The 60,471-nt window shown below is 33.6% G+C and overlaps 5 protein-coding genes and 2 pseudogenes across 6 annotated transcripts; 4 read left to right on the top strand and 3 right to left on the bottom strand.

The window, feature by feature from the left end:
• Window positions 1-20,002: 20,002 nt before the first annotated feature.
• LOC120120593 (gamma-glutamyl peptidase 5-like) lies at window positions 20,003-22,514 on the top strand. Of its 2 annotated transcripts, XM_039140197.1 has the most exons (5): window positions 20,003-20,533; window positions 21,730-21,885; window positions 21,961-22,128; window positions 22,214-22,323; window positions 22,354-22,514. In XM_039140197.1, the coding sequence occupies exons 1-4, from the start codon at window positions 20,222-20,224 to the stop codon at window positions 22,313-22,315; spliced, it is 738 nt and encodes a 245-aa protein (XP_038996128.1). In that variant the 5' UTR covers window positions 20,003-20,221; the 3' UTR covers window positions 22,316-22,323; window positions 22,354-22,514. The 2 variants fall into 2 exon arrangements, with proteins under 2 accessions (XP_038996128.1, XP_038996127.1); XM_039140196.1 differs by having other exon boundaries at window positions 22,214-22,373.
• Window positions 22,515-26,728: 4,214 nt separating this feature from the next.
• On the bottom strand, window positions 26,729-28,539 carry LOC120120594 (uncharacterized protein C6C3.02c-like). Its single transcript, XM_039140198.1, has 5 exons — window positions 28,428-28,539; window positions 28,030-28,092; window positions 27,808-27,888; window positions 27,508-27,689; window positions 26,729-27,003 (listed from the first exon to the last, which is right to left on the bottom strand). The coding sequence occupies exons 1-5, from the start codon at window positions 28,444-28,446 to the stop codon at window positions 26,905-26,907; spliced, it is 444 nt and encodes a 147-aa protein (XP_038996129.1). The 5' UTR covers window positions 28,447-28,539; the 3' UTR covers window positions 26,729-26,904.
• Window positions 28,540-28,777: 238 nt separating this feature from the next.
• LOC120120590 (dynamin-related protein 3A-like) lies at window positions 28,778-35,762 on the top strand. The gene is made up of 20 exons (XM_039140194.1): window positions 28,778-29,218; window positions 29,725-30,007; window positions 30,094-30,122; window positions 30,234-30,335; window positions 30,896-30,964; window positions 31,047-31,106; window positions 31,526-31,639; window positions 31,730-31,778; window positions 31,891-32,000; window positions 32,572-32,664; window positions 32,797-32,889; window positions 32,977-33,114; window positions 33,248-33,361; window positions 33,464-33,559; window positions 33,703-33,745; window positions 33,977-34,122; window positions 34,213-34,359; window positions 34,947-34,999; window positions 35,107-35,206; window positions 35,414-35,762. Exons 1-20 carry the CDS (start codon window positions 28,859-28,861, stop codon window positions 35,690-35,692), a joined length of 2,478 nt encoding a protein of 825 aa, XP_038996125.1. The 5' UTR covers window positions 28,778-28,858; the 3' UTR covers window positions 35,693-35,762.
• A 6,613-nt stretch (window positions 35,763-42,375) lies between these two features.
• LOC120120595 (costars family protein-like) lies at window positions 42,376-43,745 on the top strand. Its single transcript, XM_039140199.1, has 2 exons — window positions 42,376-42,557; window positions 43,402-43,745. The coding sequence occupies exons 1-2, from the start codon at window positions 42,477-42,479 to the stop codon at window positions 43,570-43,572; spliced, it is 252 nt and encodes an 83-aa protein (XP_038996130.1). The 5' UTR covers window positions 42,376-42,476; the 3' UTR covers window positions 43,573-43,745.
• A 1,168-nt stretch (window positions 43,746-44,913) lies between these two features.
• Window positions 44,914-49,462, bottom strand: LOC120120591 (KH domain-containing protein HEN4-like). Its single transcript, XM_039140195.1, has 7 exons — window positions 48,675-49,462; window positions 47,524-48,180; window positions 47,150-47,425; window positions 46,323-46,619; window positions 46,105-46,187; window positions 45,883-45,994; window positions 44,914-45,282 (listed from the first exon to the last, which is right to left on the bottom strand). The coding sequence occupies exons 1-7, from the start codon at window positions 49,278-49,280 to the stop codon at window positions 45,148-45,150; spliced, it is 2,166 nt and encodes a 721-aa protein (XP_038996126.1). The 5' UTR covers window positions 49,281-49,462; the 3' UTR covers window positions 44,914-45,147.
• A 2,569-nt stretch (window positions 49,463-52,031) lies between these two features.
• On the bottom strand, window positions 52,032-56,530 carry LOC120120589 (annotated as a pseudogene).
• Window positions 56,531-58,548: 2,018 nt separating this feature from the next.
• Window positions 58,549-60,471, top strand: part of LOC120120578 — a 2,404-nt pseudogene continuing 481 nt past the window's right edge.

Genomic DNA, 60,471 nt, shown 5'->3' with positions numbered 1-60,471 from the left:
AGTTCCAAAACCTTGAAAAGTAATAAAGTTACAAAGTTTAAGGGGAAGTATAATTCCATTTGACTCGAAAAAATAAATAAAAAATTATAAATTTTGAGTTTATCAAAAAGAATTATTATTTTTTATAATAATTTAAATTTTTTAATATTTTTAATTTAATTAAAATTAGATTATAATACAAATGCTTAGAAAATATAATTGGAAAACATGTTTAGTTGGTGGAATTAGGCATATATTAACCAAACCCTTTGTATGGTCTGGTTGTGCAAGGTCAGGATATTCTTGTATTAGGTGTTTTTACCTGATTCTGGTTTTATGGCTTATTGCCTTGTTAGATTCAATAATATTGCTTATCCTAAAAATTTAAATATTTAAAACCCCAGTTAATAAATAGGTTTTATGAATACATATTCCCACTAAAGCTACAATACAATACTTTGGAAGAGATGTTGGAAGTCTTACAGTGATATTGCTCCTCGAACAGCTCAAGCTAATAACTTGCAAACGGAAACATCCGAACGTTGAGCTTACAAAACCCAATAGTATAATCACTAATCTATAGCAACATTAAGAGTCTCATAAACACAAGTATGCTAAATACATGGTACTTTGCTATAGGTAGATGCATGATCATAATAAAGAGCTATCTACTTAAGATTCAACTGTTCTATCATTAAAGTAGGAGTCTCATGCTTCCCTTAATCCTTTGCTAAGAGCTTTTCCATGAGTACACCTCCATTGGGTCTCTAATCACAATGACTGTAACTGTTGTGCATTCTTTGAATATGATACAAGACAAACTTCTTGTATCTAGTTTTGCATAGCATCATATACTGGAAAACTGAGGGAATCTTGATATCAAATAGCATCAGCAAAATTCTCACTAAGCTGCTAAATGATCTCCTGGTCTTACACAGTATCAGGTAGATCGTGGAGGGGAAACCCGATATCACACAGCATCGGTACAATTCTCACTCAACTAAAGTATTAGATCGATCTCACATAGCATCGATCCAAGCTTTAAGGATAACTGATGTATTGTATTGATGCAACCATACAAGCATGAATGAGGGCCCAAATGTCACACCACTAACAATGCCCCACTAGGGCAACTAAGGTAGCCTAGCTACACACTAGCATAGCTCAACACACTAAAGTAAGATCATCCTCTTACTAGCTGTTATCTCACTCGATCTTTCATCTAGAATGTTAAGCAAGAGTTTATTAGTCTATTATATTTGTTAGTCTATTAAGTTGCTTTATTCTAGTTATTTAACATTGAAGGGCATTTTAGACATTTTTGTCTTTAAGGAAGTCTCTATGCATTTCATGATTTTACGATAATTATTGTTTCTACTGTTCACTTATTGTATTATTTGCTAGCCTGATACCTGACTTGGGTTCGCTACTTGGTAAAGACACGCAGGTTGTTCTTAGTATACTTCCCTTCGATTCACCCTTAAACTAGAGTAACGACTTATACGTCATCGACTCACTAACATTCTCCTAGTACACAATTCATCTATTACAAAATCTAATTAGTTTATCATATTGATTTTCAGTATATCTTCTGCAATGATCTTTCGTTCTTAAATACTCGATTTATGCTCGACTGAAGATGCATGGATGTATTACACCTAATATAGTTACTTTGGTCGTAACCCCATTCTAAGAGTGTTTCTAGGCACCTTTTTATTATTTATGTCCTTCACGAACTAAGTCTCACCATTGTGGGTTATTATTAACTCTTACGGGTCTTAACAAATTTGACCTTAACCATCTAAAATGGGTAGTACCGATACCCTTCTTATGGTATAATTACCCTTAGACAAGTATCAATACCCCTATAAGTATCGGTACCAAAAACTACTTATGTTTTGCAAAACAAAATGGCCCAATATTGGCACCAAACTTCATTAGTATCGATACCAAATGAGCAGTATCGATACAAACTACTAAAACTACCCAGAAATCATCCCAATTCATTTAGTATCAATACTCGAACCCATAATAGTCTTTTTTTAAGCTTAGGAAACACTTAAGAATTGTCTTAAAGGTCTTAGTATGATCCCCAAATCACGTGTTAAAACTTAAAAAAGTTAACTAGGGTCATAAAGTATCATAAAAACACATATTTTACTCCAAAAATATCATTTAATTATGAAATCAAGCAAAACACCAAAATATTCTCACCATTAAAATCCCCAACAAAACATCATGATTATCAAAGCCTTAAAACAACAAAGTATTAAAAGTCTTTTGTGCTTAATTTTCAAAATTTTCATTGTAACACACTTGTGAGCTTTATTTTTAATTTGCTTAAGTGTGATTTGAGTGAGAGCTTATTGATTGCAATCACATTGGTCTTTGTGAGGTTTTATTTGGTTTGCTAAATTTGTAATTCCTCTTGTAGAGAGAATGTAAGTAAAGTTTTGGCGTATAAACCTTTGTGTTGTTTTAAGGTTACACCTTGTCCCCAAAGGTTAGCAAATCTAATGGATTTGAGAAATCCTTAGTGTGGATGCTAATGTAGTGGTTGAAGACTTGGTTTAGAACTCGAACTACTTTAAATTCATTGTACAAAGTTTTTATTTTTCGATTGCTTTCACTATAATTTTTTAAAGTCCAATTCATCATCTCTTCGCGTATTTCAATTATTCGTAAGAATTAACATGAGAAATAAAAGTTCTCCAGCTTTTACCCCTAAAACCCACACCCAAGCATGTGATAAAATCACAAAGAATCAACCTCATTTTCATAATTGAGATAATTATATTTTTGGTTCCTTAAATTTTACCTTGTATGTAAAAATCCCATTTTTTATGGCCAATCATGCCCAATTTACATCCAATTAAGCTCTCACTCAGCCTGTCGACTCTCTCTTCCTTGAAAGAAATTTTGTCCTCAAAATTTACTTGGATTGAATAATGACCTATCCTTAGGTCAAACAATTAGAAGCCTCAAGGCACCTAAATTTATATCAAGTCTTATCTTCAGAAAAGAAGTCTCGTCAACATAACATACAACTTGGAAACTCACAAAATCGATCTATGATTTTCCAAAGGGCACTACAAGCGTCAAACTTTAAGCAACAACCTTAGAAGGGTACAGAGCTAAAGAATCACATTCTTACTGTCTAACACTAAATGGTCAAAATATTTCATAAGGATAAACAATTTTCCACTATTCATCTACAACAACTAAACCCTTCACTAGCTAACTCTACTCAATTAAGTTAACATACTGTACCACTCTATAGTCTCTTTTCCTTATTGAACACATGTAACTCGTCATACTACGCCTTGAGATCCTATGGACACTTGCCATACACGGTACTGATGTCATCTACTAAAGATATGATGACGATTCCCAACTTTCTACATATCAGTCCCAAAACATTCACTTTGCAACTTTGATTCAATACTCATATATGATACTCGATAGTTTCTCATTTTTCTTACAGTTTATAAACACATTACTCACCGAATTATTTAATGACGATTAATATTAGTCAATCTACGCTTAAAGTACTTTGTCTACTATGGCCTCAAACTAAAATTCACGATATTACACAGCGTTTGTAATGCCCCAAATAATGTATAAGGGACTTTATTGAAAATATTTCAATTTTGGGGATTTAATTGAATAAATGCTAAAAGATGAGAAAATGATTGAGAATAGTATTTTGAACTAAATTGTATATAAAAATGAATAAAGAGGGCACTTTGGTCTTTTAGGAGGGAAATTAAAATATATCACTATTAGGAATTTAAAAAGGGGAAAAAGATGAGGACAAGCTCTTCTCATGGCAAAGGTGAGATTTCAATTTGATGGTTTATCCTTTTATTTTTGATTAGTTATTGAAGCCTTGAACATGATAGAAGCTTAAGGAATGATTAGATAGGGTTAAAACTATGAGATAAGGGAAATATTAGAGATTTAAGAAAATGAGTTTTTAAATAATATGTTAATATATGAGTGTTTATTGAGGTTTATTGGTAGAATTAACTTGTCATAGAGGTAGATGAAAGATTAAAAGCATTGGATGAGTGTAAAAACAATTTAAGAAATTTTGGTGTGATTCTTAGAATCAAATGCTCTTAAAGGATACTAGATGTTTTAAGTAACTAAATGAAGGAAAGTTTGTATGGATAAGTAAAGAATAGTTAACTAGCATTGTTAGGGGTAAATATAAAGAAATTTGGCTCTATTTGGCTAATAATCGGGTTAAAAACTGGAAAATCTAGGCAAGGGTATCGGTACTGATACTATAGGCTAAAATGGGATGAATTAGCTGATAAGTATCGATACTGATTTAATCAGTATTGATACCAACGAGGTAGTATCAATACCATAATAAGGGTATCGATACCAAGCAACATCGAATCTAAATTTGGTATCGATACCGTAAGGGGGTATCGGTACCAGGGTAGTAGTATAGATACTATGGAGCCAGAAATGTTAAAAATAGGATGATATTGGTATAGAAAGTTAATGATATGTTCTTTTGAATATGGTTTAAGTATAATGGTTAGGAAATATACTAACATTGGGTATTGTACATGTTTTAATGGATGCTTGAGTATATGAGAACCAAGCTCCTGAGATAAGCAAAATTAAGGGTAAAGGCAAAGTGCCAGAGTAATCAACCTTACGTTTTGGATACTTAGCGAGGAAAGTCAGGTGAGTACATTTAATTATGTACGTACATACTACAATATTCATAGTTGTAGATATTATTAATGTATGTATGGTGATTATCAAATGACACTAAGTGTGCAAAATGTTAAAAAATTCATACTAAGTGTATGAATTTCCGTATTGGGCACTTCGTGTGCAAAATGTTGAGAAATTCATACTAAGTGTATAAATTTCCATATTGGGCACTGTGTGTGCAAATCGTTAAGAGATTCATAATAAATGTATGAATTTTCATTTGGGAAATGTTAGTATAAACATAAGAACTACATAATAAGGAAATTGATCTTTATATTGGTAATGGGTATGCAAACCATAGAGATTATAGAAATGGTTGAGAAATGACGGTATTAACACTACCGATGTAAACCATAGAGTGTTTATTGAATTGAAAGAATCTCTTGAAATGTGAATTGTAAATAAATAAATTGAATTTAGAATTTTACTTATGATTAAGCATGCCTCACTAAGCAATACTTAACATGTGTTTATTTTACACGTAGGTTGAATACCAGCTGAGTGCAACTTACAAAATTCATCATGAGTTGATGAACTACCGTATAGGCACTACGCGTGCATCTTAATAAATGAATAGGAATAAGAAGTAAATTACAATGTGAGCACTAAGGGTACAAATGTATAAGGATTATAATAAATTAAAAGAGAGTTAATTGATATTGAAAGTAATTATTAAAGTAGAAACTATTCTAAAATAAAATATTAAAGGCCTAACTGTGCATTTGACAGAAATGTGTCAATTATACCAGTTAGATGAAAGGCTAAGTGCCTTTGAGGCCTAATTGTGTATTTGACAGAAAGGTGTCAATTATGCCAATTAGATGAAAAGTTAAGTTCCTTTGAGGCCTAATTGTACATTTGACAGAAATGTGTCAATTATGCCAGTTAGATGAAATGCTAAGTGTCTTTGAGGCCTAACTGTGCATTTGACAGATAGGTGTAAATTATGCCAGTTAGATGAAAGGCTAAGTGCCTTTGAGGCCTAACTGTAGATTTGACAGATATGTGTCAATTATGCCAGTTAGATGAAAGACTAAGTGCCTTTGAGGCATAACTGTGCATTTGACATAAATATGTCAATTATGCCAGTTCGATGAAAGGCTAAGTACCTTTGAGGCCTAACTGTGCATTGAAAGAAATGTGTCAATTATGCCAGTTAAATGAAAGGCTAAATGTCTTTGAGACCTAACTCTGAATTTGACAGAAATGTGTCAATTATGCCAGTTAGATGAAAGACTAAGTGCCTTTGAGGCTTAGCTGTGCATTGGACAGAAAGGTGTCAATCATGTCAGTTAGATGAAAGGTTAAATACCTTTGAGTAAAAGACTAGATGTATAACAATGTATAATGGTGTATAAAAGGCATGAAAAAATGCCATAAATGAAATGTATAATGGTGTATAAAAGGCATGAAAGGATATCATAAATGAAATGTATAATGGTGTATAAAAGGCATGAAAGGATGTCATAAATGAAATGTATAATGGTGTAAAAAATGCATGAAAGGATGTCATAAATGAAATGTATAATAGTATATAAAAAGACATGAATGATTTCCATAAATGAAAATGCATAATGGTGCATTATAAGCATGAATGGATGCTTTCAATGAAAATAAAAAATAATGACTAAAGAGATAAATGGGAAAAAATATAAAGAAAGATATGTATGCTAGGTGTACTAAAAAAATCATTAAGACAATTGTGAATGGAATACGGTTTAACTGAGGAGGATTATAGGATCCTTAAAGAATATACGATTTAGTATGAACCAAATAAATATACTTATGTATACATAAATATTTCTTAAAATATTTGGCCTCACTAAGTAAATACTTAATGTGTTGTTTCCACGCTTAGGTAAAAGAAGAGACAAATCAAATAAGGAGTGCAACAGTAGCAGCGCATATCATCAATTAAGGTTGACTCATCAGTAACGGTAGGACAATAATGTTTATTTTGAAGAAAAAAAAAATACTGGCATGTAATCGAATTAAAAGGAAAATGCTCTGGAATATATCTAACTTGAAATTTTGATATTATAGTTTAACGACTGTTTTATAATTGTACCTAAATGTTTTAATTAAAAAAATTCGAAATAAATTTAAGGGTTATTAAAAGGGGAAAATATTTTAAAAGTGATGTGACATCTGTATTTCGTGTACGAAAAGGTATATGGGATATGGGTGTTACATTTATTGGTATCAGAGCTACAGGTTTAGTCGATTCTCGGTCGAAATCGAATATCTTTTAATGTAAAAAGATTACATGACATTAAGATTATCAAAGTTACTGATATGGTGTCAATTAAAGGCGATTGATATCACTCCTTATTAGCTTTATTGTTATTCTTATGTATATCCTAATTGATGTCGAAATCTAAGGACAAAAGCAAGAAAGTAAATGATATTGAAAAGACGGTCGAGATAAAAAAATCGACCCAATAAAATTCGACATGATTTTAGTATCATGCTGAAAAAGAGTAGAAGTTGCTAGGGGTTTTCCTTCATTCTATGGAAGAAATACCCCAGTGTTTAACGATGATCCTGTATTTGGGGAATCTATTAAAAAGTTTGAATGGTTTACAAGAGAAGTTGAATCAAATAAGGATCTAGAGGAGATTCTGAATATAGTGATGATTCCGAAATTTCTTCAGATAAGCTTAATTAATTGATAAATATTTAAGTGAAACATTAAATTGTTCAAAGTGTTATTAATTTGAGTAAGAGGAAATGAGTAATATGTAAATACATTGACTGCTAAAAGCCTATAGAAAGATGAATTATTAGTGGATCAAGTGATTATAAGTTTGTTTAAGAGTAAATTTGGTTACTAATGTAATTTTTGCATTAACTGTTATGAGGTTATTGTTACAAAGTTGTCAAGTCTTATTATTTAATAATGTAGATAGTTGGACTTTTATAGTCGAGAGATAAAATGCTTCAATTGCTTGAGATTATTTTAAATAGACCTGGAAAGTTACACGGATTTTCTCAAAAAGGAAATGAAAGATTTTAGAATAAAAGTATTCTATTTAAATTGATCTCCAGTGAGATGACAATAGTAAACCCTAGTGGGTAATGGTGCAAAGATGAGTTGAACATGTAGTAAATAATTGATATAGATTCCAGGGGCTATGTTCCCGGTGAACTTGATGAAATTATCATTTAATGAGTTAAAATCATATTGAATATAAGTTGTCTGTCTCTAAAGACGATTATTTCAGAAAGATGCAGAGGGTTTGAAAATTATAGTTTTCAGTGAGAAAGTAAAATCATCGCTCAAGGTTATATCGATAATGATTGTGAAGAAAATGATGTCAGAAAGATATATATATAACTTTTATGGTTAATGTGATAGATACTCAAATAATTAAAGTAGAAGTGTTTGATAATTTCACAAAAAATTGGGAATTTATAGATGTCTTTTCAGGTAAATTTATTGAGTTACCTTCATATCGAAAGGTAGAATTCAAGGGTAATAGTTATTAAGGTATTGAACATGTTTCTATGATTTAGTATTAAATGACTTAAGTGAGTCAAGAGAATTAGAGACTCAATTATAGGACTTGATTGATCAAAGTTTTATCAACTCGAGTATTTCATCTTGGGAAGTATGTGTGTTATTAGTGAAAATAAAGATAAATCTATGTGGTTATACATAGATTTTGACAGTTAAATAAGACTCTTCGAGAGAAGAACTTGTTTGCCAAACTATTCAAATATGAAACTTTGGTTAGCAGAGATGGTTTTCTTTAACCATGTTGTTTCGACATATGGTATAATAGTAGATCTTAAGAAAAACTCATGTTGTAGTAAATTGAAAAGTCCCAAAGAATGATCCTGAAGTTTGGATTTCTTTGGGGCTTGTTGTTTACTATCGAAGGTTAGTGAAAAACTTTTCAACGTTGGCTTTGCTGCTAACCAAGCTTTAAGGAAATATATGTCTTTTTGTAGAACGAAAAAGGGTTAGGAGAATTTTGAAATACTAAGGAGGATTGTAATAGAGATACCAGTGTTTATACAACTGGAGTTGGTAAATATTATGTAGTTTTTACTAATGTATCTATCAACGGGTTAGGAAGTGTGCTTATGCACAAAGGTAAGGTTGTGGCATATGCCTCGATAAAGTTAAAGACTCACAATAGGAATTATATACGCATGCATTAGAGTCGACTGTAGTCGAATGTCTTAAAAGATTTGATGTTATAGTTTGTATAGTGAGCGGTACTATAGTTGTGCTAATTACAAAAGTCTTATGTTGTTCTGAAGAGAAAAGTGATTGAGTAACAAGAAAGTGGTAAAATTTTCTGAAAGTATCACTTTGGAAGTAAGTATTGCGATTGGGAGTGGGTTTGAGAATTATTGAACTTTAATAAATTTTATCAGTTAACTGAAAAAGAACCAATATAGATCTGGATTAGAGAAATCCAGACATCGTGTAACTAAAACATATTGAATAGTACCAAAATATACATACATAATAGTTATAAAACACTTATATAAACTGAAACATCATGACACATAGTTTAAATAAAATAATACAACTCAAATTCGATAATCCAAAAACATAAGTAAGGTTATATGAATACACATGCCCACTAAAGCTACAATACAATACTCTGAAAGAGATGCTGGAAGTACTGTTGTGATAGTGCTCCTCAAATAGCTTAAGCTAATAACCTACAAATTGAAACATATGAGCGCTAAGCTTACAAATCTCAACAATATAATTGCTAATCTAGAGCAACATTATGAGTCTCATAAATCATGCATTCTAAATATATGGTACTAAACAATAGGTACATGCATGATCATAATTAAGTGTTGCCTACTTAGGATTCAATTGTTCTATCGTTAAAGTGCGAGTCTCAAGCTTCCCTTAATCATTTGTTAAGGGTCTCGCCATGAGTACACATCTATTGGGTCTCTCACAATGAGTGTAACTGTTGTACATTCTCTAAATGTGATAGATGACAAACTGTAAGTATATGTTTTCACATAGCATCAGATACTAGAAAACTGAGGGAATTATAATATCATATAACATCAGTAAAATTCTTACTAAGGTACTGAATGATCTTCTAGTCTCACACAATATCAGGTATATCATGGAGGGAGAATCTGGTATCACATAACATCGGTATAATTCCCGTTCAACTGAAGTATTGGCTCGATCTCACATAGCATCGGGCCAAGCTTTAAGGATAACTGATATATTGTACTGATGTAATTATACATGTATAACTGAGGGCCCAAAGGCCACACCACTAACAATACCATACTAGGGAACCTAAGGTAGCCTAGCTACACACTAGCATAACTTGTCACACTAAAGTGAGGTCATCCTTTCACTAGTTGCTATCTTACTCGATATCTCCTCTAGAATATTTTATAAGAGTTTATTAGTCTATTATATCTATTAGTATACTAAACTGCTTTAGTTTAGCCATTTAACGTTAAAGGGCATTTTAGACATTTTCATCTCTAAGGAGGTATGTATGTGTTTCATGATTTTATGACAATTACAGTTCTTGTTGTTCACTTGTTGTAATATTTTTTAGCTTGATACTTGACTTGGGTTCATTACTTGGTAACTTGGGTAAACTTAACAATCTAATAGAGATATTTACCTCCAAGACTGAACTTGGGCTTACTAAATCTTTGTGGGGTCAGTCACATGAACCTTCAATTGACGATGTGAAAATGCCTTTATAGTTTTATATCTAATTTTTGACAACTCATTGGGATGCTCCCTTAGGGAACATGCAAGGGTAAAGGATCTTGCGGCTAAACCTTTTCTTAGAGTGGACCTTTAACTCAACAAGGAACAATCACCTATTCTCTTATGGTTCTCATACACTTCTAGACTAGTACTCCAAGATCAAATTAACCCTTGTGATAAGAACTTCCCTTAGGTCAACCAATGAGCCTAACCGAAGACCTCAAAGAATATTTAAGGTAAACCATATCTATTTCACTAAGGCCCACCAATTAGGCACTTGGATCCTAACGTGAGGATCCTATATACGAATACTTTTCCTATGTAATTTGCTTAGCGCCACGAAGGAATAAGTAAACTTATGACTACTAGCATAACATGAATAACTGTAATTGTTAAAAATATACATAACATCTCATCTGTGTTGTCAACATCTTCTCTAGGCCTCACAGATATTTGACAAACCAGATCGTGCATGGTCGAACCAAAAATAGGTCTATCTGCTCTTCTACTCTCATGTTCGAGCATATCATTGACACATCTTTGTGCATACTCTCTGCCATACTATACTACTGGGATCAATCTCCTAGGTCAAACTGAGACATCACTATTCGAAGTAGGATAATCCCTTACTATATGTTCCAAAGATCCACATCTATAGTACTTTCTAGAGGGTCTAAAGAACCTTCATAGATGTTTCTTACCACAATACTCACATCTGAATATCCCAATACCTTATCAGAGCTTCCAAAGCTCGCCACAGATGGTGGAGCTGACAGTCTCCTACCAGACCTTATGTATGACCTCTAATTTGACCAGAGTGACTAAACTGACATCATTCTCTTCTACTCACTAGAATCCTTGGTCTTCTTGACCACTAGCTGAGATAATTCTAGTAGTACTGAGGTCCTTATGATCAAAATATTATTTTTACCTAACAAGCTCATCTCATGCTCTACATCATTTCTATAACCTTAGCCTAACGTGTCAACTCTGAAAACACTCTAGGTGGTTATTTTGCCAATTACGTATGAATATCAATATAAATCCCCTTGATGAGCCTCTTGCACCTCAAAGACTCGGTTGCAACTAGCGCTAGAGCATAATGACTCAATAGAAGAAAATCTCTCTCATACTTGTACATTAAGCAATCAACCATCCATATGTGCCTCACTAATAAACTTAACTCTAAACTCACTTAGAAACTGTTCCCCTGAAGGCATCTTTGATTGTAGAGTCATTTTTATAATCTCTCATCAGTCGATAGCATCACCCTTAAGTAAAACAGTGACACACTCTAGCTTACCCTTTAGGGTAAGGTGAAGCTGCCTCAAAGTCGTCATAGTCTCCCTCATCCATTGATCGACTGAAATTAGATCACCATCGCCTGAACCATAGAATTCTACTATTTTATACCTTTTCAGTCTCTCTACTAGAGACCCTATAGATACTAACGTACTCTGGATGGTCGACTGGATAGTCTGCGCTCTAGAAGTAACATTCATTATCTCCTTAAGAGTGGAAGTTAACCTCTAAAGAATATCGCCTATACGACTCTCGCACCTAATGGGATCCCATACTCCTCTACCCTTGGCAAGAACTAATCATTGGCATCATCGGGATGAGAGGCACGGTTCTTCATCTTATCATTGAGACTATGCTCAGAACTATCGTCCATTGAAATTTTCTAAAACATAGATAAAAAATGAAACAACATCAGGATTCTTGACTTATACGAGTACTTTTAGTACCTAGGGACATGTATTCACTAAAAAATAACTATAACCAACCACTAGGTCATATGATTGGTTCAAACTGACTCTCTGATACCAATAAAATGTAACACCCTAAACCCGATTAGGCCTAAAGTGCCACATTAGGTTGCTGGAGCAACCTCTGATTTTTAAAACTTGTTCATTTTCATTTAAAAACATATTGAACGATACCAAAATAGACATACACGATAGTTATAAAAACATTTATATAAATTGAGGCTCCGTGACACATGGTTTAAATCAAATAATACAACTCAAGTTTGATAATCCAAAAAAGTAAGTAAGGTTCTATTAATACACATGCCCACTAAAGCTACAATACAGTACTCTGGAAGAGATACTGAAAGTTATGCTGTAATAGTGCTCCTCGAACGACTCAAGCTAGTAACATGTGAATAGAAATATCCGAACGTTGAGCTAACAAAGCCTAATAGTATAATTGCTAATCTCAAGCAACATTATGAGTCTCATAAATACAAGCATGTTAAAGGCATGGTATTAAGCAGTAGGCACATGCATGATCAAAATCAAGTGATACCTACTTAAGATTCAATTGTTCTATCGCTAAAGTAGGAGTATCATGATTCCCTTAATCCTCTGCTAAGGGCTTCATCATGAGTACACCTTTATTGGGTCTCTAACCATAATGATTGTAACTATTGTGCATTTTCTAAATGTGACACATGACAAACTGCTAGTATCTGGTTTCACATAGCATCAAATACTAGAAAATTGAGGGAATCTCTATATCACATATCATTAGTAAAATTCCCACAAAGTTGTTGAATAATCTCTTAGTCCCACACAGATCAAGTATATCATGGAGGGGGAACCCAGTATCACATAGCATCGATAATTTTCCCGCTCAACTGAAGCATTGGCTTGGTCTCACGTAACTAATGTAACTCTATAAACTCGACTAGACCTAAAGTGCCACATTAGACTACCATGGTAACCCTGATTTTCAAAACCTATTCATTTTCATTTAAAAACATATTGTACCAAAGTAGAAATACATGACAGTTATAAAAACATTTATATAAATCAGAGCTCCGTAACACATAGTTTAAATCAAGTAATACAACACAAGTTTGATAATCTAAAAACATAAGTAAGGTCCTATGAATACATATACCCATTAAAGCTACAATACAATACTCTAGAAGAGATGTTGGAAGTCTTGTTGTGATATTACTCCTTGAATAGCTCAATAATAGAATTGCTAATCTGGAGCAACATTATGAGTCTATAAACACAAGCATGCTAAATACATGGTACTAAGCAATAGTTATATGCATGATCATAATCAAGTGCTACCTACTTAAGATTCAACTATTTTATCGCTAAAGTAGGAGTCTCATGCTTCCTTTAATCATCTGCTAAAGGCCTTGCCATAAGTAAACCTCTATTGGGTCTCTAATCATAATGATTGTAACTATTGTGCATTCTCTAAATGCTATACAATACAAACTTCTATTTTTTGGTTTTATATTGCATTAAATACTAGAAAAGTGAAATAACCTCGATATCACATAGTATTAGCGAAATTCCCTTCAAGCTGCTAAATAATCTCTTGGTCTCATACAATATCAAGTATATCATGGAGGGGGAACCCAATATCACATAACATCGGTATAATTCCTGTTCAACTGAAACATTGGCTCGATCTCACATATCATTGAGCCAAACTTTAAGGATAACTAATGTATTGTACTGATGTACCATACATAGTGGTGCTTAAACTAGTTGAGCAGCTCCTGAGAAGCTTGAACTCGACTCAATCAAAACTTGGTAAATACTTGATTCGAGTTGGCTCGACTCGAACTCGCCTCGAGACCTTAACGAGCTGAGTCGAGCAAAGTCTAACTCGACTCAATAAGTTCGCGAGTAGCTAGTTAATTTTTAAAATATATTTTTAGTAACTACTTCAAAATTATTTCATTCAAAAAATAAATCTAAAAAATAATTTTTAATTTATTAATAAATAATAAAAAATAATAAGTTAACTAATCTATTATTTTTTAATAAATAATAAAATATTATTAATTAATAATATTATTTTAATACAAAAAAAACAAACACAACCCTAATATCCTCATATAATTTTAGTAAATTTTATTTTTAGTTAAAAAAATAAAGTAATTTTTTAGTGAGTTTAACAAACAATGAGTCGAGTTGAGCAACAAAAGTTTTTTTTAACGAGCACGATTCGAGCACAATTTTAACGTGTTTAACGAGCAACGAATCGAGTCGAGTATTGCCCAACTCACTCGATAAGCACCCCTAACCATACATTAATGGTTGAGGGCCCAAAGGCCACATCACTAACAATGCCCCACTAAGACAACTAAGGTAGCCTAACTACACACTATCATAGCTCAATACACTAAAGTGATGTCATCCTCTCACTGGAGCTCAATCTTTCATCTAAACATTATGCAAGAGTTTATTAGTCTGTTATATTTGTTTGTCTATTAAGATGCTATATTCTGGACATTTAATATTGAAGGGCATTTTAGACATTTCTGTCTCTAAGGAGGTCTCATGTGTTTTATGATTTTATGATAAGTATTGTTTTTATTGTTCAGTTACTGTATTATTTGCTAGCCCGATATCTGACTTGGGTTCCCTATTTAGTAACGACACACTATTCGTTCTTACCACATGTCCCTTCTGTTCACCCTTAAACTAGAGGAATAACTTGTACGCCCTTGGCTCACTGACATTCTCGTAGTAAATGATTTCTCTATTACCAAATTTGATTAGTTTATCATACATCTTGTCAATACATCTTTTGTAATGATCCTTCGATCTTAATTACTCAATAAGTGTTTGACTGAATATTCTTTGACGTATTACGCCTAATATGGGTCGTAACCTCCTTCTAAGAGTGTTTCTAGGCACTTTTTACCATTTATGTCCTTAATATACTAAGTTATACCATTACGGGCCATTCTTAACTCTTACGTACCTTAACCATCTAAAATGGGTACTATCGATACCCTTATTGCGGTATCGATACCCCTAGTCAAGTATCGGTACCCCCATGAGTATCGATACTGAAAGTAACTTCAGCTTTGCTAAAATTGGTCTATTATCAATACCAGACACCCTTAGTATCGATACCAAAGGTGCAGTACCGATACTCCTCCCATCAGTATCGATATTTCCTACTAAAACTGCCAGAAATCGTCATAGTTCATCTAGTATAAAAGTATCAATACTCGAACTCATAACTGTATTATTTAAGCTTGGGAAACACTCAAGAATGGTTGTAAGGGTCTTAGTTTGATCTCAAATAATATGCTCAAGCTTAGGAAAGTTACTTAGGATCATAAATTACCATAAAAATACTTGTTTTACACAAAAAACTTCATCTAATCATGAAACCAAACAAAACCTCCAAATATGATCATCACCCAAATCTCCAACAAAACATCATGATTATGAAAGCCTTAATGCAACAAAGGATTAGTAATACATTACCTTGATGTTAGAAACCCGAAATATAACCCCTAAACCCGATTGGGTCTAAAGTATCATATTGGGCTAATGAGGCAACCCCTGATTTTCAAAACCTACTTGTTTTTTTTAAAATATACTCAATGGTATCATAAGTAAACATAAAAAACTGTTATAAAAACACTTTATAAAATCGGAGCTCCGCTATAGTTTGAAACAAAACAATACATCTTAAGGTTTACAACTCAAATACATAAGTAATGTCCTATGAATACACATACCCACTAAACCTACAATTTAATACTCTTAAGGACATTATCAAAGTCCTGCTGTAAAGGTGCTCCACAAACAGCCCAAGATAGAAACCTGTCAACTAAAAATATTTGAAGGTTGAGCGTATAAAGCCCAACAATATAATCGCTAATTTAGAGTAGCATTAAGAATATCATAAACATAAGCGTGCTAAAGATATGATACTAACCATTAGGCACGTACATGATCTTGATCAAGTGCTACATACTTAAAGCTTAACTGATTTGTCACTGAAATAGGGGTCTCACGTTTCCCTTAGTCCTCGGACAAGGGTCTTGCCATGAGTATGCCCTTTCAAGGTCTCTAACCTTAATGACTAATTGCGACTGCTTTGCATTATCTAAATGCAACTTTGACTCAACTCGATATTATCTAAATACGACTTTGACTGCTTTGAATTATCTATATACAATATTGACTAGTATCTAGTCTCACAAAGCCATTAGACACTAGCTAACTACAAATATCACGTCCGACTAACCCACCCCTCGAGAATGTTAGGCCTCGCACCCAAATTAGTCGTAGAAGTGCCTCGTAAACTTGTTGTGGTGTATCCGGGTATGAACATCACACTTGCCAACTCACCCCTCGTGAGTGTTAAGGTCTCGACCATAGTTAGCCGCATAAGTGCCTTGTACACGTGTTTCAGGAGTTCTCGGATATCTTATACCACTAGATGATCGTCACCACCTGAATTGGAATGATGCGACTATACATGCATACCTAAGGCTTAAAGGCCACACGACACTGACATCGTTAGCAGACTCCTTGTGAATGTTCGGGCCTCGCACCCTCACTAGCTCCTGAAGTGCCTCACTAAGGCAATTAAGGTAAGATAGGTATACCATAATATAACTTGACTCACTAGGGTAAAGCCATCATCTCATTAGATGCTCTCTCGATCGTTCTCTATATGGAACATTACGTAAAGGCTTTTGGTCTGTTACTGTTGTTATTTAATATGCTGCTCTATTATGGTCACTCGCTACTTAAGGGTATTTTAATCATTATCTACCTCTAGCGAAGTCTCTACGTATTCTCGGGGTTTTACGATGATTTTTGTGTTTGCTAATCACTAGTTGAACTATTCATTTGCCCAATACCTAACTCGGGTTTAACTCTAAGTAGCGAATCTCTAGTCACCCTTGATATGCTTCCCTTTAATTCACCCTTGAATTAGAGGGATGCATGTATATCCACTATTCGCTAACATTCCTATAGTTCACGACTATGCTGACTCGTAATTTGATGAAATCGTCATATTATTTGTCGGTATATCCTCAGAATGATCTATTATTCTTAGATACTCACTACGTGACCGACTAAAGTAACTTAAACATGTTATGCCTACTATGATTATTTCGGTTGTAACTCACTCCTATAGTGTATTTGGGCCATTTTAGCCATTTACACCCCTCACAGACTATGGTCTACCCTTACAGATCATCCTTTTCTCTTACACCCCTCACAGACTAAGGTCTACCCTTATGAGTATCGATATAAAATATATATTCTTATGTTGAAAGGGGGATCAATATCGATACTATCACCCCTGAGTCAATACTATAGGGGCAATATCGATACTCTCATGACAGTATCGCTACTCTATACCTGAAATCTCTAATTTTTACCCTAATTCATCCAGTATCGATACTCAAACCTTGAAATGGTTACTTAGGCTCGAAAAATCACCCAAAAATATCCTAAAGTTCATAGTTTGATTTTAATCATGTTTTAAAGCTTTACAGAGTTAATTAAGATCTTAAAGTGGCATCAAAACATCTTTATAACCTCTAAAATATCATTTAATCATAACATCAAATATAAACCCTAAAATACTTAAATACTAAAATCATATCAAATGTTCAAACTTATGAAAATCTTAACACTCAAGATTAGAAATATACTACCTTAGTGTTAGAAACCCAAAATGAAGCCCCTTGCTTAGTCAAACTCCTTTCCTTGGTGATTTTGATAAAAAAAACTCCCACTTTTCTCTTTAACTATAAAAACTCAAGGCTTGATTCATTAAAACGACATTGCTGGAAGAATTATGAACAAAAAAATGAAGCATGAAAAGAGCTCAAGACCTTACCTTTAGCTTGGCCTTTGAAGAAGAAGAGAAGAAGAAAATAGAAGAAACGAGGAAAAAGAAAGGAAATAATACATATAAAGGCTTTATCTTTAGAAAATGGTAAAATAACACTTTTGTCATTCCTCATTTTTCTACTAATTAAAATCTCTTTTTTAAGACTAATTGGGCCTGATCCTGACCCAATTAAACCCAACGACTTAAATTATAAAATTCACGGGGATCAATTTACCTCTCGGGTAAACCCGAAATTACTAGCTCAGAATTTGGGGTGTTACACTAAATAAAGCTCATTTCTCAATTGTACTTGATATCTCGTCCTCTTCTTGAACTATGATGCTCACTACCCACTTTCTTTTTGATCCAAGAAGCTTGAGAAATGAAGAAGGAAGAAGAAAAATGAGAAAGATGAAGAATGAATGAAGAATAAAATCTTTCCAACTTTTACACCCAAAACCCACGCCCAAGCATGTGATAAAATTCCAAAGAATCATCATTACTTTTATTAATGGGATAATTACTTGTTTGGTCCCTCAAATTTTACTTGTATGCAAAAATCATTTTTCTGTGATCAATCGGGCCCAATTTACATCCATTTAAGCTATCACTCGGTGCAACAACTCTAATTACGAACTCCACATGTCCCTATACCTCTCGGGGAAATCCAAAACTAATAGTCCATAATTTAGGGTGTAACAGTGAAGTGGTCATTTGAGTAGTTTACTCAATACATTTTTATCAACAACATCAGCACGAGTTTTTTAACCCAAATATCACCAAAACAAAAATTAATATAAAAATAACATCCATCACATATTTTTTCTTGGATTGACATGTTTTGCCACGTAGGACAAAAGTGTATTATATGGGAAGCACCTTTGAAAGTGCTCCTTGCAAGACACGTATTTTGCCTAATATAGTGGCAAATTAAGCAAATATTATGTTTAAATGAAAGAAGAGAAAAAAATGAAAAAATATATATAAAAATTTATATGAATTTTGGTTCAAAAAAGATAAATCTGCAAGATATGTCAAAGACACATAATTACAAAAGCATGAGTAGAACAACAATAACAACACACATATATTAGTGTTATCTTTAATCACTCATAAGTGAATGTTTAAAAGGTTATATATAAATACTTAAAAATTTACGTATTTAAACAATGTGAAATTTTATAAGTTCATGACCAAAGCTAATCCTATATTGTTATATAACTTTTTTTGAACCATTCCTACCTGGGGAAGGGAAATTTGCTCCTAATGAATATTTAACTAATAGTTGAGAGGGGATGTGTCACATGTCCACTTAGAGGTTTTAATTACTTGCTCTAAAAATTATTGACATTTTATATAACTTTTTAAATATATATTTATTAAGTGATTAAAAATAAGATTAATACACGTGTGCCGCTGTCGCCGTTGTCTGTCTTGTACTTGTGCAAATATATATTTTCTACATACATATTTATTTTTTTAATAAGGTTCATACAAATTTTTTATATTGTTGAACTTTTTTTTTTAATAAAATTTTTAAAATTTCGTTCGATTTATGTTGATGTGGTAAAAAGACTCTTTTTACAAAATATATTTTTGAAAAAAATACTTTTTACAAAATATATATTTATCCTAACGATAACAAGAGATATCAGTTTAGGAGAATATAAAATAGATAGTATTATTTTCATAATTGTTTTTCATATTTGTGATATTCAGGAAAAAAGAAGGCCCTCCATATGAAATTATCTCTTTATTAAAAAATTTAAAAAAAGTTAATCCCCATTGTGGGCGTAGAGACAGCTAAGATCCACCAAAATGCAAACCCAATGTGGAAAAAGAAGAAGGGCAAAGCCAAAGGCTGTTGTTGTCATTTCCATCTCTCCAAAACTTCCATGGTGCCATTCTATAAGAAACCCAGAAATCTTTGCGTTCCTTACCAAGTCTTTGCATCTCTCTCTCCCTCTCTCCACTCTGCATGTTATAGGGAGAGAAAGATTCGATACACCCCCCTCTCTCCCTCTAAAATCTAAAGGTTCAAGCTTTTTAGTCTTCTCTTTATATAAATAGAGACAGAGAGAGGGACCGAGACAGAGACGTGGCCATATATATATTATTTATATATATTTGAGAGTGAGATTCTGAATCATGGGTGTTGCTAAGAAATTTGGTGTTCTTTTATGCGCGGAGGATTCAGAGTATGTGAAGAAGAGGTACGGAGGGTATTACGGGTTGTTTGTTGAAATGCTGGCGGAGGAAGGTGAGAGGTGGGATGTTTTCAGGGTGGCGAACGGTGAGTTCCCTGACGATGATGAGATCCGCGATTTCGATGGCTTCGTTATAACCGGGAGTTGCAGTGATGCTCATGGGAATGACGTTTGGATCTGTAGGTTGGTTTCTCTTTTGAAGAAATTGGATTCATTGAGGAAGAAAGTCCTCGGGATTTGCTTCGGTCACCAGGTTAATTTATTTTTATTCCCCTTTGATACATTCATTTGAAGGCTGTATTCGGTTTGGTTTGATTTTTCATTAAAACGTGAAATTTTGCGGATTTTTAGTTTAAATTAATTGTAAATATATAAATTAAAATTTATAAAAAATATTATTAGTTTTAAGATTTTATTTATTTAAATTTATCTTATAATAAATTTAGAATGACTTTGATTTAGATAATTATTTTATTTTATTTATTATTCGTGTTAAACTGTTTCCATATAAAAATCTAAATCGTATTGAATTGTATATTTATTATTTAAACCGAACCAAAATCAAACCGCAAATTTAAAAATCTGAATTGAATCGCATAATTCGGTTCAAATCTTTTTTTTTCCTCTGTTTCTTACTTTGCCCTAATTATTTTTTACCACCGATGATGATTTTAAGTAGAAGCTTCAACCCTGGCATTTGGTTAGTGGTAAAATAAAAAATAAAAATGAGGGTATGAGACGGAAAAAATAACGCATTTATTGTATACCATGTGTTCGATAAAACGTGACTGGGAATCTCAGTTAATGGTTACCGTCCTTTGTTCTGGCGTGCTGGCTTGTTGTGCCTGGTCCAGAGTCACAATACCAGGTTCGACGTCTGGTGAGCGACAAGAAAATGCGGTCCCTCGCCCCTACATGGACTTAGAACCGAGTGGTCCATGGCCAACCGTTGCTCACCTGTCGGTTTTGGTGAAAACAATTTGCGACCAACGTTTCCTTTGGATTTAGAGCTAAGAGTGTTCGTTTATACCGCTGACAATTCACATGCTTGTTGGACATTCTCCACTCCTAGTTACTGTATTTTATATGTATTAAGGCTTTATGATAATATATATTAATAACTATTTTAATATTATTTAAAGTTGGTATTTTATTAACAATATCCATTTTTCGAGATGACTACTGTCGGCTAGACAACTTCATGCTTATCTTAAAAACACGTGGTTGCCAATTCAGGTTGTCTCTTTTCTTTTTCAATTGTCTTTTTGGGGACCCTTTTGTTCATTCATTGCCTTGTTTGCCCCATTTGCCATATTTTTAAATTGGTAAAGAATTGTTTACAAATACTGAGATTGGAATACTGTTGAATGCCATGTTAAGTTAATGTCACGTGATTGGAATCAATTGGCTATGCCTTGAAGAATTTTGGTGGTTGTGTATTTGGACCAGATTCTTAGCCGTGCACTTGGAGGGAAAACCGGGCGAGCCATCACAGATTGGGACATTGGTGTGAGAAGCATTCATTTATCATCCTCCTCATCGAAGCTTTTCTCGTCTCTGCAAATTCCGACCACACTTTCCATCATCGAGTGCCACCGCGACGAGGTTTGATCCCTTTTCCTTTAGTGAAGAACCGGCTAAGGTTTATGGTTTTTGTCTATAAACATGATTGTATGCTAGGTTCGAGAACTTCCACCCAAGGCAGAGATCATAGCATGGTCAGAGAAAACTGGGGTCGAGATGTTTAGGTATGGGGATCATATGATGGGCATCCAAGGCCACCCTGAGTACACCAAAGACATTTTGTTTCATCTAATCGATCGACTCACGCAACGCTGTTATATCGAGGTATGTTACATGGAGCATTGGATGGGAACCGAGCTAGCTTCCATGTATAGATGTTATTGATGATGGTTGACTGATCCGAATGCAGGACTCGTATGGTGATGAGTTGAGGGCGAAGTTGGAGATAGTGGAGCCCCACAAGGATGCTTGGAAGAAACTCTGCACCAGCTTCCTCAAGGGTAGACTATGATGGATGATGTTTTGGTTTGATCTCGTGTTGTTGAAGAAAGTGTTAAGAATAAAGAAAAGTAAATAGCAGGTAGAAGGAAAGCTTAGGTAGGTTTTGTGATGGAAATAGGCACAGATGCGTTGATCATTAAAAACATGGTGTAAAACCTGTGCATAGGTTGTCTTTCTCTTCTACGAGCTTAATAAAAAAATTTGCTGCTTTTTAACGTTTCCATTTTTCCTCCCTTTATAAATCCTTGCCTTTGTAATGAGCCTGATCTACCTGTCACTTGACCTAGTTTGGGTTGGCTCTATGAAATGTTCACTTCACTTGAATTCTCGACTCAATTTTGATATCAAAATTATTAAACCTGAACTGACATCAATATATATATAAATTTTATTTATATTCCATAAAATTAATTACCTAATTAAAAATATAAAATAATATTATTACAATTACTCTTAAATGTACAAGAAATAATTATATTATTTTTCTATGTCAAAGTAAAAAAAATTCATCATAAACTCAAATTCGACCTAACTTTATCTTTAAAAAAAAAATAACTCAACCAAAATTGTCAAACAAGAAATCCAATTTATAAAATCAAATCAAGACATGTAATTAAAAAGGCATAATATGTTATTTTCACGACGATTTTCCCAATAAATCACCCTTTCAAACTTTATTTTCCTATCACGCACCCTTCCATCTTTGTTTTTTGATCTAACACCCTTTGCAGAAAGGCGCGGCCCATACACCGCGCCTTATGCTGATATGGCGACACGTTGGGTAAGGCGCGGTGCATGGGTCGTGCCTTCTGCCACGTATGCACCACGGCTTATGCTACGTAGGGGTATGGCGCGGTGCATGAGTCGCGCCTTCATGCAATTATGACATAAGTCAGAATAGTGTGGTGCATGGGTCACGCCTTGTATAATTGTATCCGCACTTCTCGGCTTTGAAGCGTTTCCTCTCGGCTATAAATACCCCTCTCCCCCTTAAACTTTCACACAACAACCTCTCAACCGAATACATCAAACAATAATCCTCTCAACCGCTAAATATCACCCGACAATCCTCTTATCTTTGATACAGAAGTTCGTTCGATCTTTGATTCAGAAGTTCGTTCGATCTTTGATTCAGAAGTTCGTTCAATCTTTGATTCAGAAGTTTGTTCGATCTTTCGTTGTAAGGTAATTTTTTATAATACTTTTTATAATTATATATGATTATTTGAAAAAATGTTATACTAATTGCTTTCAATTAATTTTTGTGGTTGTAAAACTAGAAAGTGAGAGCATACGTCGAAATATTTTTGCCGATATGATAATAATATAAAATTATATTATTTAAATTATTTACGTTTATATGTAAAAATTTTGTTGCGTTATATTTAATTCATATATTATTTATTTAATTAGGCTTATTTCAGGTTTTTTTTTGCAGATATAAGATTGTCTCACTTTCAAACTCTAAGAATGACGCGAATTTCAGCTATTGTTTATTATGATGGAGAAATTTGGGAAGATGAAACTGGCGTTGTTTTCGTATCAAATCATTATGTTAAAATATCCTTCGAGAGAAACATAACTCTTGATGAGCTGATAATGAAGATTTCAAGGAAGGTTCATGTTGAAAGTACTAAAAAATGTCGTCGCTTCAGTACAGATTTTCAACATCATTGTTTCCGTTAACTTATACAACATTCGAACTATCGAACAATGATGATGTTAAAATGATGGTTGATTCTCAAAATCATTATTCAGACGCCGATAAGAAGATGTATGCAAAGTTTATTGAAGTGCGTGCTATTCGGGGTATGTCATTAAGCTCCCACTATAGGCTGATTAAACAAGCTGATGAAGTTGACAGCCGACTACAGTAATGTGTAATGATTTTAATGCAATAATGGGAAATCCACATCATGGTGCTGTCACATTAACTTCAATGGGGAGACATTCATCAGCAACTCCTTACGATCTGTACCAAGGTGAGTCCATGAACAATCCGTATGGCAACATCGCATCTAGTTCAAGGGGAAGACATTCATCTGCCAATTTCTTTGACCTTAATATGGAGATGCCCTTGACGCAACAATCTATGCAATTTCCATTTGACACGATTACTTCAAGCTCCAGGAGGAGGCATTCTACTGCGAGCTTTTTCGATCTCAATGTCGATATGTCTTCTAGTTCAAGGGAAATGCATGGAAGTAGTAGGTTCTTGGACCTAAATGTGGAGAGCATGGAGGAACCATCATCTCCACCAGAAGAACCGCTTCGTGAGCAAGGTGCGGATGGTGTTGAGACTGGACTATTCATTCACCCAGAATCACCACAATTTAACTCCGACGATGATGATGAAGTTCCCACAAATGTGGCACAAACTAAACCTCCAACACACATGTATGAAGCTGACTATGGTGTAATGTAAGGGGCAGAATTTACTGATATACCTAATCTCGGTAACTATGGATTTTACTCATTTGCAAATAACGGTGAGTTATCTTTAGGCATGGAGTTTTCAAGCAAAGAAGAAGCGATGATAGTTATAAAAAATTACAATATCCGTAATTCTGTTCTAGAATCGACCGCTCTACGACAGAAAAGTATGTATGCCACTGTGTCCGACGTGAAAATAGATGCAATTGGATGGTTAGTGTATCGAAGAGGAAGAGGAAAAACAATAAATGAGAATTAACGGTATACAACATTCCTCACACATGTTGTGCTGGAGGGATCAACCAATATCATCTCAACTTGGACTCTGAAGTGATCTGCCAAATCATCATGCCCATGGTAAAAGTAAGCTCTTATATAGCTATTGTTGTGTTGATTTCAGCTATATAATCGTAGTATGTGTATTCCGTTTCATACAAAAAAACTTGGAAGGCAAAGCAGAATGCTATTAAAATACTTCACGGCGAATGGGATGCATCTTACAACAAACTTCCAAGTTGGTTTAGGGTGGTGCGGATGTTGAATCTTCGGACAATTGTGGATTTCGAAACCTGCCATGCGTACCATGATGATCAAGTTTTTCGCGATCGATGTAAATTCTACTGGGTTTTTTAGACTTACCCACAGTGCATTAATGTTGTCAAATACTACAAGCATGTGGTCCAGATCGACGAGATTTTATTGTATGAAAAATAAAAACAAGTTTTACTATTGGCAGTTGTCATAGATGTCAAATCAGGTTTGGTTCTATCCTACAATGACATTTTATATCTAGTTATGTGACCGAATCTAGCCTCGACTAAATACGGCCAGACGCAGGTCGTATCGCTAACTTAAGGTTTCAGATAAAAGAATCTAATATACGATCGCTCTCCTAAAAATATTAATAATTACAAAATTTAATTTATAAACTAATAATCATGCATTAAATAAATAAATTATTACTAATAATTTAAATTAAATTAAAATGTAAAAATGTTATCATATCAGTAAAATGTCGAGATATATGATTTCCATCCAAACGAAGCAGACCACTTTCCATTTTATAACTGTAAAAAATTAATTAAAAAAATTATTAAAAAAATTAAATAATTAAATAAAATACTAACAAAATATTAAATATAATAAAATATACCTTAAAGAGCTATGAGAGAATTTAAGAATATTTGAGAGAAGTTGAGAGGATTTGGATTTGGTGTGATGTAAATGATTGAGAATAGAGGTATTTATAGGGATGGGGTGTGCATGGGGGAGGGGGCTGGATTTAAGACGAAGGCACGGCGGCCCATACATCGCGCCATTCTGTAGCGTGTCAGACTGTCAGGAAGGCGCGACTTATGCATCTCGTCATACCTTTACGTGACAGAAAGTGCGACCCATACATCGCACCTTACGCATGTCGTCATGTCAGCATCGCACCTTACGCATGTAAGGTACAGTGCATGAGTCACACCTTACCCCACGTGACGTCACATCAACGTAATACGCGATACATGAGCCACACCTTTTTATAAAATATGTTAGATCGAAAAAATAAAGATAAAAAAATATAAAATAAAAAGAGAACGTGTGATTTATTGGAAAAATCACCTATTTCCACTCCGCTGTTTTCAAAATTTATTTTCTTGAATCCTGTACTATTTTCCTTTTGTCATTTACTCCAATTTTGTTTTTCGTTAAAAAAAAAACTGCAGCTTAATCAGAAAATTTATTTTTTTCCAAAAAAATATAGAAAAAACATAAATAAGCAAAAACTAGGAAATATCAAAAAGTTCTTTTAAATGTCATGATAATTAAGATTTTATTTTTTTTCAAAAACATTTATTTTAAAATCTTACTTTCTTAAATAGTGAAATTAATCTGAGAAAAGATATGGGCTATAAACTGAATTACAACTAATAAGACAACGCCAATTTTCAATTTGCATTTGATTTGATCCACCCCACCATTTACCCGAAAGTAGAAATAGGAGGATGCAAGTCGCGTTTCAACATCATCAAGGTTCAACAATTGGTCTTATATAGTCTCACCAAGACGCTGATTATTCATCAGTGATAATAATGGAGTTCAGCTTCATTATCCATCTTCCAGGAAAAACATAAATAAATCCAAGTCCAATGGCAAGACAAGAAATGGTGAATAAGTTTTTTAGGCACCCAACACGGACCCTGAGTTCTTCCTGCACTCAGCCAACATGTCCATGTAGAACTGACACTTGCTGATTTCGTTTCCATAGCTGGTCAGGCACTACAAGTAACACAATAATACAAGAACATCAGTATATCATTATCGCTGGACTCTCGAATATAATTTTAAAACTTGGTGAATCAAGCACCCGTGGCATTAGTGTAAAACTCTAAAACCATGGCTTAACCACTTGATTTTAAAACTTGAACCATATGTGATTCATTCCAAATCAAGAAACGACACTAGGAAAACCGTCATTCCAGGAAACCCCATTAATCTACCAGAATATGGGAAGTATGCTTTTAAGTTTTTACTCAAGTTCCCTGTCCAACACAGAAAATGGGAATCTACCACTAGTTTAGAACTCAAAACCAAAACGATGATTTAACCTACTTCCTAAAAACCTGAGACAATAGTACCTTTCATTCGAACTCAAGTAAATGATATTAGGCCAGCCAACAAAACAAACCTGGAATGCCTTGGTGTGGATGCAAAACTTATAAACATTTTAGCAAACTACAAAACTATCAAGTAATCAGATATCAGAGAGTGACATTCACATACGTCTTGGAATGCCTTGGTGTGGATGCTGCATGCATCGGAGGCAGAAAAACTATTGGTGGCGGCTGCTGGTGCGGGGGCAGCTGCAGCCTCAGAAACAACAGTTTCATGTTGAATAGTACGAGGACCCATCACAGCATCCACAGCCCTGTGAGCCACAGCACTTCCAGTTCCAAAAGCCATACCTGTAACATGGAGATAAAGATGAAAAAAATTAAGGAATATCAGGCAAGGAATCATCACAAACCAACCAGAGACATAAATAATAAATAAACCATCTCAGAAGGATATCTATTCACATACCCTGAGCTATGGTTGAGCCTATTCCTCCGAGCATGGATCCACCTCCACTCTGAGCAGGAGCTGGGGGAGGAGCATGATGAGCTGCAACAATAAGAACTAAATGAAATTAAACATGGCAGCCAATTAAAGAGATAACTACTACCAACTGCTTATCTAAAGGGAGAAAAAAACAATGCTAATAAACCGATATAACCCTAATCAAAATATAAAAAACCAAATCACCTGGTTGAGGTGGTGGGCTGCGAGCAGGAGCTGGGCGAGGGGCAGGGCGAGAAGCAGACCTTCCTGTAAAACAATAAGAACAAATAAAACAACCCAGAAATTGAAATGACAAAGCTGCTCTAAATTTCAAACATCGAAATGTTTCAAGAACAAGTGAAAATATAACAACTAAAAGACAAGAACAAAGAAAGAAATTCTTCGAATAACCAAAATTAAAGCAAAACCTAGAATAAAACTAAGCACACAAAATAAATTTTAATCGAAGAACAATCAGATTAAATTAGATGTGGGTTATACATAACTAAACAAAAAGAAAACGAAGTACAGGACGCAATTAATAAATTTGGGAATTGATAGATCTGAAACGAAAGGAATGAGATTAGATGAGAAAAACTAACCAGAGCTACGGCGAGGCATGTTGGATATAGGCTAATCGATGAAGAGGCGACTAATCTCAAGGAAATTTCTGGAATTAGGGTTTTGAGGCTTAGAGTCCCAATAAAAATGAAACTCCACAATCATCGGAAATGCCTATTTATAAATCTGAGACATATCACATAAAGATTGTGAACGGTGGTGTTTGGTTTTTATCGAACACGTGGCAGACAATGATTGGATATGTTAATTATTATACGTAAAAACAATAATATCTAATTAATTAATTAATTAAATTCTCCAGATATGCTTCCTTGCCAAGTAAACACAATATATTTAACAAAAAAAATTGAGGGGCAAAAAAGCAATTTGATTCCTCCAAAACCCTAGGGCTCATAACAAATTTCTTCAGATCTTTAATCTTTTTCATCCATCGATTAATCATTGAATTTCAATGGCTGAAGAAGCAGTATCAACGCAGCCGCAATCATCGGTGGCTCCATTGGGATCTTCCGTTATACCGATAGTGAACAAGCTACAGGACATCTTCGCTCAGCTTGGTAGCCAGTCCACCATAGAGTTGCCGCAGGTGGCGGTGGTTGGAAGCCAGAGTAGTGGTAAGTCCAGCGTGCTTGAGTCTCTCGTTGGCCGCGATTTCCTGCCTCGAGGTTCTGATATCTGCACGCGCCGTCCGCTAGTCCTTCAGCTCCTTCAGACCAAGCGTAAGCCTGATGGTTCTGAGGAGTATGGCGAGTTTCTTCACTTGCCTGGAAAACGCTTCTATGACTTCTCGGAGATTCGAAGGGAGATTCAGGTTCTATACTGCTTGCTTTTTGTGTTTGAGAATTATGTAGTTAGGCATTTTTATTCATCGATTCGAAAAACTGTTAGGCGTTTGTGAATTTTCCCTTGCTGACTTATTGCTTAAGCACGATGAACATTATTAGATAAATTTTAAAGCGCGAAAGATATTTGTTATATAAACATGACACAAGTAAGAGACAGGAGCATCTGGGGCAATAAGTTGTGATGGGGAAATTGGGAGCTTACAAAAAGGAGTAATTAGAGCTTCTAGGCCTTACAGTGAGCAGAAAATAGCCCCTTAATTTGTGCGCTCTTCCCTAATGATCTTAGCTAGATTTCTTGTCTATCCCATAGGTTCTTGAAAAACCTCTACCCTGTTTTTGTTTGCTCGCTATGATTTGTTTTATGAGATCTAGAAAGAATGTTTACAATTTGTGGTGATGAGGTTCTTCTTTTTAAGTATTAGAAAATAAAAAAAAATGTCCTTCAGCTAAATAAGATCTCATCTGATTGCAGGCTGAGACAGATAGGGAGGCTGGAGGAAACAAAGGTGTCTCAGACAAGCAGATTCGACTTAAGATTTTCTCACCAAATGTTCTTGATATCACTCTTGTGGATTTGCCTGGAATCACAAAAGTTCCTGTAGGCGACCAACCCTCTGACATTGAAGCTCGAATTAGAACCATGATCTTGTCGTACATTAAACAGCCAAGCTGTGTGATTCTGGCTGTTACTCCAGCAAATTCAGATTTAGCAAACTCGGATGCTCTCCAACTTGCAGGAAATGCTGATCCTGATGGTACTTCTACTAGTAAAATCCATTTCTGCTTGAGCTCCTATTGTTGTTCATTTAATTAAATAACTTTGATAATTTTCTTCTGGCAGGTTGTAGAACCATTGGAGTTATTACAAAGGTGCACCTTTTAACATGACAATCTCATTTCAAATTATAGCATTGCCTATACACAAGTTATTTTAAATATCTGACTAGTTTTGGCTTATTTGCAATTTTGCATATGAATCAGTTGGATATAATGGACAGAGGTACTGATGCTCGTAACTTGCTGCTTGGAAAAGTGATTCCCCTTCGACTTGGTTACATAGGTGTTGTGTGTCGTAGTCAAGAGGTAAGAGTGTAACCTAACATAATTTAAGATATTATTGGTATTCTCGTTCTCATTTTAAGCAAATAATTACTGAATACCTTGTTAATGGGATGATGTATCGTTTTAGGGTTATTTTTCTTAAATAATTTGCTGTAGTCACTATTTCGAGATGCTTTAGTGGCATTTTGGTCTTTCTTCATGATGGTCCTATTAGACATAAAGTAATCTTTTCATGCTATTTTATGTGGTGAGATTGTCCTGCCCATTTGCACTTCCTGCCATCTGTTTTGCATGGTTATAAATGATCATAGCTTTCTTCTTGTTGACTTCTTTTTTAATGGTCAGCCATATTTTAGCAATTAGACGTATGATGTATGCAAAAGAACTGATATATGATGGGTCCTACTGCATGAAAAAACCCTTTTTTACCTCCAAAATAGCAATAAAAATGAATTAGTGGTTAGCAAATTATCATTGTTTTTATTCTAGAAGACTTCATTTTTTCATTTGTGAATCATATACTGCTTATCAGGTAGCTTATTTTCCTATTGTGCTAATAGTTTCATTGCATATCTAAACAGGATATTTTAATGAACCGGAGTATCAAGGATGCCATTTTTGCTGAGGAAAAGTTCTTCCGAAGTCGTCCAGTATGAATGCACCAACCTTTAGCAATTGTTCATGGTTTGATACAGTTTCCATTGTCAATTTCCTTATTTCTTTTTGCTATAGGTTTATAATGGTCTTGTCGATCGCTGTGGTGTGACTCAGCTTGCAAAGAAGTTGAACCAGGTAAAATATTTGGAACATAAAGTTTCTGAAACTTTATGGAGTATAAATCTCAGTTTTGAATGTCCATGTTTTGTTAGTGCTTGTGTGTTCTATAACTATTACTTATCCTATTAATCCTCTTTCTTCGTGCTAGGCATTTGGTGGAAACCAGTGGTAAATTTTCATGTCTACTCTATATAGATTGTAGAATTTAGAGTTATTCTTGAGGCTGTCATATCTGGAGCATTCCTACTTTCCTATGTTCTTTGTCCTGAATCAAGCACCTTGATGCTTATGCTAGATGGGGATTTTTTTTTTTTGCAATTCTAGTTCAGCCTTGTGACCCAGTTGTGTATGACTAGAGACGTATAACTTGGATAGGAGGAATGTCTCTATTTCTTTTATCTCATTGTTGAATCTTTTATGCTGCTCCATTGTAGATTTTAGTACAACATATCAAGATAATACTTCCTGGACTGAAATCACGCATTAGTTCTGCATTGGTGTCTCTGGCAAAGGAGCATGCAAGCTATGGAGAAATCACAGAATCAAAGGCATGCATCATTATTTTTCTACCACAAACTGGGTTGAGAAAAGTATCTGAAATGATTTTCTCATGACGATTATGATATTAAAATCTGTAGGCTGGTCAGGGAGCTCTTCTTCTGAATATTCTTTCAAAGTACTGTGAAGGTAAATGGTTTGTTTGGCTGTCAAATTTTATTATTAATATTCTTAAACACTTATGGTATACATTCTAGTATATTGGCACTGATGCCATAAATCAACGCTTTGTTTGAAACAGCTTTCTCATCAATGGTAGAGGGGAAAAATGAAGAAATGTCTACATCTGAGCTGTCTGGTGGAGCAAGGATTCACTATATTTTTCAATCAATCTTTGTCAAGAGCTTGGAGGTGTGTAGACTGAGATTTGTTCCTTGATATTTTCATGCTTTTCACTCTTAAGATTTCGTAGTTAGCTGGATTTGTTTTCTGTTCAATGTTAGAGGTTCGTTCTGTTTTTATACATCTCATTATCTGTAGGGTGTTTCTTCACGTTATAGTACAATAGTTGGTCCTTAACTACTATTTACATCATTGTACAATATCATTGGTCATTAATTACTATATTATGTAATTAATGTTTCTGTGGGCTCTTTGATGTGACATCTCACTCGGTAATTACATGCTCTTTTCAGAGACAGTATTTAAAAATTTTGACAACCTTACAAAAATAAATGGTTATTGGATTTCTTGATATAGATAAACTGAAATTCTCACCTTCCCTCTTTTCTGGTAGTAAAACAAAACCTTCATACCTTTTACGTATCGATGCTGCTTCATTTAGAGCACAAACATCAGCAAGAGTCGCACATTACAACTCTAGAAATTGTTGATAGATAGACATGCTCTATACAGTTGCTTTTTATGTACATAGTTCTTGTGGTGCTGATTTTGAGTTTTTGTTAACTGATTTGTTTTACAGGAGGTTGATCCTTGTGAACACTTGAGTGATGATGACATTCGAACTGCCATTCAGAATGCAACTGGTCCTCGATGTGCACTATTTGTGCCAGAAGTAGGTTCAAGTGGCTTCTAATTTAATTGGTTAATCTATTTTTTTAATACAAACCTTGATACTTTTTTTCAAGGTATTACTTTGAATTACTTTATATTTAGCCTAGTGTTATAATTCAACCTTTATGTGTAGGTCCCATTTGAAGTTCTTGTTCGAAGGCAGATAGCACGTCTACTAGATCCAAGCCTTCAATGTGCCAGGTTCATATATGATGAGTTAATAAAGGTGATTTTTTCTTCCAGTCTGTCATTGTAGTTTAAAATCTCTGTCATTGGCAATCTAAGTTTTCTAATAGAATTGTTCTCTTTCCAGATAAGTCATTGCTGTATGGTGAATGAACTGCAGCGGTTTCCTGTTCTGAGAAAGCATATGGACCAAGTGATTGGGAATTTTCTTCGAGACGGCCTTGAGCCATCTGAGACAATGATAGGTCATATTATTGAAATGGAGGTATGCCTGTGCTATTGGAAATTTTATATTATTTTATGTTTTGATTCCTAATTCTATTACAAAATATAAACTTTGTACCGTGAATGTGCAAAACATTTATGTGCCATTTTTGACCTATGCCATTTTTTATCAGATGGATTACATTAATACTTCACACCCGAATTTTATTGGTGGAAGCAAGGCCGTAGATCTTGCCAATCAGCAGATCAGGAATTCCAGGGTTGCTTTGCCTATATCTAGATCAAAGGTAGATCTATACCGCTAGACTCTAGTCATTTCTCTGGTACTTCTGCTACTATTAATATTTTCTCTTGATTTTCATTCTTTTCTGTTTCTTTGATTTAATCAGGATGGATTAGAGACGGATAAAGCACCTAATTCTGAGAGAAGTGTTAAATCTCGGGCCATTATTGCTAGACAAGTTAATGGAATTGTGGCTGATCAGGCATGAGAATTGTGTTTCTGTTGCCCTATATATGCTTCCCTTCCCTTCCCTGCCATTCCTTTTTCTTTTCCAATTTTTTTCTTCTCCATCCATCAGTTATTGATGATAAATAACCTGCAACATTTTACTCCGTTTGAGTGCAGGGAGTCCGTCCTGTTGCGGATGTTGAAAAGGTTCCTTACACTGGTACCGCATTTTAGGCCGTCATTTTGAATTCTTATATGATATTCTGATGTTCTATTTGTGATTGTTGTCTAACAAGAAGGCCAAGATTGATGGTTTTTCCCCTGCCTCCTTTTCTTTTGTCTAGGGGATTTCTGATCAGAATTTTTGGGTTTTTGATATCACGCACCATGTTTTGATGTAATTATCAAGAAGCGTAACAGTAAAATGTTTATTATATGTGGGGTTTACCAGGTACAAGTGGTTCAACTTGGGGTATTTCATCAATATTTGGTGGCAGTGATAACCGTTCATCAGTGAAAGAGAGCTCAACAAACAAGCAACACAGTGAACCTGTTCATGACACGGAGCAGGCTTTGTCCATGATCCATTTGAGAGAGGTGCATAAACATCAGATAATCCTGCAAGGTTCCAGTACTAAATTAAAAATATATGCGTATTCATTTTTGACAAGTTTTTTTTTCTTTCAGCCCCCATCTGTCTTGAGGCCTACAGAAGACCGTTCAGAAATTGAAGCTATTGAAATTACCATCACCAAATTGCTCTTAAGATCATACTACGACATTGTTAGGAAGAATATAGAGGACTCTGTGCCTAAAGCAATTATGCACTTCTTGGTAAGTTTTAAACCAAGTTGGATTTCTAATTAAGTTCCCTTTTGCCTTTTTCTGTTTTATATATGTTCACATCATGGGTCTTGAAATTTTGAAAAACATTGTAGTGCTCTAGTTAGGAAATTGTAGATCTTTCATGGCAAATTAATTTCCTTTTTCACCTTACATAAGTCTGAACTATGTGGAATGACCTAACCAATATTTGGTGCCTGTTCAATTTCCACTCCACTATTTTTATGGAGAGAATCTTACATCGCGAACACTCAACAAGGTTCTTCCCTTTTTGTGGGCTGTTGATGTGATTTAGTTCTGGTAGAACAGGCGTACATTTCATGATTGCATGATTGTTGTATCCCGTTTTACTTGTACATTTAGAACATGGATCTTCCGGTCAGAAAGTTTAATCAAGATATAAGAGGTTATGTTTGCCTTGTATATTTCATTTATTGAAATCTGAAACCGTTGCAAGTCTTGTAAGTACAAGCCTTGTATTCCTAGTTCTTACCAATAGTTTGTGGTCCATATTGCTCCGTTAAGCGGCAACAATATATATGAATATTGATATGTTTGTTGATAATGTCTATATCCAGGTAAACCATACAAAACGAGAACTTCACAATGTCTTCATCAAAAAGCTTTACAGGTGATGCATAACTCTGTGCTAATTGGCTTGATTTAAATTATTTGTAGTTTTTTACTATTGCATTGTTTGACTGGAGCATTCTGTACGTTTTTATGATCCACAAACAGAGAGAACCTGTTTGAAGAAATGTTACAGGAACCTGATGAGATTGCTTCCAAGAGAAAACGTACTCGAGAAACACTACGAGTTCTTCAACAGGCTTTCAGGGTGCGTTCTCTTTACTGCATATCATCATATCATAATCTATACTCATCTGTTTGTCAAAAGAAATTGTGACGTGTCTTTTTCCCATTCTACATGCATGTCAATATGTCATCAATTACCTGATGTATTCGCTTAATTTCAACGTCAAGTGCATGCAGAAATGTTCTGTTTTGTTTTTTAAACTTTTTTTTTTAAATTCCTTTTGGATAGACATTGGACGAATTGCCATTGGAAGCTGAAACAGTTGAGAGGGGTGGATACAGTTTGGCTTCTGATCCGACAGGCCTGCCAAAGATCCATGGACTACCGACATCATCAATTTATTCCACCAGTGGTTCAAATGACTCCTATATGGCTTCTCCTAAAAACCCAAAGTCTCGAAAGTCATCTCACTCCGGTGAACTATCGACGCACTCATACGGTAATACCGATTCAAATGGAAATGGGCGTAGTTACATGTCGGGCCTCTATCCGACCGTTGATTTGTAAGACTAATGAATATATAAACGTGCATTTTGGTTCAAGTTTCATCAAATCTGGAGGCATTATATTCGTTTGATTGCTCAGCCTAGTTTCGCCCTAAGTCTTTGGAATCCCTCCGACCGAAGTCGGTGATTCGTTATGTTGGTTTTATTATCATTATATGTCTGCAAGTCAGCCATCATTATCTAGCGTTATAACTATAGTTCCAGAAAGAACAATGGGTGTGAGAACCCTTTTTTATTTATTTATTTTTTGTGTTGGGGGGTTTCAGAAACAGCAGTTTTTACCTCTCAACTATTCTTTCTGCATTGCTTTGTTTTTATTTTTTCTATATAGTTGTTGACGTGAGCAAGGAGTAACTATCAAACACTACTTACTGAATTCATAATCATATACTTATGAAATTAGTATGAATTTTTTGGGGTAAATGAAGTTGGTGTGATTACACTGATAACTCATTTTAGAATAAAACAAACAAAATAAAATACTAATTATTAAACTTTATTCTACTCTGAATATTAATCTGGTTGAGTGAGAAAGATGCTAGTTGGCTAAATTTACAAGTACTATTTTATCATTTAATTTTATTTAAATTTTTTAATCGGTATAAGTTTTTGAAATTTTAGTTGAGTTGATTTAAATATGTTCATTTAGTTTTCTATTTAAATTTAAATATAATTATTTACGATTATAGTATTGAATGTTTTCCTAATTTAAATGACTCTTTCTAATCTTGCATAATATATATAATATGTATGTGTGCGTGTATTCACATTTTTTTGTGCAAGTATGATTTGTAATATTATTTAATAAATTAAATATTATTTAAAATTAGATAATATATTTATAATTTTATTTTTTAAATATATTTTGAGGTTGATGATAGTATAAAGGGAAAGAAATTGATGAGTGGAAAATTTATAAATAATTATTTAGAGAATTAAATTGAATAAAATATAAAATTAAGGGATTAAATTAGAAAAAAAAAAGATTATTGTTAAAATGGAATTGAAGTTATATAGTATTCTATATTGCTAAGAGTATATGCGGTTCAAAATTGAACCTATGTAGGTATTTTAAATTGGTTGAGGAAGATGAGATTTAAATTTGGTCAAAAATGGATTTGAAAAGAAAAAGGAAACCATGAGCCAAATAAAAAAAATAATCAGATTGTTTAGTTAAAGATAAAAATGATATTGTTTTAAATTTTAATTATTATTTTTTTTTGGTTAATAGAATTTTACAAATTCAAACTTAAATCCATAACCTACTAAACGTTGTAATGCTAATCATATCAATCGAACTAATACTTAATTAATTAATAATTTATATAACTAATATTTTAACAAATTCATCATTAAATTTATCGATATATTTTATTTACCATGCATATAATTTTTTTAATATCAATAAATAATAATTTATTAATACATATTAAAGTTTGAGTACTAAATAATGTTTTAAATTTACTTCAAATTTGACATTTATGATTTATATGAACATAAACATAAAACATGGTTGAACTATTAAAATATTAATTGTAAAAAAAATACACTAAAGTATATCAACGTAGAACTAAAGAATTTTAGAAAATTATTCTCTCATGGTTTATTTTTCTTCTTCTTTGTGGTATTAGTTTTGGTGTTAGTTGATGATTGTACGTGTTTTTTTCTATTTTTTTATAATGTATTTTTACTTTTTTGTGTCTTTATGATACGTTTTCTTATGTCTTTTAACATATATATTTTTTATTTTTGTTATTGGTCATTTTGTCTTTTTTCGTTTAATTTTTTCAGTATTGGATTTGATACCGTCATGACTGATCAATATAACTTATTTATTATTATATTGATCTACATGCTTTGGACTTTAGGATTGGATTTGGATATGCGTATTACGTTCAGAGTTAATTTTCTTACAACAAACAACTCTAATTTGCTATTGTTTATAGATTTTCAATAGTTTGATCCATGTTATGGTTATACAATCAGATTTATTCGTATCTATTTTTTGTTCGAGTTTTTTGAATATATTTTTTAATCTTTTCTTTGTATGATCATGATATAATCTAGAGTAACTATTTTTTTTATGTTTATAGTTATAATAATGTCCTAATTAAATATTCATGTAATGTTAGATATTTCTTTTTTTCTTAATAAAACTAACGGTTTCTATATGCATAAAAAAGAATTTAATAATTTTTAACCCTCGGTCAAAATCAAATTCACGATTAGGGGTGTTTAATGAGTTGAGCATCTCATGAGCAGTTCGGACTTTACTCGGTCAAAACTAGATAAGAGCTCGATTTAGGTTGAATCGACTCAAACTCGAGTTCGACTCGAGACCTTAACAAACTAAGTCTAGCAAATTTCATCTTCACTCAATAAGTTCACGAGTAGCTCATTAATTTTTTTTTTTATAATTTTTTACTAGTTATTTTAAAAAATTATTTTAGTAAAAATTTACTAATTTACTAATAGATGATAAATGACTAATATATTAATTTTATAATAAAATAAAAAAATTATTAATTAATAATTATTATTTTACTACACCAAAAAAAATAAACTCTAATTATTATTTTAATGTATTTATATATTTTAATTTTGAAGTTTAGACTTTAAATTTGTTTCATATACTCTTTTGATAATTTTTGGTTAAATTTATCAATTTATGTTTATATTAAGCTTTATATAGTATTATTTTATTTTATCTATAGTTAAAAAAATAAGATAAAAATTTTGTTGAGCTTAACGAGCAACGAGCACGAGTCAAGCAACAAGATTTTTTAGCGAGCACGAGTTGAGCAATAAAAATTTTTAATGAGCATGAGTCGAGTACTGCCTAACTCGTGATCGACTCGCTCGATAAACACCCTATCCACGATTCACATTAAACATTTAGATATTTCCATCTAAGATTATAGCAACCCCAGAGCCCGTATCTGACGAGAGATGTCAATTCACAGCCCAAATATTTTAGGGTAAATTACACTCTTATTCACTGAACTTTACTCTTTCTCCTATTTCACTCACTACTTTCAATTTTTTCAATTTGCTCATGAACTTTAGATATTTGGTCACTCGACTGTTTATTCAGTAACGGGGTGCTCATGTGGCTTATTTTAATAATGAAACATGCCACATAGGACTCATAATTAAAAAGATAAATTACACGTTTACTCACTAAACTTTGTTCTCTCTCCTATTTTACTCATTATACTTTTAATTTTTTTCAATTAATATAGCAACTTCATAACGCCGTTAGAAATTAACATCGAGTGACCAACGTCTAAAGTTTAGTGACCAAAGTGAAAAAATTGAAAGTACGATGAGTGAAATAAGAGAGTGAGTAAAGTTTAGTGAGTAAGCGTGTAATTTATCCAAAAATTTTATATAAAATTTTTATATATAATATAAAGAGAAAAAAAACCACTCTTAGAAAGGTTTTGACACTCTTTAAGGGTAAACTACATATTTAGTATTTAAACTATTATTTTTGTTCTATTTTGGTACCCAACCTTTTTTCTTTTCCAAAACCATACCTTAAATTTAGTTTAGTTTTCAATTTGATACTCGTCGTTAAAAAATTAACGAAACTGCTGACGAAATATTTTTTTCAATGATGATGTGGCATTACCTTTATAGTAACATGTGAACATCATCGTTAAGTTTTAACAGTGAAGTACCAAAATAAAATCTAAACTAAACATTAGGTATGATTTTGAAAAAAATAAAATATAGATACCAAAATAGAATAAAAATAATAATTTAGGTGCTAAATATATAATTTACCCAAAAGAAATTGAATCCACCTTTTAAAAAAATCAATAAAACAATTATAATACCAATAATATAAAATTTCTAGATTCACTGCTTCCCCTCATTGTAGCACCACATTTATACTTTTTTGTTTGTGATCTACGTTCATATGGTGATAAGGTTTCAAATAGTAGAACGAAAACGCTATAACAATCGTTATTTTTTTATAGTGTCATTGTCCGAAATTGATATTTATAATTTTAACGGTGGGTAATGGATTCACGACGATAGTGGTCCGTTGTGCCCGTAATTTAACGGGTAATTGTGTATAATGCCGATAACACGACGTTTAACGTTATCATCTTGTTTTTGTAAAAGAAAAATAAAAAAATAGAAAAGTTTGGGTTGGAAGAGTTGAGACGTGGGACTTGGGAGAATGAAAGCTTGATCGACGACAACCGTCACCGATGAACTTGTTCGACGCTCAAAGAAATTATCTTAAAGATGAAAGTTTTTTTTTTCTTGTTAAGAAAGATAGTTGGGTTGGGAGAGTTGAGACGTGGGACTTGGGAAGGGAGAATGAAAGCTTCTAGAATATGGAGTTTTCCTTTTAACTCCTAATTTCCATTTTTTTATAATTTTTTTTGGTTGATATAAGTTTTAAAATATAATTTTAAAGAATATGTTAATTTGTCGTCCCACTCCCTCCCATCTTTTAGAATTTTTAATTTGAATTTTTAACTTTTCCTTAACATTAATTTTATTTTTTAAAAAAAGATATCCAATTAAAACTTGAAAGACATCAAAGGTAAATAATTCGAATCGAATATAAATTTTTATTTTAAATTTATAATTTTCGCAATTAGGACAACCCGATAATTGAGTGGTACCGAAAGGACGATTCGAGAGTGCTCACCCTTCCTCGATCGTAAACGACTCTCGAACCCGACAATTCTTTGATAAGATGCAGATCTAATAAATGGGCAAAATCAAGGTGTTTGATCTACCTCATTCGAAATGATTAGTGGGTACGTGATAGCAGATCGCGTCCAACAGAGGAACAATGGTTGTTTCGAAGCAGAAAACCTTTAGGATTGAAAAATCCCAAAAACATGATTTTGATGATAAATGTTATCAAATCGTGACGTTTTTCCATAGAACAGTGAGTGTTATTTTTCAAATCGTCGTTATTCATTGTTTTTCCTTTGTTTTTGTCATATATTTTTTTTAATAACTCTGGTTTTTGACCCGTTTTTCTCTGTCTTGTGACAAGTTTTCGATCATTATTTTTATTATTTTCTTCTCAGAGTTAGATTTGACATTGTTACAACTAATGATGTTTATTTGTTATCATGTTGACCTTCTCTGCTTTGGACTTTGGATTGAATTTGGATACATGATTTGTGTTCCTGGATAGTTTTCTCGCTTTGCTCGATTCTGATTTATAATTTATCGGTGATTTTTCTATAGCTCGGTCTCCTTTTGTGATTTGTTTACTGATAAGATCATATCTATTCATATATACATTTATTCAGATTTATTTGATTAATTTTTTTAACATTTTTCTTATATGATTCTTATGTGATCTTAAATGACTAGTTAATTATGTTAATGATTATGTAAAGATATCCTTGTTATATATTTAATTTATGATTATAATAATAAACATTCATTATCTTTCGAATATTTTCTAATTTTAATAAAATGAACCACTTTTACTCTTATCATCTCTTAAGTTGTGTCAACTCCCGTACACTAACTCAGTTTGAAATGATAATCTTACTCTTACAGTATACTTAATATTTTATAAGAATATTTTTATCTTTTTAGTTTTTCATAAATCTTTAAATTAAATGAATATAAATAATTATATGAAATTCGAATGCATACCGAAACTTAACTTTTAACCACTCCACCAATAATCATTTGTTAATTTAACTTTTTTTCAAACATATGCTTTTACATAAAAATATTTGTTTATTTTAATATATAATTGAACTCAACTGAAATTTGTGAAAAAATATATATAAAGAAATGTGCAAAATTCTTACAAGGCACAACAATTTCTTTACCTTATATCATTAGGTACGTGAAAAAAATTTAAAAATTTATAAAATTATACATTCTTTTTATTGTACAGAGAAATCTATTTAAAAAATTTTGAATTATAATTTAAACTATTATACATTTAGTTTTTCATATATATATATATATATATATATATATATTCTTACAAAATTAGTCGCTGCGTGTATATCTTAAATACTTACATTTGTTCGCATGCATATAATGAAAGGTATAATGCCAAAATTAACCCCCAATGTTTATCAAAAGAATCATTTTATCCCCTTTTCTTTTTGGGCATTTTAACCCTAACATTTCATTTTTAAGGTAAAAAAGATTAATATTTGACTTAATAATCACTTAGATCCTTATTCTTTTTTTCCAGAGCATTTTGACCCTCGATGTTCAACTTTAGGCTAAAAATGTCTTTATGTTGAAATATTAACCATTTATTAACTATAAGTTTTCATCTATGAAGAGACTTTTTACCTCAAAATAAAACATTAAGGATAAAAAATGCTCCAAAAAAAATATGAGCCAAAATGACTATTTCGGTAAACATTTTGGGCTATTTTTAACATTACGCCAAAATGGAACTACTAAAATCAAGGTGAGACGAAGAGAAAAAGGACGTCATTGGTCGGACGGTCATAAATTGATTGGGCATATACCTCAGAGAATAATTTCCTTTTCTTACACATGCTCGGTCCCAACCAACCCTCTTTACGTAAGCCAATAACCAAATTCTTATAAAAAAATTTTTAAAAAAAACACCATGCACAACTGTTTCTCCTGTTATTTTAATCTAAACTTCATTACCCTCCATCTTTACCTCCTCTGAGAAATTTCCTATAAAAAACACACACTGATGCCAAATAGAAGAAGCTTATAAGAGAGAAACCAGACAGATTCACGTATAGTCTTTTTGTCCTTCTGTAGTTGTTCAAGAAAGAAGGAAAAACACAATGAATGTAGAAGAGGAGGTGGAGCGACTCAAGGAAGAAATCCAGAGACTCGGCCAGATCCAACCTGATGGTTCTTACAAGGTTTCATTTTTCAATCTTTTTCCTATTATATCTGATCTGGGATTTTCTTTTTCTGCAAAAATTTCAATATTTTTTTTATCTGGATCTGGGGCGCTTCAAGCTCTCCTTTTTGTTTGCCCCATTTCCCCTCTATAAGCTGATCTAGCTATATGATTGGCAGATCTGTTTACTATTTTTTATATTGATTCAAATTGTCCAGTTTGGGAAGGAAAACTGCTGAAACATTTATTAATGATGTATGTATAATCAACATTCAAACTAACATGTTCATCAAGCTTGTTATAAATTTCACTGTCCGGTTGGATTTGCCTAGGACTCGTCCGATCTCGAAACAGTTCCTCGTTTCCTTTTGTAGAATCAGTGACAATCTTTGTTCTACTCAATCCATTCTGCAAAACCAATGAAATATACATTTTTTTCTAGTTTACAGCTAATCGGATTCCCGTTATTCCATCTTCTGATTTCTTCTAAATTCAAGTAAATAAGCTTCGAAAATCTTACGGAAAGTATTTATGTCCAATATTCTTATCTTAATCTCCTTGTGGATATCATAGATGGCTACTGTAACCTACATCAATTCACCATAGTACGTACATTGCATTGAGATTTGAAGTTTGACGATGTTTGGTACCTTCTTGTTCTAAGAATCTTATAGGCTTTTTTAAAGGGTTAAAATTGACATACTTGACATTGTTTTAGGCATGTTCACATCATCTGAAACTGCAATGCCAAAGTTGCATGATCTGGGGTTTCCCCATTTAATTTGTTTGACACCTATGTTGCTACAATTTACTTCTGTTTTTCCAGCAAAACTATATAATATATGCTGTTTCATGTGTTCAAGGTCACATTCGGGGTGCTATTTAACGATGATCGATGTGCAAACATCTTTGAAGCACTAGTTGGGACACTAAGAGCAGCAAAGAAACGAAAAGTTGTTACATATGATGGTGAATTATTGCTCCAAGGAGTTTATGACAAAGTGGAAATTACACTCAAAGCTACACCAGCCTAGAGCAGCAACTAATGCAGTTCTAAAAGAATAAATTGCAACTATGGTTTTGCAGCAAAAGTTTGATGGATATTCTATGTATTTTTTTTCTCCAATTTCAATGGTGTTTTAAATCTTGTTTCAGCATAAGTACATGTACTATTGAATACTCTTCTATAAGATTTCCATTATGTGTACGCCCAGATTTGTATATGTTTTCTTTTGGTTATGTTCAAAGTTTGATGTCTTCATCCATTGTTTGCTTCTAATGGCATAAACTGCAAGAGTGGACAACTATAAGCCAAAGCGGAAAGAAATGAAATGAAAAATTCTCAATTGGTCAAAAATGTTAGGTTTGAACGGAAAAATATCCTCATGAAGGGCAAGTGGGGATGAATGCTTGAGGGTGTTTCATAAATGTCAAAGCGTTCAAGTCTCGATAAAGGAGAGTTGATTTATGGGGAGTGAGTTACAACTATTTGTGTAATAAAATGTTTGTTGGACCTCCAAATTCCAGTTATGTTTATCTAGACTTCAGCAGAAGTGTGGATACAGGCAGATGCTCCGTTATCTATAATGAAGTTCTTATACCTTCCCCGTGTCCAAATATGTCGCAAGCACGGGTATTTTAAGAAAAATGAATAGTTCGGATAACAACACATTATAAGTATCAAAAAACATTAAAAGGTATTTTAAGAGAGACGGGAGCTGAAATTTTTTCTATTTAGCATAAAACTGAAATACTTGAGAGAGAGAGAGAGAGAGAGAGAATATCAATTACCTGAGATGCCAATTTATTGTCCATGTACAAGTTAAGGGTGATCTAAATCTTCACTAGAAGAGATCAATCATTCTAAGAAATATCAGTATTGATGCTTACTAATACGTGCTACGAGTCCTGCCCAAAAACACATCTTCGATACTAAAAACATATCAATGCATGATAAATTTTTAGCACAACATAAATATCCAAACTTCATAGCATAAAATTTTCTTGAAAAAATCCATCATATGAACAAATTGACCAAAAACATCTGCTTATTTTGTATGTACTCCAACCTAAGAGTTTATTTTCAACAAAAGAGTTCCACAACAATATTTCCAAGAGAACAATCTAAGAATGTGCGAATTATATCTTTTTGGGGGTTTATATGTCAGACATCTACTACCAAAATTGTAATAGAATATTAAATTGAATTGCACTTTGTGACTTGTGAGGATGCAATAGGGTAGCAAGAGAATAGCTTAAAATGCGGCCTTTGTGGGTGAAAATAACAACATAAGAGGTCATGGACCCTCATCATCAAGCCAACTAACCATGGTAAATATAATTTTTTATCAGTGGCTATAATAGTAACTCAAAACTAGACAGTAGAAGAAGGATATGATAGAAAATAGTGATCTCCATACGACATTCGCTACAGAATGTTTTGTGAACGATTAGAACCAAATTATTTTCCCGATGAACAGGGTTTGCATAGATGGCTAGACTAATGTACACTGCTTGAAAAATAAAAAGAAGAAAAAGCAGTTAAGTAGGCAACAACTTCAAGTTTTTCTTCTCCTTTTGTGAAAAACATTAGGTTTAAATGAAAGATTTCAGCGACCAGTGAGGATGAATGCTTGTAGGAGGCTCTGAGCCGCCTGGGTTTGATAAGGTGTCCCAGATATAACAACAATCCTGTCACTTGTTCCTATTTGAGGTTCATGCACTATGACCTTGGCACCAGAGATCTGATTTATGTACACCACAGGAAAAGTTGATGTTGATTTAGATTAGATATCTCATAGATATTGTATATTGACATCAATAATGGTATCATGGTTAGGGAAGATACTTCGATTTTTTTTGTTCTTTTAATTTGCTATTTTTTTTTTTTTGCATGCATGGTAAACTGATAACAGAAAAGGTGAACTGAATTCAGTATGAGCTTTCAAAAATATTGAGAGTTTCGATTTTTTTGTTATTGTAGAATTCAAGGTAGAAGGTTTGTTCTTAACTGTTGTACATTTGGGAATTTGAACATGCTATTTTTAGTCAAGACCTTAGAATATGTTCTTAAATTGTTGTTGTAATGGCAATTATGGCATCGGTAATGACTAAATTTTAACTTTGATTGCCCTTTTAGTCTCACAGTCATGTGGTTTGATTTCTGCTTTTCAGGTTGTGCTGTCTTATGTTCTTCATTAAGTTCTATCAAGAGTTGATTTGCTTAGATGGTGTTTGTATAATTCTTTGTAGAATTAGGAGCAGAACCACTCCAACCAACTAAATACCATTTTTCCAACAATGCCAATAAAATAGTGCATGAATAGTTGAAAAAAAACTATTACCTCTCTTAAGCGAGCTAGATTGCGACCGTTCTCCCCATAAACAGAGTCGATAACATTATCGGGAACTCTAATCTCTACAGTTGTATTTGTTACAATAGCAGATCTGTTTCCACTGCAGACGTAAGAAGAATGGATCATTACTTCGCAATAGAAGATCAACGTTAATCATCAAGCCTAACTTATTATTTTCCCGACATACAAATTTTTCGGTAAGCTACCAACCTGCCAAGTTCTACTCCACCTCTATAAGAAGTCAATCCTCTTCCACTATCTGTGATGCCCCTTGGATTCAATCCAGTAGACATCTGCAATTAAGATCCAGCTACAGTTGAGTAGAACTATTCAACAATTCAATTCCAGCACATATGTTTGTGTTCATGATTGAGACTAAGGTGCAAACATGTACGCACTCTCATCTAGGAGAATGGAAAGAAGCTTACTTCTGATGTCCTCAATCCTGCAGAACGAGGGCGATCTGAGCTATAGGAATGTCCATAGGGATTTGTGCTATCCGTTGCCAATGAAGTATGCCGACTAAGACTATGAGAAAAGCCGATTGATGCTTGCAACTCAAGAGGGGAATTATCCAACAGTCTTTCGTAAGGACTGGTCTCGATTAAAACTGAGGAACTGCTTTTTGCTCCGGCAGTTTTCAGTGAGATAGAAAATAGGTTATCTCTTAGTTTACCAGTCACATGATACATAGCATCTTTTACATTCATATACCCTCCTTGAATCTGTTTTAAAAAAGAATAATACCAACAATTAAGCAACTCATGCCTTATGAAACACCAGTCACATGATACATAGCATCTTTTACATTCATATACCCTCAAACACCAACAATTAAGCAACTCATGCCATATGAAACACCAGAATCATATCATTTTTCAAAATCTCTCACAATAACAGTATTAGAATAAGTGAAAATGCATTTGCAGCAAGGAAATGTAGGTTTTTCCTCGGCCAAAATCAGAATAAGTTGGAACAGCGAGGGAACCGGTTAGAATAACGGTTGTCATAACTCATAAAATGAAATGTTTTTGGGACAATTTATGTTATAAACAGATCATGCTGTCATGGTTTCCTTTTAACTCCAACAGCTACAGTATTAGAACCGTTTGTTCATATTTCTAGGATATAACTCTTCGATTGAAATTTAGGAAAGTAAAAAACTTTACCACTTTTTTGCAAAGATTCCTCAAAAAAGAAGCTAGTTTTATATCAGTGAGCCTGTATATAATAATTAACAAAAGCTCTAGCGCACCTGTACCACTTGATCATTTCCACTGACACACTTGGGGACCTGGTCAGTTCCCAAAATCCAAATGCTGGTACCAGTCACTTTACGCATTTCAGAAATTGTTGCCCCTCCTTTTCCCAACAGACACCCAACTTGGCTTGAAGGAACTACGAGCCGGGCAGTGAAATTTGAACCCTTACCTGAGCCTGAATCTATACCTTTTTCAATGGAAGCCTCATAAGCTCTTACAAAAACAAGGACAACAGCCTTTTGTGCCGGAGAATATTGTGATTCCGGGTCCTAAAAGATATCAAGTCAATGAGAGAATATCCATGACAGAAAAAAAAAATAACTTTAAGCAAATGTATAATGACATAGAAGATCAGAACATGACTGACCTCTGATGCAGTAACAGTAACCAACCGTTCATCACAATTAGTGAATGTAGCTCCAATGGTAACAGCAGCTCCTGTATCACTTTGAAGGGCTTTAATAGTTGCGCCTCCCTTTCCAATAACACCTCCAACCCTATCATTGAGGCAAAGAATTTTGAAAACCACTTCCTGCTGAAATGTTTTAGTATTCAAAGGAGAGGCATTCTCGGACTCCCGAGACAGAGAATGAAATCTGGTGGCATAACTGGTAGAGCCACTGGGTACACTAGGTACCAGGAAACTATGCCGTGAAAGATGATCTACTTCAAAATCAGGTAAATCCTCACGTGAAACCTCAATATGTCTATGAATTGATTCTTGAGGAAGAACATCAATCAATCTGTGCAATGGGTCCTGGGTGACGACCTCCATAGGTCCACGAAAAGTCTCTCGAGGAAGTGCCTCCATAGCTCTGAGGAAATGATCCTCAGGATGTAAGTCAATAGGTCTGCGCAAAGTCTTCTGAGGAAGTACCTCAATAGGTCTGCATAAAGTCTCTGGTTGAACTGGTCCAGTGCTTCTGGTTTCACTTACCGTTGTTTTATTTTCAGAAGGACAATCTTGGAGGCGGAACGAGACAGCAACAAGTGCTTTCTTTACAGCTAAAACAGACCCTTCAATCTACAAAATATACAGAGGAGCAACAATGAATATTTCTTTTAATGTATAACAAAAAGAAAATAGTAACAATAATGAGCAATCGCTTTAGAAGATAGTTGGACAATGTTAGTTAGACTGCATCTTAAATTCAACAGATTCCCACTTTCAGAATATTTTCATATTAAGTACAGTGATTCAGTGCTACATGTTTAATGCAATGATTGACAGAATAAAAATCCTTAAGTAATTACCATGATAAGGCTGCACATATTACTCGTTATCAACAACCTAATAAACCAAATCTGCCTAAAACCACTAACAAACTAATGTACCCTAGGTTTTCAAATATAGAAATTTTCGTGAGTTGCTTGAATACTCGACTAACTAATAAAATTTAAAATATAACAGATAGTGTGAAAGAAAATCAACATTTTTAGAAGTACTTATGAAGTCAACAAACCCCAAGACCAAGAAATAGAAACCCTAATTGAAGTACCCTGGTATAAAACACTTACCTCCACAATCTCCTCCGTAGGCCTGGCACAAGCCGGTAGTTTATCTGTCAAAATCCTAATTTTGGTCCCAGTATCCTCTCTTATCTTCTCCACTGCTTTGCCTCCTTTTCCTATCACGCCCCCAGCTTGCTTAACCTCCACCAACAATCGACAAGAAACCATCCCCAAGGCCCCTCCATTGCTCTCGACGGCCACCTCCAAGATCCTCTCGAACACCTTCAACAGAGCTTCCTGCGCCTTGGACACTTCAATTTCCTCAACTCTACCACTGTCGCTGTCGTCGTCGCCTCCAAGATTTAGCTTGGTCCTGGTATCAATAGAATCGGGCCCTATGATGGTAATAACTCGGTCCGGGCTTTCGGCCGGGGCATCTTCAATCCGGATCTTAGTACCGGTAGACTGTTGCAGCTGCTTGATGACGCTACCTGACTTGCCAATGATGCCTCCGACACGGGACACGTGGCAAAGGAGACGAAAGGCAACGTGACCGGGAGGAGTATGGAGAGTGGTAGACGGAGGTTTGGAACGCTTGGAAGTTCCGTTAGAAGAATTGGGTGGGTCGGGCATGGCTCGCTTTATTGGTATAGAGAAGAAGGTACTGCCCATAGCAAACCTAACCGGGGTAGATTGAAACAAAAACCAAAGAAGAAAAGGTCCAGAAAGCTTTGTGGGTTAATTAATTAATCAATTGATTGGTTAATTAACCAATTAATTAATTAAAATTGGCATTTTTCTCTTGTTGTTTTAGTCTGCCTGGAAAGAAGATAGAAAATTCAGAAAACGAAGGCACAGAGAGAGAGACACAGAGAGGGGTTTTGGAGTTTTCTCCGGAATTCGAGGTTAAAGCGAAGGGGTCTACGGCTACTGCTGCAGATGATACGCCGTCGTTTTCAAGCGGAATTGTTGACGGGTGGATTGTTTTAAGAGCCATTGGATCCAACGGTACGTATGACGCGTTTTATGTATGGGTTAATTTCGCCAGAGCACTGAACTTAGACTTTTAATTTTTTTATTAGGTTAAAATTGATTATAAAATAATATATATTTTAAATATTAAACTTTTAATTTTTACGGAAGCTCGTTCTGTTAATCATCTTCTTCATCGGCGGCAAAACATAACAGATGCAAGATTTTTCTTCAAAATAACTTTGTCTTGTCGGTTTGTTCTCTTTCTGTTTTAATCTTTGTTTTTTTGGTGAGTCTTGATTTTGAACTATTGATAATCGATATGTTCTCTCTCTTGATTTTTCGGGTGTAAATTTAGGCTTTCTTATTATTTTGGCAGTAACGGTGGAATAGCATTAATAGTGTCTCGTTATCGACGCTATCCACCGTTACCCGTTAGATTGCGGACGCGATGGACCGCTGTCGACGTGAATCCGATACCCACTGTGAAAATTGTTAATATCGTTTTCGGACGACGGCGCTACCGCGAAATAGCGGCTGCTATAGCGTTTGCAGTCCGCTATTTGAATCCCTACCTCAAACTTAAAAAACAGACTTAATGTGATTATTTGATCAACAATTTTCGTTGTTGATCGTTATGATCAGGGTCGTGGCTAGGTTTTCGGGGGCCTGTACAAATTCTTAAAAAGGAGCCCTTATTTTCTAGATATATTCGATTTCAGGGCAACAATAGTGGCGGTTTTTTGACAAACGCTGCAATAGGTCCATCTATAATGGTATTTTTTCAATAAAGTTGCAACAATAGTGATGTTTTTTTAAAACGCCGCAATAAATCCATCTATAGTGACGTTTATGGAAAAAATGTCACTTCAGATATACTTTTTTGGACCCTATTTTTTTGGGGCCCCGCCGAGCCAACCACAACCCTTGTTACGATGCATATATAACACTTACAGTACTGACGTGACAACTAAGGTGACCAGTGACGTAGTTGATAATATGACAAATAAGCTAAATTGATTTTTTTATCGAGTTCGAGGTTAAATTGGGGTTTTTTTAAAAATTCAAAGGCTTATTTGATTTTTTTTAGAAAAATATTTTTAATTTTTAATTTAAACTATACAAATTTAGAAAAAATATAAAATATCAAAAAAATTAAATATATATTAACTAGAATGATTGAAAATATTATTGTTAAATGATTAATTCAATTTAGAGATAAATTCTAATGTGAATTTTATTTTATTTAGAAGTACAATTATATTATATTATTATGTTCATAAATGTCAATTTTAATGTGACTTTTATTTTATTTTTATTTTATGGAGATGAAACTATTCCTTGAAAAATTAAAAAAATATATTAAAGAGAATAAAACAAACCTCAAACACGTGGATTTCATATTTAATGAATTTTAGTTTCCTCTATCATGTTATTGTTATATTCATTAAAATACTCTTTTAATTTTATGATAATTTATATTTTACTTATATTTTATGATATTTTCTACATAAATTTTAATTTTATAACTTTTAAATTTTTTTATAATATTTTATAATATTTATTTAGTTCAATTCTATAAAAAACATTAGTGAAATCAAATTAGAAAGACATATAAAGTTTAAGATAATTAGAAGTAAATGTATAAAATAAAAATTTGTATAGAATGGAAATTCATGTTTACATAAATAAAAATCATGTTAAATTCAAGATAAAATATCATAATATATTTTTAACTTTTAATAATTTAATTTTTATTTTTGATATTTTGATATTTAATTTGTTGAATAATTTTTTATTTTAAATTAGAAAAATTTTATTTTTATTTTTCTAAAAATCAAATAAGTCCATAAACTTTTAAAAAAGAAAACCAGTTTGACCCTTGTACTCAACTAAAAGTTTTAATTTAGTCCATCTATCGCATTATCAACCATCATAGATTACCACGTCAGCACCTTGAAGACAGTCAACGACAAAAACCGTTAATTAAAAGGTCACATTGAATTTTTTTTTTAAAGTACGAGAGCGTCATATACTCTTTCACCTATACATAATAAACATGACGCGCACACATAATTTGATTCATTTATTATTAATTTCACTGTAAACTTTAGAACTGATTGAAGAAGAAAAAGAAGCAATGAAGAACTTGGAATATTTTTTTTTTTGATAGAAGAACTTGAAATATTTTAAGCGTGTCTTTAATTTTTATTTATATATTATATCTAATTAAAAATTAATGTAATGATCAAATCCTAATAACTGAGCTCTTTCAGACAAGTCTTTCAAAGATCTAACAGCAGCAAACAATAAAGCAATATGTTTTTAACAATGGGTTGAAACAGAAAGCTCAATAACACTGCTCAAAATATATGCCTCTGAAATCTCTGCCTACACTATATATATATATATATACACACACACACACACACAAAATGTTAAGCAAAAAAAAAAAAAAAAGCTTAGATTCCAGCTTTGAAGCTTATCTGGTAGCTGCATTGCATCACAAAATAAGGCCAACCATAAGCCTTTATGCATTTCAGCTCCACAGGTCAAATATGCATGCCCAAATCTCTACCCAATAGACCGACAAATATCATGTAGGAACTGCAAAACATGCACATAAAGAAGCAAGTTTTCAACATTGAATATTTACTCAAAATAGCAACGATATTTAACAGATGCTACAGATACATGTTATGCTTCTGCAATAAATTTTAGAGAGAAAAGATCCCATGTCGATTACTCTTATGCTACAGATACGTGTTATGTTTCAGCAATAAATTTTTGAGAGAGAAAAGATCCCATGTTGATTACTCTTAGTTATACCAACCTTATGAATAACAATTACTTTGAAAAATATCATTTATGTAGTCATACTCATATAAGGGTTGGAAAGGGAGGTGTTTACTCAATCACAAAACTATGCCACCTGATTACTTTTTGCCTACTATAATTGATGGTATGTGGCAAACAAAGGTAGTGGAGCATTTAGAAAAATTATCCAGACGAATGCATAATAGGCTTACTTGTTTAACAACAAGATTCACGAGGCAGTAAATGAATTTGGATCTGTTTCTTGCCTCTAGTTCTTGATAACATCGTACTTACCCCATACGCCATCTGAACAAAATAACAAACATGCTCAATAACTATGTAAAACGGACTATGGTTGAAGTCTTAGTCGATTGAAGAACACCAAGAAGTGATATTCAGGAGCCCAGTATACAAATCCAACAACAGGTCCTCCTTTGATGTACTGTTTGAATTAGCAATTTAGAACATCAAATAATTAGCATCTATTTGAGAAGTAAAGACATTGAATCAAATGAATCATCAGACCAGAGAGAGAAACCTTTCCATCAAGAATAACAAGCTCGCCATCAGCCCATCGAGGGTTTTGAAATCCCGGGTCAGCAAGTCTCCCTTGCCCTTTATATCGAGCAACCTGAATTGAATATAAGACCACAAAAGCTCCTTAATAAAAGGGTATAAAGAAAATCTCAAAGAAAACTCAAACTACCAATGCAAGCTTAAACATACCACTCCAAATTCTTCAGGAATTATTCCTTTATGTGGCAGCTGATATCTTTTACCAACTCTGGCTCGAAATGCAACCTGTAGATATTTCATGGTACAAGGAGACAAACTAAATAAAGTAGATAATCATTCCAAGGATAAACATCAGCAAACAAACAGGAAAACACAAATGGACATTCAGCAGCATTGAACATGCATAAATCATTCAGCAGTTCAAAATTAAATGATCCCCCGTTCAAGCTCCATAAAAGCTACCGCCATTCATAACAGAGTTAAAGGGTTAAATTAAACAATGAAATCACCTGGCCTGCTGGTACATAAGGATCCCCAGTTAATTTTACAGCTTCCACATATTCATAAAATTCAAGATCTGAAGGCTCATTACTCCCATCATCCACTTGCCACTGGCCAAATTTACGTCTAAATTGAATGACTTCGGAAGTGTGAAGCCCATGTGCACCAATATACAGTCCTGACCAAACAAACATATTGTAAATACAATATTTTGCGACAGACATGAATAACCATAGTGATAAAACATCAGAGCAGAGGGCAACAGAAAATAGAGTAAACAAAATAGATGATGTTAGAAATCACCATTTAGAGGATCTGATGACAGTGCAGTTTCAATGCGATGGAACGTAGTTGATCCAGATAGTGATTGATTTTGAGCTTGATTGAGAGTGAGATTTATTAATTTGCCAACATCTTTCAGAAGCTGCGTGGTGGAAACTAGTTAGCAAAACAAGCATCATAGAGTAAAAACTTAAATGAGAAATGACCTATATAGCTCATTCTACAAAACTTATTCATTGCGTTTTAATATATTGAACCTACCTTTAAAGGTATCTTCTCTTTACCACTGCCAACAAATTCAGCAAGATCAAGCATTATGTTATCCATGCTATGTTGATTGTGAGCATTTGATTTTCTATCCATTGAACCCTTTGTCTTGAGACTAGAATCTAGCCGGTTTACGCCTTTTTCTGTAGAAAAGGAAAATGATAGGCGCCCCTTTTTCACTAGCTTAGCTGGAACTCTAACTGATTCTACCGCTGGCACACTACTGGAAAGTTTTTCTACAAGACCACCAACAACAACTTTAACTGCAATTTCGCCTCGCCTGTCACTATCAATAACTCCATCATCAGCATCCATCTCAAACCAATCTCTCTCTTTGTCATTTTCACCCTTAATTTCATCATCCAATTCTATACTTTCCACCTCAGCATTTTTCTTCATCATCTTCATCTATTATCTGTTCAATCACCTTAGATATAAAATTTTGGTCTACTTTCCCAGGTGCACTGACTTTCAAGACCTTGACCTTTACACCAGGAACCATGTCATGCAATATATTTTGAAAACTAGTTAGTCCCTCACCCACATCAGATCCATCATCTGCATCATCATCTGCATCATCATCGTCTTCTTCTTCCTCTTCTTCTTCCTCTTCTTCAAAATCACCATCTTCATTATCTGCGGTACTCACAACAAAAAGATCACTTTCTTCAAGGGAGCCTGATGGACTCGAGCAGCCAGTGGCTTCTGATGTTTTAGAAGACACCATTGAAGTATCTTCGAACACACTACTTCTTTTCAAGTACACAGCCTGAAAAACACCAAATAAGGTAGCGTTCGAAAAAAAATTAAATGCAACTAAAAATTGAATACTAGGAGTACTAAGCAGGATTCCTGAAAAACACACAGACGTGTGTGCGCACCTATGGTTTATTGTATCACATCAAAAACATACAATAAGCATACACAAAAATTATAGGACAATCATTATTAGAGAATTGATTTACTATCATTATTCTAACATTATTCTAACAAAGGACCATCAAGCCAAAACGAAAAAAGAATTGTCAGCATAAGAATTATCATTATTAGAACCTTGAACACAAATATAGAACATCTGGGTGACTACAAACATCAGAAAATTATGCAGCAATTGGAAAAGAACATAAACAAAAGATACCTGCTGTTTGTATTCACCTTTCTCATTTACAGTAAGAAAGATCTCAAATAAGGGTACACCAACTGGTGCAGTGGAGAGTTGCCTGAAAGGAAGGTATCAGTCTAACATGAACTCAGAAACATCCATTGAAATTAGAAATCTAAGTCCAAGAAAGATGCAGAAGAAAACGGAAGCCAATACAAAATTTCCGCACAGGAAAAGAAATGCTCCCCATGTTAATTGTTAATCGCATGCTTACTATTATTAGAGAATATACATGTGAACAGAACATACAAATTATCTATCATATAGTGGAACATGAGAGTAATTACCTAGGACTAAAACTCCTAGCGACATATCTGCCATGTTCAGCTGTTATTCGTATAATCAGACCATAAGGATCTTTGGTATCATCTGAAAGACCAGCCCACCATCCAACCTGAAACCAAAACCATAAAACCAAACCATATTTACCTTACCATCCAGTATAAAATAATATGTTTCCTTTTTTAAATTAAAAAAAAAGTTCAATTACCAATCCAGCACCAGCATTATCTCGGAAAAAGGCGGCATCTTCAAAATGTTCTTCCATTACTGCTCTCTGAAGTGATAACAAAACAGGCCAGTAAGAACAATGGAAATTTCTCTTCCTCTTTTTCCTTAAAATGTTAATAAAACGATATCAAATTCGTACATTTAAATTGGATATGACTCTGCCAACGGTGTCATTTGCAGCAGCAGCCGCAATTGCGACCTTTAACCTAGCAGCATCCTCATAATTTTCTCTATGCACAGCTTCATGTAACTGTGACTGTTTAAATGCACAACAATAACAACAAGAAATAGTAAAGCTTATAATTTGTAATCAAAGGCATTCCATTTAACTTTCACGCTTTTTAATTCAACAAAAAAATAAGGACAACAAAGAAGCATAGACTCGTTTTGACCTTCAAAAGGGAAATAAGGCGTTCTTGTTCATCGACTTGTTTGAAATGCTTTTTCCATCGACCCCAATCCCAATCGTCCTCTTTGTCTCCCCGACGCCATCCGTTCCCGGTCTCGCCGGCGCTTCTGAGGTCCTTACGGAAAGGATTCATGTAGGAATCAAATCGCTTGATGACTTTTCTGATAACGTCTTGAACGGCGGAGTCCCAACGCCAGCTAAAGGAATTATTATTGGAGCAGCGACAGAGAGTGGAGTGGGGAAGCCTCGACGGAGGGTAAAACGATCTTTTAAAGGAAGGAAATTGATTGCCCGGGAAAGTAAGATTACGAGACGAAGAAGCCGGTATAGAAGCCATCACAAAATCTGGAAGAAAACCAAGGTCCCCCTCCGTTTATTACTAGTCAAAATCCTTCCTTTTCCCTTTGTTTCTTTCAGGAGAGAAATTCAGTAAATTTTCCTCAAAAAAGGAGAAAACTGGGTTTAGAGGAATTGATTTGTGAGCGATGACACAGTAAAGTTATGTGATTTTTTTAGCATTCAGGTGTCGGTTGCGTTACAGAGTTCGACACTTGACATCTCAACCCCATCCTTTTCGATAAGAATATTACTTCAACTATTCCAGTCCTGCTTTTTAATTATATTATATTTTATGGCATAGGATTTTTTTTTTTATATCGGAAAAGAGGGAAGGAGACATGTTGAGGGTAATATAAGTTAGTTTTACTGTGCGACATTTTAATATAAAATTAAAATAAAATGTTATTGATTTTGTTATTATTTAAATAATAAATTGGTAAAAAATTATTTAAAAAATTATTATTTTTATATAAAATATTTTTTTTAATATTTTCGATAAAAGTGTCCAACAATAACAAAATCGATAGAAAAAATAACAAAATCAGTAACGCTTTTTCAAATCTGATAAAACGACAAAAAATAACAAAATCGATAAAAATATTAATATTTCTAGTATTTTTTATCAATTTTATTATTTAAATAATAATAAAATTAATAGCGCATTTTTTTAACAATGTATTAAATCTGTCGCATGTGAGCATTTCCGGTAATCTCAAAGCAACCTTTGTCTAATATCTTTGGCTTGTAAAAATTTTACTTTTTTGTCAAATTATAGTTTGGTCCTTGTAATCTACTTGTTTTAAAATTCTAGTTCTTCTTTTTAACTGATAAATTTTAGGGGTAAAAAAAGGATACAATTGTAATCATAGGGACCGATAATTATGAATAGCTTATATTAAAATCGCTACAAGTTAATGAAATTAAACATTTTATTTTATAGTTAATATTAAATGTTATTTGTCAAATCATTTATGTTTATATTTAATAGTATATTTATAATATATTTTTCAAAACCTTTCCACTGTGATTCTTTTAATTGAAGAGCAATTAAATTTTAAATTGATAAAAAATTTATTGAGTTATTTTAGTGATAAAAATCAGTGTTATTTTTTTTAAAGAATTCACATTTAAATAGTTGCGTATGTGAAGTGTATACACATTATTAATTATTAAGAAATATTTTAAATAAATATTACCATATAATTATCATAAATTATTAGGTAAAGTGCATAAATGGTCCCTGATTATAGGATATTATTTTTTTGAATCTCTCGATCATTAAAAGCTACAAAATGATCCTCGACTACAAGTCACTACTTTATTGAGTCCCTCAACTATTAAAATTTACAAAATGATCACCTGACTATTCATATATTCCAAACTCATTATTTTTCATTAAAAGATTGACGTTCCTTTGTGCTTGACTTTAACCTTTTAACTAAGATATGATAAAAGATGAGCTCAAAATCTCTAACGATTATGTAGTTCAAACGGTTCTGGGATCGAATTTCATCATATCCCAATTAACAGGTTAACGTTCAGCTTGGACGATCATTAAATTTAAAAAAAAATTACGAGTTTAAAATATATGAATAGTAGGATGACTATTTTGTAACTTTTAATAGTCGATGAACTAATCAAAGCATCACCTTATAATAAGAGGATTATTTTGAAAATTTTAATAGTTAATGACTTAACAAAGTAAGATATTATAATCAAATTACCATTTATGTATTTTACCTTAATTTGTTTGAATAATTGATTTATAGATAAATTTAAATAATCAAATTATAATATTGATTTAGATAATTATGAAATCCGAGAGCCATCGTGTTATATTCCGCAAACCCCACAACAAAGAAAATTTAAAGATCAATATGGATCGATTTAAGTGATAAATAATTTAATATCACTTCAATAATATCATAAATTTAAATTTTTATGTATATAAAAAATATCAACTAAGAAATTTATCCATATAAGAGACTCTAGAAGAAGAAAAAAAAAATATCTAAATGACTCCACCGGCACGTGGCAATGGAAAGGTTCAGTACTTCACTTGGTTTGAATGGCAGGTGAAAGTATCCTACTTTCACCAATGAACAACTCAATCACTGAGATAACAAGGAATTGCGTGTCAGTTGAGAGATTCGAAGATTGCTTCACTAATTTAATTTCTTAGGGGTTTTCTCAGATGAAAAGGGAAAAAAGTTTAACCCAAAATGTCCAGAAATGGAGATCCAGAGGGCGGGGAGCCACAGCCGCCGGGACCGTCTTCGAGCGCCAGGGTAAGGCCGGGACCCGACCCGTTACTGGTGGTGTGCCGATGCTTTAGCGTTATAACCTCTCTATCTTCGATTCTCTGCATTGCCGTCAATATTCTCTCTGCTGTTCGATCTTTCAAGAATGGATCCGATGTATGAATAATTTATCTGTTTTTTTTCCTTTTTCTATTTAATAAAATTTGACCCTTCTCTATCCCTAATATTAGGTTTTTGATGGGATTTTCCGATGTTACGCGGTTGTAATTGCTTTCTTTGTGGTTCTGGCGGAAACAGAATGGGGATTCATAATCAAGTTCTGGAAGGTTAGGGTTTTTTCTTTTTGGGAAAGGGAATCTATATCCTTGAAGATGATATGGTATTTAATTTCAGATAAATCAACAAATGATGATTTTTTTAACCCTAAAAATGCAGGTTTTGGAGTACTGAGCTGGTAGGGGTATGCTTCAAATCTTGTATGTCTTATATTGCAGTAAGATTTTTTTTGTTTCTCCTCCTATGATACCAATTTTTACTCTGCAATAATACTTAATTTTACAATTTTTTTGTTGAATAATCACACCTTTTAATTTCTTCTTTCTAACTTTTCTGTTTTTCACTTCAGTGTAGCAGTTATGACGAGAGCTTTTCCTGATTATTCGAAAAGGCAACAGGATATTGTTCTTCTTCAGAACATAGCGAGCTATCTGCTCCTTGCTTACGGTGTAGTCTATGTTTTTTCGGTAAGATAATGAACCTATCGTCCTATGTTGCCATGAAAATTTCTAGGCTAAATCAACTGAAGGTTGAAAGAATACCGGCCAAGATTATCAATCATAATAATTCAACTGAATTACAGATTTACCGTTTCTTTTTTCTTTAATCTTGTGTTCCAAGCGTGGTTTGAGTTTCTTGGTGTCTATCTATTGGCTAATTGTTTTGACATTTATTGTAGTTTAGGGTTATGTTACTCAAATTAGGATGCAAGTGTTGTGCTGGATACAGGTTTGTGTCTAACATGGGTATGTTTGAATTTTTCTAAGTTTTTCCCATGTCCTTGGAGGATCATGTCCTCCATGTCTGAAAATAGTCCAACATGGGCATCGTACATGAGTGGTTCAAGGAAAAAAATGAAGAATTGGAGTAACATAGGCGGTGGCGGATCCATAAATATTTTTCAGGGTGGGCACATATGTATAAATAATAAAAAAAATTCGTATCTGGCATACATAAATAAAATTTCAGAGTGGGCTCCTTCAGTAAAGTGAACAACTAGTATAAAGAAATTACAGGGTGGGTACATTCAGTAAAATAAACAACTAGTATAAAGAAATTCGGACTCCAGGGTGGGCACATGCATCCGAACATAGGTTTAAGGTTATTATCCACTTTCATGTCATGAAAAATATAGTTTGGTCCAATTCTTATCAATATATATATATATAGTTTTGGGGTGGAAATGAGGCAGGGGGTTCAGAGCTGTGGCTTGAGTTGAATTTATGTCTACTACTTGATTGTATCAATGATTTCTCAGGGACTCTTATGCATTGGCTTGCTCAAACGTTCACGCCAGGAAAAGGAAATTGCAAGGGAACAAGCAGTTAGAGATCTGGAGGTAAGCGATGAGAGTTCATATTCGGCCTATTGGTTTACATCATGCTTTGATGATTAGTTTTTATGTATTCTTTTGTTTGATCAATCGAGGTATAGTCATAATGTGAACGTCTTTCTGGGATCCAAACTTCTCCTACCACATTAACTCAAGTGTTCTTAAGTTGACACACATGAACTGCAAGAACACTCTTGCACTTCATCACTAGTGATTGT

The sequence above is a fragment of the Hibiscus syriacus genome, unplaced genomic scaffold, assembly GCF_006381635.1.
Source record: "Hibiscus syriacus cultivar Baekdansim isolate YM2019G1 unplaced genomic scaffold, ASM638163v2 tig00110342_pilon, whole genome shotgun sequence".
NCBI classification, from domain to species: Eukaryota; Viridiplantae; Streptophyta; class Magnoliopsida; order Malvales; family Malvaceae; genus Hibiscus; species Hibiscus syriacus.
The sequence above is the reverse complement of the archived record's forward strand: the minus strand, read 5'-3'. Positions and strand labels throughout refer to the sequence as shown.

Bases quoted from the DNA above. Each gene is read 5' to 3' on its own strand.
- LOC120120594 (XM_039140198.1), bottom strand. The intron at 27,889-28,029 runs GTGATTTGGTTT...TTATTGTTGCAG, and splicing joins CAGCCCACCACCTCAACCAG to CTCATCATGCTCCTCCCCCA. The intron at 27,690-27,807 runs GTATGTGAATAG...TCCATGTTACAG, and splicing joins AGGCTCAACCATAGCTCAGG to GTATGGCTTTTGGAACTGGA.
- LOC120120590 (XM_039140194.1), top strand. From the start codon at position 28,859: ATGGCTGAAGAAGCAGTATCAACGCAGCCGCAATCATCGGTGGCTCCA. The intron at 33,362-33,463 runs GTAGATCTATAC...TGATTTAATCAG, and splicing joins TGCCTATATCTAGATCAAAG to GATGGATTAGAGACGGATAA. The intron at 34,123-34,212 runs GTGCATAAACAT...TTTTTCTTTCAG, and splicing joins CCATGATCCATTTGAGAGAG to CCCCCATCTGTCTTGAGGCC.
- LOC120120595 (XM_039140199.1), top strand. From the start codon at position 42,477: ATGAATGTAGAAGAGGAGGTGGAGCGACTCAAGGAAGAAATCCAGAGA. The intron at 42,558-43,401 runs GTTTCATTTTTC...CATGTGTTCAAG, and splicing joins AACCTGATGGTTCTTACAAG to GTCACATTCGGGGTGCTATT.
- LOC120120591 (XM_039140195.1), bottom strand. From the start codon at position 49,280: ATGGGCAGTACCTTCTTCTCTATACCAATAAAGCGAGCCATGCCCGAC. The intron at 48,181-48,674 runs GTAAGTGTTTTA...TATATTTTGTAG, and splicing joins CTACGGAGGAGATTGTGGAG to ATTGAAGGGTCTGTTTTAGC. The intron at 45,283-45,882 runs GTAATAGTTTTT...TACATAAATCAG, and splicing joins ATCTAGCTCGCTTAAGAGAG to ATCTCTGGTGCCAAGGTCAT.
- LOC120120593 (XM_039140197.1), top strand. From the start codon at position 20,222: ATGGGTGTTGCTAAGAAATTTGGTGTTCTTTTATGCGCGGAGGATTCA. The intron at 20,534-21,729 runs GTTAATTTATTT...TATTTGGACCAG, and splicing joins GGATTTGCTTCGGTCACCAG to ATTCTTAGCCGTGCACTTGG. The intron at 21,886-21,960 runs GTTTGATCCCTT...ATTGTATGCTAG, and splicing joins TCGAGTGCCACCGCGACGAG to GTTCGAGAACTTCCACCCAA.